The sequence below is a fragment of the Protomyctophum bolini genome (genome assembly GCF_963924005.1).
Source record: "Protomyctophum bolini genome assembly, chromosome: 1".
Classification (NCBI taxonomy): Eukaryota; Metazoa; Chordata; class Actinopteri; order Myctophiformes; family Myctophidae; genus Protomyctophum; species Protomyctophum bolini.
In genome coordinates, this window is record NC_137862.1 from 11,039,018 (window position 1) to 11,111,106 (window position 72,089).

General features: G+C 42.0%; 4 protein-coding genes across 5 annotated transcripts in view; 1 reads left to right on the forward strand and 3 right to left on the reverse strand.

Annotated features, from left to right (window-relative positions):
• Window positions 1–13,404: 13,404 nt before the first annotated feature.
• On the reverse strand, window positions 13,405–19,474 carry afg2b (AFG2 AAA ATPase homolog B). The gene is made up of 11 exons (XM_080758980.1): window positions 19,361–19,474; window positions 17,417–18,077; window positions 16,667–16,852; window positions 16,161–16,445; window positions 15,893–16,078; window positions 15,339–15,497; window positions 14,998–15,207; window positions 14,556–14,777; window positions 14,290–14,424; window positions 13,738–13,863; window positions 13,405–13,623 (listed from the first exon to the last, which is right to left on the reverse strand). Exons 2-11 carry the CDS (start codon window positions 18,011–18,013, stop codon window positions 13,486–13,488), a joined length of 2,244 nt encoding a protein of 747 aa, XP_080615106.1. The 5' UTR covers window positions 18,014–18,077; window positions 19,361–19,474; the 3' UTR covers window positions 13,405–13,485.
• Window positions 19,475–20,245: 771 nt separating this feature from the next.
• nnt2 (nicotinamide nucleotide transhydrogenase 2) lies at window positions 20,246–43,170 on the forward strand. 2 transcript variants are annotated; one of them, XM_080767297.1, is made up of 22 exons: window positions 20,246–20,402; window positions 20,996–21,161; window positions 23,260–23,489; window positions 23,653–23,852; window positions 26,040–26,127; window positions 28,481–28,569; window positions 28,777–28,964; window positions 29,332–29,465; window positions 30,233–30,424; window positions 30,904–31,054; window positions 31,156–31,317; window positions 31,581–31,691; window positions 31,890–32,035; window positions 32,116–32,311; window positions 34,131–34,364; window positions 36,274–36,434; window positions 36,607–36,786; window positions 37,392–37,551; window positions 40,085–40,166; window positions 41,700–41,818; window positions 42,195–42,310; window positions 42,725–43,170. In XM_080767297.1, the coding sequence occupies exons 2-22, from the start codon at window positions 21,032–21,034 to the stop codon at window positions 42,869–42,871; spliced, it is 3,216 nt and encodes a 1,071-aa protein (XP_080623423.1). In that variant the 5' UTR covers window positions 20,246–20,402; window positions 20,996–21,031; the 3' UTR covers window positions 42,872–43,170. The 2 variants fall into 2 exon arrangements, with proteins under 2 accessions (XP_080623423.1, XP_080623424.1); XM_080767298.1 differs by lacking the exon at window positions 20,246–20,402 and adding an exon at window positions 20,804–20,901.
• A 2,899-nt stretch (window positions 43,171–46,069) lies between these two features.
• On the reverse strand, window positions 46,070–52,058 carry dtwd1 (DTW domain containing 1). The gene is made up of 5 exons (XM_080765610.1): window positions 51,968–52,058; window positions 49,593–49,841; window positions 48,749–48,886; window positions 47,630–47,918; window positions 46,070–46,656 (listed from the first exon to the last, which is right to left on the reverse strand). The coding sequence occupies exons 2-5, from the start codon at window positions 49,785–49,787 to the stop codon at window positions 46,427–46,429; spliced, it is 852 nt and encodes a 283-aa protein (XP_080621736.1). The 5' UTR covers window positions 49,788–49,841; window positions 51,968–52,058; the 3' UTR covers window positions 46,070–46,426.
• Window positions 52,059–64,359: 12,301 nt separating this feature from the next.
• The window catches only part of fgf7 (fibroblast growth factor 7), an 11,743-nt gene continuing 4,013 nt past the window's right edge, over window positions 64,360–72,089 (reverse strand). Inside the window, exons 3-4 of the mRNA XM_080772364.1 lie at window positions 67,117–67,223; window positions 64,360–66,890 (exon numbers count right to left, since the gene is read on the reverse strand). Coding sequence (XP_080628490.1) covers window positions 66,675–66,890; window positions 67,117–67,223 — 323 coding nt within the window. The 3' untranslated portion in view covers window positions 64,360–66,674. The remainder of the gene's footprint in view (window positions 66,891–67,116; window positions 67,224–72,089) is intronic.

The following is a 72,089-nucleotide window of genomic DNA, read 5'->3' on the forward strand; positions in this document are numbered from 1 at the left end:
TGTCAACCGGCTTGGATCAATAAGTTACTGTGAAACAGTACAATTAGGAACACCTGGACCTGACAAGGCATACGAAAAGGCAGTAGTTAAACCATGAAACAATGATTGCACTGCTTTTAAGATGGGTTTCCCAGGTTTAGGGTAACCAAATCTGTCAGGCGGTCTCCGGGTTCTAGTTGAACGCCTTACAGGTAGGTCGTCACTATTCTCTGAGTCTGAGGACTCCGAGGGTGGTAAATTGAGGGAATGGGTTGCGTCGACAGGTTCAGGACTTTGCTCTGCGTTTTCAGGTAAGTGGGGTTCAGGGCTGTCAGGGGTATCATTTCCAGGTAAGTGGGGTTCAGGGCTGTCAGGGGTATCATCTCCAGGTAATTGGGGTTCAAGGCTGTCAGGGGTATCATTTCCAGGTAAGTGGGGTTCCAGGCCGTCCATGGCATCAGGTAAGTATGAACCGTCAGCATCAGAGGATGGGCTCTGTGTGGTCTCTGTGGGTGTTGGATCCATGAGGGAAGGTTGTGGAATGTTGATTGTTGTTGTGAATTTAGGAAGTTCAGAGTCGGAAAATCCATTGTACCAGTGAGATGGAATAATTTCATCCTCATCTGTTAGATTGTCTGTAGTATCAGTATGATTGTCTGCAGTTGGGAATGGTTTTGGTCTGATTGGCTGTTTCGTGTGAGATCTTTCAGGTGCAGGTAAGTAACCGCAAGAAAGAAGTAGATCTCGGTGTAGTGTTCGAGAAGGTTTCTCCTTGTTCTCAGGTCTGACTGTGTAAACAGGAAGAGTACCAGCTCTTTTAACAACAATGTACACATCAGATTCCCATTTGTCTGCCAATTTGTGCTTTCCTCTCAAGCGTACATTCCTGACCAAAACGCGATCTCCAACTGATAATTCAGAAGCGGTGACATGTTTGTCAAATCTGGTTTTGTTTCTTTGCATGATTTTGTCAGCATTTCCAGTTGCTATTTTATAGCTTTCCTCCAGGTGAGATTTCAAATCTTTGACATATTGAGAATGGGATATTTGTTGGTTGTCCTCAACAGGTAAGCCAAAGGCTAAATCAATGGGAAGTCTCGGTTGGCGTCCGAACATTAGTTCATATGGTGTGAATCCTGTGACATCATTCTTGGTGCAGTTGTATGCATGTACCAAGGGTTTGACAAAATCTTTCCAGTGGGCTTTGTCCTGTTCCGTCAGAGTTCCAAGCATGTTCAACAGTGTACGATTGAAACGTTCCACTGGGTTTCCTCTGGGGTGATATGGTGTTGTCCGTGTTTTGTGAATTCCAGTCACTTTGCAGAGTTCCTTTATTGTCCGGGATTCAAAGTCTGGTCCTTGATCGCTGTGGAGTTTTTCCGGGATCCCATAATGGATTAGGAAGTTATCCCATAGGCATTTGGCAACAGTTTTGGCTTTTTGATTGGGTGTGGGAATTGCAACGGCATATTTTGTAAAATGGTCTGTTATTACGAGAATGTCCTTGATCCTTCCATCTGGTTCCAGTGATAAGAAGTCCATGCAAACGAGTTCCAGTGGTCTGGTTGTTTTTATATTGACAAGAGGTGCTGCTTTTTCCGGCAAAGATTTCCTTTTCACACACCTTTCACAGGTTTTGATCTTTGTGTAAACGTCGGCGGACATCCTTGGCCAATAAAATCTGGTTCGGACCAGGTCAAGTGTCCTTTCCATTCCCATGTGGCCCATTTGATCATGCAGACTGGTGAGAGCTTGGTTTCGCAGTTCTTGTGGTAAGACCAGTTGAAAAGAGCACTGAGAGCCGATTTGTCTCTTCCTTACAAGAATGTTGTTCCGGAGCTCCAACCGATTTAATTCTCTAAGGAGAAGTGGCAGATCTGGAAGCTCGTCCCTCAAGGTAGGTGGTGGTGTGACTCCACTTTCCAGTTGAGTTATCACATGCTGAAGGACTTGGTCTGCTCTTTGTTTTGCAGTGATCTCAGCGTCTGTAAGCTGAGAAATGACTGAGGATCCAAACTGCTGGTCATTCACAAAACTGTCAGGGAGGGCTTTAGTGGACATGGAAAGTGATTGGACAAGAGTCAAGGTATTAGTATGAGGATTGGCATTGGAACTGTAGATGAGCTGTCTGTCACAGATGGCTTGAACTGTGGGTTGATCAAGAGGAATGAATTCTGAATCGGGAAGATGATGATCACAGAATTTCAATATTCGTTCCCTTTCCTTTTGAGACTTTAAATCATCCAACAGATCACCTTGTGGTCTGCGAGAAAGTCCATCTGCATCGGCAGCTTGCTTGCCAGCTCGATACAGAATCTTAAAGGAATAGGTGGATAGTGTAGCAAGCCACCTGTAGCTGGCTGCATCCATCTTGGCTGTTGTCAAGAGGTAAGTAAGAGGATTATTGTCAGTTATAACAGTGAAATCATTTCCGTAAAGATAGTCACTGAGCTTTTCTGTCACTGCCCATTTGAGAGCAAGGAATTCCAGTTTATGTGCTGGGTAACGGGATTCACTTCGAGAGAGTCCTCTGCTGGCATAAGCAATGACTCTGTTCTGTCCTTCTTGTTCCTGGTATAGCACAGCTCCCAGACCAATGGAGCTGGCATCAGTATGCAGGATATATGGCTTCTGAGGGTCAGCAAATGCTAGCACTGGAGTAGTAGTGAGTTTTTGAATGACTGTTTCAAAGGCTTCCTGACAAGCGGATGTCCAGCGTCCACCAAATGGCTCTTTGGGGTTTAGATATTGTTCTGGTTTTATTGTTGGTTTGAATTTCTTCTGAGATGGCGGATAACCAGATGTGAGGTCATGGAGGGGTTTGACAATAGTAGAGTAGCCTTTTATGTATCTTCGGTAGTACCCAGCAAATCCTAAAAAGGATCGGAGATCTTTCAAGGTTTTGGGTACTGGCCAAGTAGTGAGAGCTTTAATCTTGTCAGGATCGGTCTCAACACCATTGCGTGAAACCACATGTCCCAAGTACCGAACAGATCTTTGAAAGAACTTGCATTTTTCAACAGACAGTTTCAGCCCAAATTCTTTCAGCCGATTGAGCACTTTCATAAGCCTTGCTTCATGTTCTTCCAAGGTAGGTGCAAAAATAATCACATCATCAATGAAGACAAGGACTTCCTTCAAGTTCATTGTTCCCATGCATTTCTCCATGAGTCTTTGAAAAGTGCTCGGTGCATTTGTTACTCCTTGGGGCATGCGATTGAATTCCCAGAATCCTAAGGGACACACAAAGGCGGTTTTGTCTTTATCTGCTTCCTCCATTTCAATTTGGTAATAACCTGATTTCAGATCAAGAACTGAGAACCACTCAGATCCAGAGAGAGCTGTGAAAGCATCCTCAAGCTTTGGCAAAGCATAAGCATCCTTAATGGTCTGTAAGTTCAATTTTCTATAGTCGATACAGAGTCGTACACTGCCATTCTTTTTCCTTACCACCACGATGGGTGATGCAAAAGGAGATTCAGATTCTCGGATTACTCCGCTTTCAAAGAGTTCCTGCAGGTGTGTACGGACAGCATCGACATCTTGTGGATGGATGGGTCTTGGTCTTTGCTTGAAGGGCGTTTCATTGGAAAGCTTGATCCGGTGAGTAACTTTATCTGTTCTGCCAAAGTCAAGATCATGTTTTGCAAAAACTTCTGGAATGCTGTTTAGCTTGGCTGTAATGCGATCTTTCCATTCAGGTGAGAGAGGCGAGTCACTGAAGTCATAGTTCAGTGGCTGTGATGAAGATTGATCTTGATCGGATACACTTTGCTCTTTTGCAATGATGGTGTTAACTGTACTCATTTGTGCAATCGCAGATCTGGCAGGAATGACGACATCGTGACCAGATTCATTGCTTACAATGACAGGCAACTGACCAGGCTGAAGTTTGGAACAGTCAACCAGACATGATTGAACAATCAAGCTGCCAGGCAAAGAGAAAGTAGGATGCTCAACAAGCACAGCATTCTGGGAAAAACAGTTTATAGAAGTTCCCTCCAAGACCACCGTTCCTCCTGGTGGAATGGTTTGTGGACAACTTCCATGCATTCTGATCACACCATTATTGAATTGGTTGTGTCTCAGCTCAAGGACCTTCAAGACTGTTCTATATCCATGTGGAAGTGAATGATTAATTTGCAAGCCATCTTCAAGACATCTCTCATAAAGAACATCAAGTGCGTTTGTGCCAATAAGCATAAGAGATTGCATTGATTTGACATCAGGCACCACCAAAGCAAGTGTGGGTATGTCTATGGATGTTCCAAGGAACTCAGGTGGAAAAGTAACATCTAGTTCAATGTAGCCCATGTAAGGCACACACTGACCATTAGCCCCCTCAACTTCCAGTAGATTGACCAGTGGTTTGATCTCATGGTCAGCAAGAAAACTGGAGTAAAAGGAATGGGGAATGGTTGTCACCTGAGAGCCTGTATCCAATAGACAGTTGAATCGTTTTCCTTTAATGAACACTTGTGCGGTGCTTTTGGTTCCAATGAGTCCTTTTGGTAGCTTGCATGTATGGGAAGTGGGTTGTGATTGTTTGCAATTTATGGGACATCGTGTCACTGCAGCCTCTGGTTGTCCCTCCACAGAGACTGCCTTCAGTTTGATGGATTCTTTTTGTCCCAATTCTGTTGTTTCTGTTGTAGTTGCTTCTTCTTTGCCATCACAAGAGTTGGATTTGCTGCATTACTGCAAGAGGAAGAGATGTGGCCATCCTCGCCACACCTAAAACAGTACCAAGGCTTGGGTTTAGTGGAGGAAGATGGCACAGCAGTAGCAGCAACCTTAGACTTGGTCGATGTGGGTTGTGATTTCTGCTGTGAAAGCAGGGCAGATAACTGGCTCTGTAGCTCATTCATTTGCTTCTTAAGGTCATCAAGTGCACTGAGTCCTTGTTCTGATGTTGCTCCACATACACAGGCACTGTGTGAACTCAAGTGAACACGTTTGGATGTATTGGTGTGTTTTTTCATCCGATTCTCTTTTGCCAGCTGTCTGTCTTCTTCTGTGCGCAGTAAGAGCAAAAGCTCTGCGAAGGATGGAGGATTGTCTTTCTTCTTATCAAGTAAGTTGGTTATGACTGGGTCTTCCAGGCAGCCACGACAGAATTGTCGGATGAGATGTTTCTCTGCTTCACTAGGTTGGACCCCACCCCTCTTCAGCACAGAGTTCAAGGTGAGCTGTAGTCGCTGTAGATAAGCAGAGTATTTCTCATCTTGAGCTTGGTAAGTAGTTAAGAACTGAGCAAAAAGCTCATCTCCATCCTGGACGGTGGCAAAGGCTGCATCAAGGACTTGCAAGTAAGTCGTTGGTCGAGCATTAGCTCCCAGACCTCTGACCACATCAGCTGCAGGAGACAGCAAGCTGTCAAGGATTCGCCTGGTGACGTGCAAGGCAGACAGGCTAGGATCAGCAAGCAACAGTTCAGTTTGTGCTCGCCATGCTTCATAGTCAGTTTCATTGTTGGGTTTGGGACAGTTCCCAGAGAAAGTACGCAGTCTGAGTGGAGACAATGAATGAGAACTGAAGTCTTCTCTCTTCAAAATATGTTCCACCACAACTTTTTGTATGTCAGGGGGGTTTAAATCAGCTGCTGATAGAGACACGGTCCTTTTGACATGTCTAGTCTTTCCATTTGAAGATGGTGGCTCACCACCTTCCTCTTTCAACTCAGGTGACTCCCCTTCACCCTCACTGGGTTTTTTCAGTTCTTTACTCATATGCCTGAGCATGTCTTTAAGCAAACCCTCAAAACTCCTGCCACTAGAGGTGGCTATTTCTGAGATTTGTTTGAGATAGTCCTTGGTGTGTATTCCTGCAAGTGAGTTGATATGATAAACAACTCCTTCATCATCATCAGTGTGCACTAGTGGTAACAGTGGCTCTAACGCTGCTATAGCAGACTCCTCTTTAAACTCAACGATCAGGTTTTTGTAATCAGTGTTGTTAGGATCATCAACTGGAATTACCTTTTCAATGGCCCCATATTTCGTTAAACATTCAACCAGTTTGTCGTCTGTCTCTGCTGTGTTGTTTTGACTTTTGACAAGTACAGATTTTGTCACATTAACCCCTGATTGTTCAATGAAATCCATCATGAAAATATTCAGGCAAAATATTCAGAAAACTTCAAAACTTCAATGGTTTTCACACGTATTGAGCTCCTGGCTGGCTCGCCACATGTAGCAAGTGGCACAATGGGTAGAGATTGACTGCGTGTAAAGTAAACCAGGTTCGGAAAAAGGAGCTCAATGAGTGTATGAAAACCAAGGAAATAAGGGAGGCAGAAACTGGAGGTAAGGTGTAACTGAGATATTATTATTATTACCAAAAACAATTTAAACAACGTTGAACATTATAGAAAACAATAAACCAAAAAGAATGGGGGCCCTTTAAATGTGGTGATGACTGTCCAGGTTCTAAGGGAAATTCAGTCTCTTTCTCCAGGGGGGGAGAATTGGTTTTACCACATTTGTGGAGGGAGGGGGGCGTCGAGGTCCGGGTAGGCTCGCCAGGTTCCGTACCAGAAGCCAGGTACCGGAACCATCCAAGTGGGGTTTTCCTTTTAAGGAAACAAAAAACCTGACCGATGAGTATTCCAGGATTGTCACAGTGAATCTGCCATGCTGCTGCCAAACAATTCGGCCATCTTGAATAGGTGGAAGTGGGAGTGGGGAGTGTAGGACCTGATGTCACTTTTATACTGCCTTGATTGACAGTTGACATGGGTTGCCATTCGTGGGTTGCCATGTTGGCTGGGTTACAGATTACTAAACAAAAGGTCTCAATTGTTCATAAATAATGTTTGTTCATGAGCTGATCACTGAGCTCTCATTGACTCCAGTGCATTCTGCCAAACTTCCGGGTAGTTTGGCTCCCATGAAAGTGTTCATGAAAGTGTCATGGCGCAGCCCAGTCACGTGACCACTTCACTTCCTTATAGGCCTGCCTACACAGTACACACCCAGTGGCCACCTCATCAGCCACCTTCAAATTTGACCACATTTAGGTACACCTCTATGGTCCGTACACCACTTCAAACGTTATTGATCTATTAGTTATCCCTAGGCCTTTTCTCTAGTGCGAACAACATATGGCCTGAGGCCAGCTGTAACTGCCAGTGGACCATCTCACTCAAGCCCATGGCATCTTCAAAGAAAACATTTAATTATGTATTAACAGTTTGCAGAATTACAGTACATTTCAAGCGCAACTCAATACAAAAACTTTCAACTGATTGGATGACCAATAATTTAATAAAGCACTATGCTTGTTTACAAGAGGGTCCACCATGTTCAATTCATCATAACATTTAGAGACATACAAATATACACTTCTATATAGCCAAAACAGGAAAATCATCATCAGAAGGTAGGTAAAAAGCGGACGGTGTCCTTCCTGACTCCACAGATTGGCAGGTGAACTCGCATGTGTTCACTCAGAACTTAAGTGTTGAAACCAAGGCCACAAGATGGCAGCATTGTTTCTTTTTCGCCTCATGCCGTGGTGATCTGAATCAATTTTAAGAAACTAACCATCAAATTTGACATGTGTACAGATGTAGGCTACACCATTTTAGAGAATCCCCTTTAAAGTCATACCAGGGAAACATTTACATTTAAAAAGAATCCCACAAACGTGCCAAAATAGCCTGTTTTAGTGTTTTCAGATAATTGGAGTGGAGACTGAGTAAAAGTAAATATTACTTAGTCTCTATTATGTAATATAATGGAGTAGAAGGAAAACATTGGAAATACTCCAGTAAAGTGTAAGTACCTCAAAATTATACTTAAGTTCATTATACTTAAGTGCTTAAATATCAGGTAAATATATGTAGTATAGTTACTTAGTTAGAAAACATACACTCACATTGCCAAATGCAAGTGTCAAAATATAGCATTTTGTACACTACAGCATTTTGTAAACATGTATATCACATGTTTTAAACAAGTAGGTTTTTTTGCAGTATTACACTTTGGGACCAACAGCATATTTTCTCAAGGCTTAAGTTAAATAACTCAGAAACTACAACATATTTCAAAGCAAAAGGTTCCAGCATGTGTGTCCGCACAGTAAGCTGAATTATAAAAAGTGTGAATGGAGTTTCTAGGAGAAAGTGATGTTTTTGACAAAATATTGTTTGTTCAATTTTAATTCAGCAAACAGACATTTTCAGAGTTTCCTTTTTTTTGTTTTTTGTTTTGGTTTGTGAAAACGCTGCAAACGCACAAAATTGGTAGTTTGCACCTTTAGTATAATTATGTTGGTTCAATTTGAAACCAGCAAACATAAATATGCCTATATATCACTCTAACATTTTAAAACAATTATAAACAATATCAAACGTTCAAAGTTGAATCATATAGGCCTAGTCTTCAATCAAGCCAGATAACTTCAATCAATGAAAATATGAATAATTTAAATAGATTGTGCGCGTGTGCGTGATGCGTGCGTGCGTCTTTGCAGTGAGGGTTCTGAGTGAGTGGGGGGGGGGATTGAGCTTGAGCTGTGGTGAGAGAGACTGGGATCCATAATGACGCACGTGCATGTAGTCATCGGGTCGTGCGCGCCACCTCTTGGTCACACCCACACCACACATGCGCACAGACAGAGTCACTGACACTGTGACACACGCCCAAACAATTAAGCGCCATGCTGCTAAGAAAGTTTTGTTTGTTTTACTTTTAATATTAAACACCTCGGAATGTAACTTAGTCTTTCATTGACATGGAGTTAATGAGAGTCGACGGTGTTTTTACCAGGCTGGTGAAAAACTAGACAAATAAAAGTAACGTTTCAACTTTCAAACGTTACTTAATACGTTTCTACAAGAAGCTGTGGAAACACTAAACAGATCATCAGCTGATCATCGAACTCAGGTGAGTAAGTGTTTGCAGGTGTACCTGTTCGCTTAGCTCAGTGCTTTACAACCGGTGTGTTTAAAATGCCATTGTTGTCTTGCCTATAGTCGCCATCGGATGACATTGGTCCTCAGTCAGGTAAATTACACACTCGCCCCACAGCAATGTGTCCGTGGCAAATGTTCTGTTTTACACACCATTATAATGTTCTTATTTTTATCATAATGCCCAATTAACTGAATTTGAAGTCTCCAGGTATTCTTCAGAATATGTGTGACACTGATTTACTATAGGACTCTATGACACATTAGGAGTCCACTAGTGCAAGTGGTTCTCAAACATGTTATTTGCAAGGTCCCCCTTAACTCTGAGAGAAATGGAGCCATCAATTTGAACACTCAGAGTTATAGACCTGTTATGGCCGTTCTAGCGTCCTTATGTGTTTCTGTTAATATTATTATCAGCTCATTTTGTGTGTGTGTGTGTGTGTGTGTGTGTGTGTGTGAGAATACATCGTCTTACAGCAGTATTATTATGTCACGAGCACTACTGTACTAATCATGTGACCTTTAACCCTGAATCATCAAATCACTGTAAATAGCATCAATGCATTCAAATGCAATATCCTGTTACCATTTCAATCATTAACCGTAGTAACAGTCTCAGTAAATCAATGAACACTATACCTTTTAAATGGGGGGGCCATATGCTCAGCTGCTGTTAGATTGCATTGCTGAGTCTTTTCCAGGTTCTATGGAAAACATAAATAACTGTGTGTGTGTGTGTGTGTGTGTGTGTGTGTGTGTGTGTGTGTGTGTGTGTGTGTGTGTGTGTGTGTGTGTGTGTGTGTGTGTGTGTGTGTGTGTGTGTGTGTGTGTGTGTGTGTGTGTGTGTGTGTGTGTGTGTGTGTGTGTGTGTGTGTGTGTGTGTGTGTGTGTGTGTGTGTGTGTGTGTGTGTGTGTGTGTGTGTGTGTGTGTGCCCCCCCTCCCCAGTTCACAGGAGGGTGTTCCAGTGGGGCCAAAAGGCGCTGCTGGGATGGTCGAGGAGATGGTTCCAGAAGTTGAAGCTGTGGACATGGAGGCAGAAGGAGAAGAGGAGGAGCGAGACAGAGGGGCGGAGTTCATGCGGTAACCATGTTGACATGTGACGTCACTAAATGCTGACGTGAACGCATCGACATCATTGCGAGACACTAGTGTGAATGCTTGCACAGTCGAGCCAAAGAGAGTCTATAACAAGAGACCAAACTCTTCTAGAATACTACTATTCTCTTAATAGTTTTGGAATCACCACTAGATGGCGGATCCCTCTAAGATGCACATACTTCATATTCTGAATGAATGTTAACGTAAAACCTCAAACACTCATATAAACATGCAAGGTTGCCGCACACATGCACCCTGAAATTCTGAATGAATGTTTCTTTGATATAAATTAATTCATATATTAATATATTAATTAGTAAATAATTATAGTAATGCATGCATACAGTATGTACGGTATAATACTTTTTCACTGTTAAACACAGATCAGTTCTGTAGAAGACTATATGATAGTAGAATAGAATAAAAACACATTTTTGTTTAATGTACAGCATGACTTGTTTTAAAAGCAACCAGATGTTGCATCGTCACTCCAAAATGGCACTGGGCGCTGGTTGTTACTATAGGCAATTAATGGGAGTTTCGTCTCTTGTTATAGAATCTATTTGGTAGAGCTCTTCATGGATCCAAAATGACACTCAGGCCCAAACCCTAATGCATTGTTTCCAAAAGAAAGTGTGGGTTGGTGGGTCGCGGTCCAGTTTGTATGGGCCGCGACAGTAAAAATGGGGTGCATACTTAGTTTAGACTAGTCATTGGTTAGACATGGGTTAAGGTTAGGTTTAGGTGTGCTGCCCTGTGAGAGGTTAGGTTTAGGGTGAGGGTTTGAGATAGGTTGTAGTTGTAGGACTAATGACTGGTCTAACCAATGACTAGTCTAAACCAAAAACTGTCTTAAGTACTGCACCCGTAAATACCGGTATCTCCTTTTTTCCGTTTCCTAAAAAAATTAAAAAGTTTCAACAAAAATAAGTCATAACTTTTAATTAATTAAAAAAAAAACTTTTTTCAAACACATTTTATAAATAAAATATAATAATTTCCATGAATAAACAATAAAAAAATTAAGAAGTAGTGAAAATAGCTATAGATCTAGAGCAGGGGTGGGCAACTTTGACGATGGCGAGGGCCAATATATTTCCACACTCACTCCAGAGGGGCCACAGTGCATGTTACTGTCGTAGCAAAAATAGCTGATCTACAAGCTCAAAACGCATCGCAATGCGACGCGTTTTGAGCTTGTAGATCAGCTATTTTTGCTATATTTGAATTGGAAACCTGAAATTTATTTTGCTATTTTTGATTTGGAATCCTGAAAAGTAACCTATAGTTTTTATTTAATTTCAAATAGTTATAGTGAACTGTTAACATAACTACATTGGACACAAAAAGACAATAACATGTTAATACTAGTCATCAAGTACTAGTCATTTAATATTAGTCATGAAGTAATTAAAGCGGGTTTGGAATTGTAAACAGCTGAAATCAATACGATATCAGTATTCTGACATTAACATGCGGGCCGCATTAAGTGAAGGTGGGGGCCGCATGTGGCCCTCGGGCCGCCAGTTGCCCACCCCTGATCTAGAGCTACAAGCTCACAACACGGCGTGAGCTTGAAGAGCACCGTTGTGGGTCCCGGGCAAACAAGATTGCTACCAGTACGTCACAAATCCTACATTTTTGCTTTTCTTCCTTCGATTGTAATGCTTAACACGTACATCTGCTATTTTTGGAAAAAAAAATCTAGAAAGTGTCTGAAAAATAGAATTTGTAGAATCGGCATCAAGTAATATTATACTGTACCTCAAAGATGAAGATATAGCCATGAGTGTCCAGTGCAATTACATTGAGGGTGTGTGTGTGTGTGTTTGTAGGAGCTTCGAAGAGCGTGTTGAAACCAGTGTGACATTGAAATCCATGCTGGGTGAAGGGACTCCTAGTCGGAAAGCAATGGCTTCCGCCTTCATGATATTGTTAGGTAGGTTCAGTGGGGGGGAAAGTACATTATTTTTTACTTAAGTAAAAGTATCAATTGTGCAATGTAGAAACACTTACAGTTAACTTCAAATGTATAATATTGTGTGTGTGTGTGTGTGTGTGTGTGTGTGTGTGTGTGTGTGTGTAGAGAAAGTGACAAATCATACACTGAATGCTGAGCAGAAAGAGCCATATGATGACATCTGGATTTCAAGGGGGCCCTTGTTGAGCCCAGAATGAACACGCACGCATGCGCGCGCGCGCGCGCACACACACACACACACACACACACACACACACACACACACACACACACACACACACACACACACACACACACACACACACTTCAAGTTTCAGAGCTGTTTATATTTTCCATTTCTGTAAAGTTGCCATTTGTTCAATAAAGTTAGTTTTTCTCTATTGAAGTCAGTGAATGTCTATTCAGTCATACAAGTGAATACGTGTTATTACGCCTTACACTTATACCAAGCTCATGCACACAATTCCATAGAGGTGTGTTTGTTATAACTTATAACAACTTAAATTCAATATTCTGGTTATTGTCAGTTATGTCACCAAATTAAGAGCCAAGCGTGATGATGTACTGTACCAGTGGGTAACCCTGTTAAAATCAAGGAGCTGGGTTTTCACTCAATATTTCTACCATAACCAGCTGAGTCAACAAACATGCTAGCCTGGAGGAGAAGAGTGTGAGACATTTCAACAAGTTTATGAGTGAGTATGGATGCTATTTCAGAACTGTAATGACATGGACATTTATAGTTGAAGGATAGGACATAATGTATGTCAGGAGGTAACTATATGTTCATTAAGCCTATGGACAACATAAAGGGAGCATTGTTTTATTCGTATTTCAAACACAGACCAGGTTTTGTTTCCAGAGAGCTTTGTGTGTACCAGAACAATTTAGTTACAAGGCACTGCATAGAAACATAGAAATTCCCTTTTAGGGTAGGTACCCTCACAAAAAACATGCAGTAATCCTGGTCTCTAAACTGCCTCCCCCTGGCCAGCCGGGACGCCTGATGGAGGGGAAAGGAACTGGTTGGAATAACGTGTTCCCTCCACACGTTGTGTCCAACCAGGGAAACTCCCCCCTGTCCGATGTAAAGGAGCAACTTAGACACTCATGCATGAAGGAAGAAATGAGTTCAAGTCCGTTGCTCTCCCCAGGTTGGCGGAGGGTGTGTAGAGCCCATTAGATAATTTACACAGGGGTGAAAAATGGGTTACAAACTCGTGGGATAAAAATTATAGAAAATTCCCCTTTCAGCTCTCATTCTAATTTATTAAGGTAAATGAGATGAGCAGATATCATTGTAACTCGCCACTGACATGACCATAACTCTCATATACTGTAGCTTACATAACACAGCCGCCCACTCATTTGCTGACACACAAGGGAGAACGTTACACACTAAGAAAGAAAGTGTGTTGTGGTGTTTTGTTTTATTTTATTTCCACATTTGACTCAAATCAAACTTAGAAAGTTAAATTAAATGATAATAAATGTGATTATTGCCAATAGTTATCTCAATGGTTTTTGGTACATTTGGATCTGTTGTGCAGTGAGAGAGGGCCTCATCCTGTTGACAGATTTGAGAAAGTATTGGTGTGTAATAGCCGAGGCCTCCATGCCCTCTTCTTGCAGGGTCAATAGAGCAGCCTGGAAAAAGAAAGAACTGTGTTAAGCCTTTCATTCTGTGCCAACACGGGATATTGCTATACGCTTGATTACATGAAGACGGGTGTTAATGGCGTATGTTTTGCTACACATTACCTCTTTACACAGATTCTCCAGATCAGCTCCAGAGTAAAGCTCAGTCTGATCTGCTAGCTGTTCCAGACACACATCGGCAGACAGAGGCATCTTCTCTGTGCACACCTTCAAGATGGCCAGACGAGCCTGAGTAAGCATGAAACAATATTTTCTTTTATGTTATTACATTTGAAGGAGACAAAGGAAGTCTAGAAGGGCCAAGAGGTTTGACCCAGTGGTTTTGTGGTTTAAAATAACCACAACAATGTGTTCATACTTATATATCTATCCCAGGGTCTGCTGAGCATCCTCAGCAGACCCTGGGATAGATATGTTTTTTCCGTTTCACTGAAATTGTTGTTTCCGACACAACCCCGGGTCATATGAGACACATACAGTACATCAAGTTTGAGGCCGTTTGGTCGGACGGCACCCGAGTTATGGAGGACACAGATACACGAAATCTTGTGTGTGTGTGTGTGTGTGTGTGTGTATGCCAGTCTGTGTGCCACCTTGAGATACAATGAGAAATGAATAGCATCATAATTCAAAAACACTGGATGCATGACTTACCTGTTGATCAGGTGGAGGGACATAGATTATGTGGTCTAGTCTCCCAGGCCTAAGGAGGGCACTGTCTAAGGAGTCTGGTCGGTTAGTCGCAGCTACTATCATCACGTCATTGTTGCATACGTCAAGGTACTCCAACTGGCAGCAGAATGATGCATGCATGTTAAAAAAAACCTCAAGCCTTATTATATATGTACTTTGTGTCAAACCCATCACTGGATGAGATTCTATTATGGTTGAGAAGATATTACGTGATTTAAAAATCTCACCTGTTTTTCCGCATGGCACTCCTCTGCCCCCTCTACCTGAAGAACCTTTCCTGTCCCTCTCCTCTCCAGGGTTTTAAGACCAACCCCATCCAACTCATTTAGAAGCACAGAGAGGAGCCGTGTCTGCACACTGTGAGACGTCTGACTGTCTGAGCCAATCAGAGAGTCAATCTCATCCAGGAACAGGATGCACGGCGTGCAGGCCCTTGCCTGGCGGAACAGCTACACACAGACAGACAGACAGACAGACAGACAGACAGAGGCCTTTATGTTGGGAACGTACAGCCAAATAAATGGAAGGCCTTCATGAGTAGCCTGGCTAATAAGACAGACTCAAATCACACTGTCGTCCGCCGCCAGGCCATTTTTTGATTCGGTCTGGCTTATTAGCCAGGCTACTTCATGAGGTATTCTCAATGACAGTGACATGATGTTTCTTTACCTGAGCTAGAGCCTTCTCGGAGTCTCCTACATAAGGAGAGTAGAGGTCAGCCCCGCTGACAGACAGGAAGGTACAGTGGGAAGAGGCTGCTGCAGCCCTGACAAGGGTAGTCTTGGCACAACCTGGGGGTCCATACAGAAGCACTCCCCTGGGCTGCCTCAGGCCCAGACGAACAAATGCCTCAGGATACTTCATCGGCCACTCAATGCTCTTGATGTACAGAGAAGATGTAATTGTGTTTACATGTGATCATTATTACAGAGGTATGAATATTGCAAGCTTGTTTTTATGTTTTGTGTAATTCAAGTAGCATGCTACGGTTTATGACAGCACTTATGTACCTGTCTGAGTTTGAGTTTGACCTCGTCTAGACCTCCTATCTGCTCCCAAGAGATTGGCACAGGCTCGGTTCTTCCAAGACTGCTCCTAAGGCACGAGGGACGTACGGTCTTCAAAGCATCCTCAAAGTGCTTCATATTTACTGTCTGCGGACTTGCAATCTGAAATAAGTTCAACAACAATATGATTTAAAAAATGGCTGAAATGTGATGGTTGTGGCTTGTTTGATGAACAAAGGCACACACATTGTCAATGTATCATCTTGTTAGCTGGCTAACAACAAGTACATTTAGGTCATACTACGATATCATAGTTGATACATTACACAGTACATCTATCTTACAAAAGATCAGTCAAAAATAATTGCAGATTTTTCTTGTTGCATCCGAATCTCACTCTGTAGTTCTCCACTTGCTTGCCCACTGACTGTTATGTTTCATGTGTCATCAGTTGAGCCCCAAGGAGAATGTGTCCACCAGAGGGTGATCAAAACACAGCTCAACTGTGCAGTGTGCACACATTTCTCTTGTTTTACCATATGTTATACTGTAGTTACCTGTGAGCTGTGCCGAACAGCATGCATGGCAGCTTCCCTGCACAAGGCACTGAGGTCTGCTCCCACATAGCCCGTGGTCCTCTTTGCCAGGTCTGCCATATCTACAAATGGACACAGGGGCATCCTCTTACACAGAACAGAGAGGATAGCCTTCCTCTGCTGCAGGGTTGGAGCACCAATGATGACCTAAAAAGAAATACAAGACTTACTTTATTATCAGTCAAATACATAAACCAGGAAACTACTGAAGCTAATGATCCATACATACCTCTCTGTCAAATCTTCCAGGCCTGCGTAATGCTGGGTCCAAGCTGTCCGGCCGGTTGGTCGCTCCGACAATAAGGAAGCCATCAGATGGGTTCATCCCATCCATTAGGGTGAGGAGCTGTGCAACCAGGCGGTTCTCTGGTGCCGACGATCCCGTTCTTCTTGGACACAGTGAGTCCAACTCATCTAGGAACAGAACACAAGGTCCCTCTTCTGCTGCAGCGCGTGCACTCGCAAACACGGCACGCAATCTCTCCTCACTCTCGCCTGGCCGTGACCCCACCACCTAAAAAACAATTTCATCACATGTCTACTACTCTCAGTACTCTGGTTTAAAAATAAGGTTGCAAAGAAGTCCTTTCCATGTTTCTAGGTAGATAAGATATTCTTCTCATAAAGGTCATCACCAATAAGGATCCATACAGTAAAGCTCGTAATGCTACATTTTACTACACTGATTTCCCTTGGCAAAACAAACAAACAAAGTTTCATTGACATTCTTGCTACCTCAGGTCCTTTGACTACAACCAGGCTGGCTCCAACTTCCCCCACCACGCTGTGAACTAATAGGGTCTTCCCCACACCTGGAGGCCCGACCAGCAGCACACCTCTGGGGCAGGACAACCCCAGAGATATTAGAGTAGCAGGATAGAGGAGTGGTATCTGGAGCATTTCTCTCAGGGATGACCTCACCTAAAACGATCATCAAAAAAGAAAATTACAAAACACATGTTGGGGAATTATCTCCACCAGGCCGAAGGCATGGGGAGAGAGTATGTTTTGCACTCCGTCCTTTCCTACTTTCCTACTAGGCTAAGGAATATATCCCACCCTTTTCACATTGGCCTATTATAGCACCACCAGGAGGCCACAACCTGACCTGCCCTGGTGGAGACCTGTGCCCCAAGGGGCACTTTATCTAGTTTAGTCTCATTTAGACAGATTTTTGATACAATGCCTATATCGATTTTGATAGGATCGATTTACGGATATTATTGAACAATGTTTTGTCAAAGTGCTAAATCTTATAATCAATTTGAAAAACATATATCTGATTTCAGTTTATATATAGAACAATTAATTACAATCTATTTTATTTAACCCCGTAAGCCATATTGAATATACTGATCTACAAGTGTTTCTAGATCTGCTTCTGTTATTCTTTTTAAATGTTTGAAAGAACATTTTATATATTGGCCAAACCGAATAACCAATGGCTCTAATTTTAACTATGATTTTTTCCCTTCAGGTACTGACCTCCTCCAGGCCGCCCAATGGAACACTGGGTTGGCTCTGTAGTTGACCTTTGTAGTGCCTCAGAGTGTGAGTGCCAACAATTTCCACACCGGTCTTGAGGGTGATGAATCCAGCATCTTCAGTATCAGGGTTGATCCTTTCGACAATAACATATTTGATCTCTGTATCGAAATCCCCAAAATCTATCACATAATTCCTGTGAACATACAGACCTTTCAGCAGATCTTTCACAAGTTCATGAACAAATTGTCTAGGTGCTTTCTTCCTGAACTCAGCACTCTGCAACACCACGGTTACGCCCACGCTTTTCACCTTGGGGCAGGTTACAGGTGTCAGCTGGCAGGGGTTCAGGCTGTGCAGTGTTGGAGGGTGAGGGACGAGGTTGGGATTGACGCATGTCCATTTTATCTGAAGGAAGCCCTCAGCCATGTCGGGTCTGGGCCAGGCGGTGCATAGACAGGAACCCCCAGGTACGGACACCAGCAGAGGGGAGCCCAGGTTCAGTCCTAGAGCTGACATCAAGCCTGGGCCCATTCTGCATCTCTGAGTTCCTCTGTCTGCTACATCCACTGTCAATACTCTGAGAGACATCCTCATATATAACCAAGACTCTCACTCTACACAAGGTGGATGATCTCAGGCTTTGCAACCCTGCTTAAACCTTAGAATATACAATAAGACAGACAGACGTTTACACACACACACACACACACACACACACACACGTGAGTAAACAAGTGAGAATAACAAGTTACTTTTATAGTCTTTGACGATTCATCTGCTGTCAAAATTAGATGTCAATTTTGTGTTGAATTAAATGTTTTTTTATGGCTTTTGCCTTTATTTTATATATTTTTTGGAGGGATAGATAGTAGGCTGATGGGAAATGGGGGGGCGACATGCAGCAAAGACCGTCGAGATCGAGAGCCGAACCCACGGCACACTGCCAGACTGGATTGCCAGACTGGATTACCAGCCAAGGTGCCTGGACCTCTGAGCCACGGCCCATCTTTTTAAAGTCCTGAGAAAAGATGCTATTTGTCCCAAAGTACTGCTTGAGCTATTTGTTTAAAGTGTCATACCCTGTATAACATGTATAGAACGATGCAATGTGACATATTTCTGTTTAGATCGCTTTGGCAATGTAAACGTATGTTTTCTTATGCCAATAAAGCTGAAAACATCTGAGTTCTGTAAAGAATGTAGCCTTGGAATTTGGATCAAGACATGTTTAATCGATTCTGACATTTGTATATCTAAGTCAGACTTGATTGATTGATTGAAATATTTATTAACAGTTTGCAGAATGGGTACATTTCACATGAAAGAACTCGATACAAAGACTGTTACTGTGGACGACACACTGATAAAGTATTACACTTGTTTACAACAGCTGGGTCCACCATTTTCAATTCATCAGAACATTTAGAGACGAACAAATATGCACTTATAAATATACAATATAAAAACAGGAAATCATGTAAGGAGGTAAAACTAAAAATGGAAAAGAAAAACAGTAAGGGGGAACTTGGGCATTCAGATTTTACGGGGGCCAGTTTCGAATTGCAGCCGTAGGTGCCCTTTGAGAGCGGTTTTGAAGGAGTAAAGAGATTCGCATGTCTTAGTGGCTGTTGGTAGGGCGTTCCACATGTTGGTGGCATAGTAGCGAACTGAATTTAGTCCCTTGTTTGTGCCGATAAGAACATCTATGTCTTGATCTAGCCTTGGATCAAGACTTGGTGTATTTGATCGAGTCTGGCTTTTACTTATTGGTATCTAAAGTCAGACTGTCTGACTCGATAAAAATACATATTATGATAGTCTTGCGGATAGCCCCCAAATACAGAAAAGGTAAACAAGGGTCCCGAAAGGGGCTATAGTCTTGACTCTTGATCCAAGGCTAGTCTTCATCCAAGGCTAGTACGAAATGTAACGTTAGCTTACCGGACAGGGTGAACAAGTAGACATTTGGAATAAAGCATTCAATCAATCTATAATGACCAAAACTGTTACATTAACGACGCCGACAGGAAAACTACCAGCTCAAGCTTGTACACAACAAAAGCCATGTGGTGTAGCGAAAAAAGATGGCCAACCAAAACGACCTGTTTATTTTAGACCAACTATAGAATAATGTGAATATTTAGCTCTATTTTACTTTTGTCACCAGTTAAAATCCTCTTTTGTTTGCAACATTATCCGGCTGTGATTAAATCAGTAGTAGGCCTAGGCCTACATTATTAAAAAAAGAATGTTACTCCTGTGGTTTGTTTACAGTTGTCCAGCCATAACGCCAGTGCCGAGGCTCAATGCTGCAGCGCCATCTCGCGACGGTTGCCAAAGAAGCAGTTTCCTCTGGTGCTATCAACATCAAGGCTCAGAAAAGATCCACGCAAAAGTTGTATAGAGACTTGGGACAAAAGCAAATGCTCTGCCGTTATTTTAAATCCGACTTCTTCTACTATAGGCCTACTATTTTAATATGATGTAAAAAACAAAACAATACAATATGACTATTAGACTATAATTATGACTAATAACTGCCGCCTCAAAGCTCAAAATGTATTCAAATAGAGGCGTCCCCTGGCGTCACCTCGTGTACATGTAAGGAAATGTAACTTTATTCTTCATTCTCACTTTTTACAGTCTATGCTTTTTACCCTAATATTATTATGCTGGTTGTGTTTATGTCAGGTAAAGTAGAGTAAACATGTTTTAAGTTGCAATATAGTTCCTCACTTCTATTGTGGTCACAAGTCACGTGGCCCTCTCTATTTATAGTTAAATAGAGCTCTGATATCAAACTGCTGGACGTGAAGGTCGTTCCTTTGTAAGCAAAGTAGCAAACACTCCAGCAGGACTGGAGCAGGGTGCGACTGCTGCCTGCACAGGTGATCTACAGCTAGCAAATCACGACAGAGCACTGCGTCTGAGACGTAACACTGAAGCTTTGCACTCAACTTTAATCTCACTGGACAACTGAAAGGCAAGTTTAATGGAGTATGAATGAAAGGACACAGAAAAATTGTTCTAGAACACAGAATGGCTGACCGAACACTAATTGAATGAGTGAGTGGGTCCAGTGTTGACCTGCCAGCTAGGCTGCCAACATGTATGTATGGCAAAGTTTTGACACATTTTGCTTGAGGTCTGAAAATGGCATTATTGAGAGTAAAGAGCACACTATTTAGAATTTGACTTGTGTGAAGTTAAGTAACACAGACAGACAGAGTTGGGTGTGTGTCTCTTCTGTTTGTCTTTTGGAGTTCTGTAAGTTTATTCACAAACGTACTATGTTGAGATTGTTATTGCTCTGCTCCTTCATCCTACCCTCTGCTCCTGCCCAAAGCCCAGTTTTGGCACAGTACCCCTCCTATGCCGTCACATTCCCAGATCTCGCGGTCTAGTCTGGAGTGTAATCAACCCTGGGCCTGGTGTGTGTGTCCTGAAATGTCACTGTGTGACTCTAGGCCTTGCAGCAGTGTGTACGTGTGGGACTTAAGACTTCACATTGGGGGAATATCATGTATTTAATGCTCTGACGGCAGACTTCTCACCTCCATCTTTGTCTTTCTGCAGCAGCCAGCCAGTGGAGTCTTGGGACCGACACTAGCCATGTCGACCATCCTGCGATGCATCTCCAGTTCCTCGGTCACCTTGTTCCGGCAAGGTGTTCGCCAGAGGGTAGCTGGTCGGAGATGTTTCAGGACCTTCCCTGCATTACACGACCAAGCAGTCTCTAAAGGTAGGGACATATGCAGGGTGTTGTCTAATGTCTATGTTAACCTCAGTTTGTTTGTGGAATGCAAATCTCTCTCTCTCTCACACAGCATGGGAAGGAAAAAAACAATGTTTCATACACAGACTTATGAGTGGAAAATCCACAAATCCACAGATCAGTGCCTTTTTGCAGCAATTTGTGTGGAGGGCTTTTTCAAAATGGGGAAACATACTGTAGGAAATAAACGTAGCTATGCTCAAGCTACTCTGTGACCATGTGTGTGTAAGAGGTCAGTTAAAGGTGAAACATAGTTCTGGCTCGTCTGAGGGAAACTGAATCTATGCCACCTGTTTCACTCATGACTGTAGTCTGCTGTGCTCGGTTGACTTGAGTGCTCGCTGCTCGGTGTCTTTTTGGTGAAGTTTTGTAAGTTACTTGTGGCTTTACTCGATTTAGCACATGTCTGAGAGGCAGTGCAGGCCTCACGGTGTAGGCTGGCCCACAGCCAATCAGCTGCTGCAAATAATGTCTCCATGGCGGCGGTGTCACTGTACCGTGTATGGACAAATATGTGACACATGATACTGTACCCAGTCGTACTGTACACGCATGCTCACAGGGTGTTTTTTTTTGTGTGTCAAATGTCCTACGGTAAAGTCTGTTCTAGCTCAATATTGTAGTGGAAAGAAAGATCTTTGGAATTTTCAAGTGAATGTTTTCGTATATGTTCATTTAATTGTTTATTATATAGTCTGTGTTCACATCACCCATACTGGTTTGCCATTTTTCGCTTTGTTCTGAAATTCAAATTCAAGGCAAGAGTTGACCTATGATGTCTATAATGGCCATTACATCAGCCTGATGATTATTTTCTGAAGTTAAGATCACTATTTTGCTGCAAATGCAACAAACGAGGACAATGTCACTTCCACTGAGGGTAGTGGTTAAAAACCAGTAGTAGTAGCTTTCAAAAGTAAACTTTACAGCACAATCAAGGCAGCATTTCAGAACTCTACAACAGATACTTATGAAAAGAAATCATACTTGTGAAGTGAGTCATGCTGATCATGTATGATGATATTGGCCTGAAAGTTTTTACCGTAAAACGCCCATAGACTTGGCTGCCACACGATGTCACGGGGAGCACCCACTGTGGCACCCACTTACGTCATAACAAATGTATTTTGCCCTCGACCTCACCTGAAAGTTTGTACGGAGGCAATTGTTTCGTAAAAAGTCCATGGACTTGGCTGTCACATGACGTTACGGTCGTTATGGGGGCACACACAAAGCCACACGATGGAGGGAAAAAAAAGTGTGTTCAAGGACCTTAAAAGGACCTGGTGGTGGGTGTTGATCAAAGCATTGAATGCTCTCAGTAGCCATCTACATCTACTGACCTGCCAAGATCTCAGTAGGCTGTATTCTGTGCGGTTGATCACGGCTACCAGCGGCGAGTGGCCGGTTAAGACTGATATGAGGTTAGGGGACTCACGTGGCTGGTTAAGACTGATATGAGGTTAGGGGACTTACATGGCTGGTTAAAACTGATGTGAGGTTAGGGGACTTATGTGGCTGGTTAAAACTGATATTAGGTTAGGGGACTTACGTGGCTGGTTAAAACTTATATGAGGTTAGGGGACTTACGTGGCTGGTTAAAACTGATATGAGGTTAGGGGACTTACGTGGCCGGTTAAGACTGAGGTTGGGGTTAGATATAGTGTTAGGGTTATTAATGTCGGACAACGTGCGCCGTCTCTGTCAAAACGGTAGCCGTGATCAACGCAGAATGCTGTAGAGCATCTACTGCAGCATCCAATGCTCTAATAAATAATCATGTAATTGAGGATGTTGGCCTGAAAGTTTGTACGGCATAAATTGTTCAGTTAAAAAGTCCATGGACTTGGTTGCCACATGACGTCACGGGGGGGCACCCACTGTGGCACCCACTTGCATCATAGCAAGTGTATTTTGACTTGGCCTGAAAGTTTGTACGGAGGAAATTGTTCCGTTAAAAAGTCCATGGACTTGGCTGTCGCATGACGTTACGGGGGCACACACACACAAGGCCACGCGATGGAGCTGCAAAAAAGAGCTAATGTCTCTTAATGTGTGTGTTCAGGAGTGCCTTACAAGGACCTGGTAGTGGGTGTTCCTAAGGAGACGTTGCAGAATGAACGGCGTGTGGCGCTGTCACCTGCTGGAGTGCAGGCACTGGTCAAACAGGGCTTCAGAGTGCAAGTGGAGACCGGAGCTGGAGATGCATCCAAATTCTCTGACCAGCTGTACAAAGATGCTGGAGCCACCATTACTGATGCCAAGGGAGCCTTTGGATCAGACATGGTCCTCAAGGTTAGTTCATAGGCAGCTATATCTTGTGCCATCCCTAATCTGCCATTTTTCTTTTATACAATTTTAAAACATTTTCAAATGGCTGATCTACAAGATCACAACGTGTTGATGTAGATTTGTTCAACATTTTGTTCTAACTTAGGATGCCTATTTTCTGTTCTAGGTTCGTGCCCCAGCTATAAATGAGGTAGACCTTCTGAAGCCCAAGTCTACCTTGGTGAGCTTCATCTACCCAGCCCAGAACCCAGATCTGATGGCCAAGCTGTCGGAGAGACAGAGCAATGTGTTGGCTATGGACCAGGTACCCAGGGTCACCATTGCACAGGGCTACGATGCACTCAGCTCCATGGCCAACATTGCCGGGTAGGAGAAGAAGACCACCCGTTTTGAAACCCATCAATGAATTGAAAGGGACAAAATTATGTTAACCCATTTAGACCTGGTAACGATTCTACAAAATATCTTCTAAATCCTGACAGTTTTCTGAAAAACCCATGTTTCTATAATGTCAGTGGTTCTCAAACTATTTCATGTCAAGGACTCCAAAAAATATATGTAATTGGCCGCCGACCCTCTGAAAGAATATATATTCCAAATTTGCGACACATTTTCATGATTTCCCAAAAATAGCAGACCTACAAGCTCGGTGGCGCGCTATGAGCTTGTAGATCTGCTATTTTTAAATAGCTAAAGTATAACACAATGCTTAAAACACAAAGGGGTTCCCGCCCAAAATGACTTAATCAATGCTCTCAGTAGCTGTCTACTGACCTACCGAGATCTCGGTAGGCTGCATTCATGTTGATCTTGATGACGCTTACCAGCGACGAGTGGCCGGTTAAGACTGATATGAGGGACTTGCTGTACGTGGCCGGTTAAGACTGAGGTTGGAGTTGGGGTTAGATTTAGCAGCATTCAGTGATGGGAATAATTCTACCATTATACTTGAAAGGACTGTATTAAAATAAAGACTATGATAAATAAGGAAAAGCTTCGATAGCAGAGAGCTTGGAGCTCCGGAACACTGGAACTGTATAAATACTTTTAGAAAGTAATCTAATTACAATAAAATACTCTTCACCAGAATAGAGTGCTTGTAACTTTACAGAAATGGTTATAAAAACCTTTTGAACTATAATGAGTAAAAGTAAGAGTATTACAGAGTTAACCAAAATACATTAGAATGAATTTGACAGACACAAGGAAGACCACTTCATACAAGCAGAGCTAGAAGGAGGTTCAATCAGATATATTTACCATTGTACCGGGAGAGAATAAGGCATGCACATCCGGACAGCGTTTCCACAAAGATCTCTGCCCATGTTCAAATTGAACAGGGTTAATATAGCATAACGTAATCAATACACCGGAAAATGTGTTGACGTCACGAATATTGCATACAGGAACTATCTCACGGGGCAGAGATAGTCCGGACATGCAATATCAGTTAGTGGAACCGGGGGACAGGGCATAACGTCATTGAGTGCAGTTTACCAGTCTGTTAGAGCGAATACTAACTTCAAGGGCAAAAACACAGAGGCTGGGTGTTATGGCAAACGGAAACAAAACAATTCTTATCTACCAACGCTAGCTAGGGGAGCAGTGTTACTATCTAAACTCTGAATCATACTATTTTACAGTCAGTGGGACAGCGTGACATCAAATGTCAGTCACAGGGCAATACATAATCCATAATTCTGCAAGACCATAGGGGACACGGAGTCATAGATCACAAGAACCGTCATCCACCAAAATAAGATCTACAAAAGTAGTACCTAACATTCAGTCCTCTGATTAAACGTGATTTTTGTCCCTTTCAATGCATTGATGACATTCAAATCCTCTATGTAGACCTATGTGTATTAAGGCTGTCCCCGAACATTCGGGGTTCGAACGTTTGCTCATTAGGGTTGGCACTCTAATCTTAATTTAATGAACCATTAAAAAAAAAAAAAAAAGTATTTTATTTTTTATTTTTAACTCAAATATTTCTCTGCGAGAATGCGATATGCATAATAAGAGTAATATGTTCATGTTGTGTTTACATGTTACATGTTTAGATGTTATTTATAATCAGGGGGGCACACAACCGATGCGCCAGTGCGCATACGTCGTCAAAATGTTTTCTGCACGTAGATCAAAGGCATGCAAGGCGCATTTGCGCACCGACAGCTGAGACAGTTCTGTAGAGAAATCTGACAGGCATTCAAAAGGAACTCAAATGTGATGTTAATGTCCTTTAAGTAGACGTAGAAATAAAACTAGTGTTGACTAATCATTACATGTTGCTCTTATTTTGAAGAGGAAGTTATGCACAGGAAATCCGTTTCAGTTGTAAACAAGCTACTGTGACACTCCGCCGCCCCCCCACCCACCCGCCGAGGTTCGGAGCTCGAAGGTTATTTTTCAAATTAATTAGAAACGAATGGTTCCTGCCGAAGGTTCGAGTCCTAAAAACAGGGCTAGGGTACAGCCTTAATGTGTGTATATAGACACATGCACACAGAAATGAATAGCTGATTGCAAATTGTCCATTCCTTTCTTATGCAGGTACAAAGCTGTAGTTCTGGCTGCCAACAACTTTGGCAGATTCTTCACTGGTCAGATCACAGCTGCAGGAAAAGTGCCCCCAGCCAAGGTAACTGTCTAAGTAAATACATTTGACCAGCCAACCTCATTTTGAAATGTTCATGTGATGCCATGTAGTTAAGATTTGTCTTTTTGCTATGGGTGGTGACGTACTGTAGCATAGTAACCAACCAGACAACCCTCTTCCTTCTTCCTTCCAGCCTGGTACATTTACATTTTGATTGGCCAATTCTAACATTATAATTTTATCCTCTTTGACTGGCTCGTTTGGCCAGACAAAACAATGTGAAAACCTTGTAGTGTCTTCTGCATTTAGGCTGACTAGAATCTGAATAATTGTTGTCTTATCAGTTATCACAGGCTTATAGGTGTAATAAGACATTTTTTTTGTTTGAGTGCGCTCTTGTAGTTTTTGTGAGTGCACCCAGATGCCCTTTCCGCACTCTGTATGAGTGCACTCATTTATCAATCTAACATAGAAACCAAATTATCTCATAAGTGTGAAATGGACGTATCTCTCCAATAACAACATTCAAATATCAGAAGAATGCTGTCTGAAAAGAAATTGTTGATGCAGTCAACAGCAGCAGACGTAAATCATTCACTTCTAGCCATAAACAACGATAAGCGTTTAAAGGAAACCTGAAACCTTACCCGCAAAAATAAAGTTTGCCTAACGGACAATGCACAACGTCACTGTCTGTTTCCCATATTAAATGGCCTACTTGCCAGTACTTTTCAGCAAAAGGCCGATGCACACCTCAGAAGGCTAGTGACAGGTGCGTAGGGCAATAAAGCAATAAAGCATACTTAAAAAGGTTATCTTTGAAAAACAAAGAAGGGTCCCGCACACTGTCAGAAAAATGTTGGTCTTTATTCAGACAATTGTCTGTCCTGATGAAGGTCGTATAGACCGAAACGTTGAATATAGAGCAACATTTTTGGCAAGTTTCTGACGGTGTGCGGGACCCTTATTTGTTTTTCAAAGATAACTACTTGCCAGTACTAACACATAACAATTTATAAGCGATGAATGTGAACCTGTCTCCCGAGTATAGCACCCAGTTGTGGCTTTGCTGGCCATGGTTCTCGAGGCATTGCACCATCATAATGCCTTATGGCACACTGACTGTTCTACTGTGCAATATTGTACAGTAACCACACAGGCCACAATAGTGTCATACACTTTCTCTGGTGTGTACAGGATAAGTCTCCCTTGCTGATCAAAGATGCAGCTATCTGCCCTTAAGCAGCCTGATGCAGTGCTCCACTGTGGCTCTTGTGTGTGTTTTGCACACAGCCGAACCTGTGCTCCTTCTCTGTTTCAGGGTTTACAAATTTACCAGGTATTCTGTGCGTGGCTACTCTCCTAGTCTATGAATCACACTGAAATGGTTATTTCAGTATTTACGGAGATAATGATATGTTGCTGTTCTTTTAAAAATTGTGTGTGTTTGTGTGTGGGCACCACTCCGAAAACTGAAGGAGTCATGCCCCCCCCCCAGGGGCCAACAGGCTACCACGTGATGTAGTGATAGTTTTTACGATTGATAAATGCGTAATCATTTATGGATGGTGGCACTTCAGATGCACATGGGTACAATCGATTGCACCAATCGCATTAGGAAATCCAGCAATCTTATAAAGTTGCCTCTTAATCATTGTAGACGTGTCCCTATGCTGTTGCTCTTTTGAACAATAAAGGAGTCATGTGTCCCTCCGGGCCAGTGGGCTACCACGTCATAGTAGAGTTATTGTTTTTACGATTGATAAATGCGTAATCATTTATGGATGGTGGCACACATGGGTACAATCAATCGCACCAATCGCATTAGGAAACCCAGAAATCTCATGAAATTGTCTCGTAATCACTGTTTTCTGAGCATCATACGGAAATTGGATATATTGCAGAGAAAGGGACATGATGGCTGGCAACAATAGTGGCGTCATCCTGCTAATGGTTGGCGTGCCAGACCTATCGCAGATCTCCCGCTGAGGTCCTGGTGACCTGTGTTACTTTCAATCTGTTCAGCAACTGCTTTATTGGCACTCATTGTTAGTACACACACACACACACACACACACACACACACACACAGTTGATAGAAACTGGCTATATTATAACCAGGACAAATCTAACACCTGCATTAACACAGGTCTGGCGTGATCCAAAAAGTTCCTCTTGTGTCTTACATTGTTTTTAATTGCTTTCAATTATGTCACCAGTTAACCCAGATAATCTTAAATATTTGCATTTAAGGATTCATTATATTCTTAAAAATCGGAATATTTAAACCTAAACGCATAAACCTAAGTCTTGGTGTAGCCATGTTTCCCATCACTAATTTTGCGGGTGGAGTCATTCGATCCCTTGAGAAAACTAAAGTGCATGTTGTGTGCAGGTTCTGGTTATCGGTGGTGGAGTAGCTGGATTGGCAGCAGCAGGAACAGCCAAGTCTATGGGAGCCATAGTTAGAGGATTTGACACCAGGTATTTTGTGTGTGTGTGTGTGTGTGTGTGTGTGTGTGTGTGTGTGTGTGTGTGTGTGCAACCCCTCATATCACCTCTATTGTGGAATTCAGTTTTTTGTATTTGGATGCTGATATATATATATATATATATATATATATATATATATATATATATATATATATATATATAAAGTTGATGGTAAAGAAAAGGCTCTATACTTTCCAGACCAGCTGCTCTGGAGCAGTTCAAGTCATTTGGGGCAGAGCCTCTGGAGGTGCACGTGAAAGAATCTGGTGACGGGGTTGGAGGTTATGCTAAGGAGATGTCCCCTGAGTTCATCGAGGCTGAGATGGCCCTCTTCGCCAAGCAGTGTAAAGAGGTGGACATCGTCATCACCACTGCTCTTATTCCGGGTGAGTTTATTTTCCTCCCTTCACTGCCACTTCTGGTGTTGGCATCATGTCATGCTTTAGCTATTCAAAAATAGCAGATCTACAAGCTCATAGCGTGCCACCGAGTGGCGCGCTATGAGCTTGTAGGTCTGCTATTTTTGAAAAAATATTTTTCGACTGACATAGAAACATAGCTTTTTCAGAAAACTGTCAGGATGTAGAAGATTTTTTTTAAAATCTGATCTCAGGTCAACATGGGAGGTAATTATTTTTGTTTTCATAAAAAAAAACTGTCTTTATATAATTATTCACATCGTGTATATAATTCAATAAACCTCATACACGTATTTCACCCCTTCTTCTCCATTGCCTTTCTGTACGTATGCAGGCAAGCGGGCTCCTATCCTGATCAAAAAGGAGTTTGTCGAGTCTATGAAGGATGGCTCCGTGGTGGTGGATCTGGCTGCAGAGGCAGGGGGCAACATTGAGACCATTAAGCCTGGAGAGCTGTATGTTCACAAGGTGAGTACATGAGTCAACATTGAGACCATTAAGCCTGGAGAGCTGTATGTTCACAAGGTGAGTACATGAGTCAAGGGGCCAGTGAGGCTTTCCAACGTTGAAGCACAGGGCCCTAGTGGTAAGAGGAAGGACTGCAGGCGGACCCGTGGATTCATGACGAGGAAACCCTGTGCAGCTGGGCTTTAACATTGAGCGCTCTGTTGCACTTCCGCATTTGGCGACAGACTTATCTGCCATTTCTGTTGGGACTTCCTACTAAATCATAATAACTGACATATTTAAACCTTTAACATGTTTCTTTATCCAGTTCTGATATCCAGTATTTTAATCCGACATATTCAGGGTTTTCAGACCTTTATTGCCCTGGTGCCACACCGTGCCTATCTCTGGCACCGTGCCAAGACAAGCCAAGGAAAAAGAGTCGAGTCAAATATTTAATATTATACTACAGGCAATTGGTTGAAGATCTCAAGCTGTGCTGAAATAGGCATGACAACAGCACACCTAGACGTTCATAGAAGATTTGAGAACGGATTAATCAAAAATCGAAAAATGTGTGTTAAGAAACTTCACTTCTCTAACTTTAATCAAATTAAGCACGCTCTTTGGGCGCGTGCCGGAGATTGTACCCCCCGGCCAGCACCGGGGCAAAGCTTTTTCCTGCAGGAAACACTGCATTTTGAAGGTAGTCTTGAATATGTGCGTGCATCTCAGTTGGAACGCTGTCTTGACCATCATTGTGTTTGAATGAAAACTCTTTATTCCAGGGTGTAACTCACATCGGTTACACTGACCTGCCGAGCCGCATGTCCAGCCAGGCCAGTACTCTGTACTCCAACAATGTGCTGAAGCTGCTCAAGGCCATCAGCCCAGACGCGGACAACTTCTACTATGACCTCAAAGAGGAGTTTGACCATGGAACTTTGGCCCACGTCGTCCGTGGAACCCTGGTTATGAAGGTACGTCGTCTTCATTCCATTAACTGAGTTGTCTACTGACAACCCTGCGTGTGTCATGGCGTTGCTTTCTGTGGGGGAGAGAGATGGTTTGAAGACTGCTTGTGCCTGACAGGGCATTTAAAACCCCATCCCAGCCAGGAATGGCTCACAGGAATTTTGGCTTTGACACATTGTTTATGGCAGGGAGGGTCAGAGTAGCCAACCTCAGCGAGATGTATCAGTTTACCCCCTTGTGAAACTAGGCATCATTCAAGTGTCTTTAAAAGAGAATGTATTCTTTCCAAACCACTGGCAACTGGTTCATGATTGCTGTTTGTTCAGTGTAATCTCCTAAGCAATCCACAACTTTGTGTTTTGAATATTCCCATCCCACGATGTGGAATGGCAGCCTCTTGATGTTCCTTTCACACGCACATCTTGGACACTAGATTTCACATCCTGTGCCTTCTAGTTTGAACCTTGTCTTTTTGATGTTGCAGGACGGCAAGAATATGTTCCCTGCACCCCAGCCTAAAACGATCCCGCCGCCCCCCGTCAAACAAAAGACAGTGGCTGAACTGCAGAAGGAGAAGGCTGCTGTGATCTCTCCTTTCAAACAGACCATGACCAATGCTGGCAGCTATACAGCAGGTCAGATGCAGACATATGCATTTTGTACTGTAGCTGTAAATGTCAAACACACACGCAAGTCCACAGATGCTCAATGATCTCTCTCTCCTGCATGTCTTTAGGTGTGTCCACGTGTCTGGCTCTGGGCATCATCGCCCCCAACACAGCGTTTACTCAAATGGTGACCACCTTCGGCCTGGCAGGGATTGTGGGATACCACACCGTGTGGGGCGTGACCCCAGCGCTGCACTCGCCCCTGATGTCTGTCACCAACGCCATCTCAGGTAAGCGCTCAAATGGCATTTGCGTGGCGTTCCAGTTTTGAAATGCGGACTTGAGTCCCAATTTTAAGTACCAGGTCTTAAGACTTAACTTAATACCTGGAGGCGTGGCCAATGCTGTTTGGCCACTCAAAACAGCCAAATGGCATGGACCATGCCTCCAGGTCTTAAGTTAAGTCATAAGACCTGGTATTAGACATTTCAATTAGACATTAAGGGCCCTGTTTTGCGTGTCTTAATTTATCATTGCCTTCTCTCTCTTTTAGGAGTGACAGCAGTTGGTGGTCTGGTTCTGATGGGAGGCGGTCTCACCCCATCCTCCCTGCCTGAGACTCTGGCATTGACTGCTGCCTTTGTTTCCTCCATCAACATTGCTGGTCTGATCTTATTCAAAATAACCAATGATTATTTAACTCTCATTTTTGAGGGTCTGTAAACACAAACACAAAGCGCCCCTCACTACACACGGGAGTGATTTATTTATTTTTCAACTAATGTATAACCGAGAGCAGTATTCACCACCCCAGTCAAGTGAAGTTGTTAATGTCCGGAGCTCATGTTTTTGTGTGTTCAAGGTGGGTTCCTGATCACCCAGAGGATGCTGGACATGTTTAAGCGTCCCACAGACCCTCCTGAGCACAACTACCTGTATGCCATTCCTGCTGGGGCCTTTGTTGGGGGATACGGAGTATCTTTGGCTGCTGGATACCACATTGAGCAGGTGGATAATCTGCAATTTTTGGGGGGGACGGCACTTGCACTTGACTTTTAACCGTGATAGTTTTCTCCTCCTTGCTGTAGATGATGTATCTGGGATCAGGCTTGTGCTGTGTCGGGGCCCTGGCAGGGCTCTCTGCTCAGCGCACCAGTCGCCTGGGAAACACTCTGGGTATGATGGGGGTTGCTGGGGGCATCGCCGCTACCCTGGGTGGCCTTAAACCCTCCCCTGAGCTACTGTCCCAAATGACTCTGGCCATGGCCACTGGAGGAACTCTAGGTATGTACCCTTTTTGAAAGGAGGTACAACTCTCGCACATGGTAGAGACAAAGTGTACAAGTGTTTGTGTTTAAAATGGGCCTACAATATTTATTTCTACTGAACAGGTTTTAGCAGGAACACTGAAAGAGCCCCTTCTTTATCAGGATTGTCAGAGGATGAGATAAATGATGGCTAACTTGTGGGTGTATAATAATGCAATATCAACATAAACCAAACGCACATATATGGATATTTGATTTTCAACATGACTGTTGTCGGTCACAACAGAAGCTGTCAAATTCACAGCAATTTGACAGCTTCGTTATATACACTTGCACTAGGAGCATGCACTTCAAGAATATTAATACCATGAAGACAATTAAGTGATGCAGTAAATTCTACCCAAAAGCTGAGCTACACAGTCTGATTTCCTTCTAATAATGTTCATTGCTGATGATCATCATCACTGTTATATACTGTATAATATATATATATATATATATATATATATATATATCCTTGGTTTCTTGCAAAAATAGTTTTATTTTTACATTCATGGATTACATGAAGCTTGGATTATATAAATGGTCAAGAAGGTCCACATTCTCAGTTAATCTCACATTTTCTGGTCGTTGAGGTGCATTCACATTGAGCACAACATGATTATTATTGTGAGCGATGCAATGACTTCCCAATCGGCTCTTCACTCCCTCGGGTACTTGGTGATGCATACATCAAATGTCAAGACGATTGATCAAACTGTTCTCGAGATATGCTGAGGATGTCACACAAACAATGCAGAGATCCAGTGCATATTGTACACATGCATAGTTGCATACTGTATATGTGATATTAAGCCCATGATGCATCAGGAATCCGATCTGTTCTAGTTGTCCCCCTTGCCAGAGAAGTTGTAACTTGCATTAGGAAATAGAAAATACTAGTTGTCCCTCTTGCCAGAGAATGGTGCTTGCACGATTCTTGCTCAAATGTGAATCTCAATTTATGTTTTCTTCGCAAGAATTGAGATCACGATTCTCACTGTTTCCCTGAAAATATTTATTAAAAAAAAACATAAGCTAAAAACATGAGAGTAACTAAAATGAATTGGCTGTAGAGCCAACTAGTGCTGCACAATTTCACAATGCTTCACAGAATGAGATTGCATACTGTAGGTGATCTCCATCTTTTTGTTTTTGTTTAATGAATTGTGCAGCATTTACCACAGTACCAGAGAAAGGTGTAGCTTGCATTAGGAAATCAAAAATACACCGGCAAGAGATCCTCGCACATTATAACCACATTGGGTGTTCTAGAGGTCTTAATTGCTGACTACTTAAAATCATGACACTGCCTCTTTCAGTCTGGAGAACAATTGGACAAAAGTGATTAACACTGGCGTGTACTGGAAGCTTGGCAAGCAATGACACGATGATGAATGACTTCATGTTATTTACTTGGCTTTTCATTTGAATGGGACTGTTCTGCAACGTGACAGAACATCAATCATCTTTGTTTAGATTAAGAGATGAGGATGCTTAACTATTAATAATAATTTCAGATAGAGGTATGATAAATGGTGACTGCGCACACACACACACAGCGTGTGTTTAACTAATTCCCAATATGTAAAGGAAAGTAATTGGAAACAGGTGGTAGGTACCCTTTTGACCAGATACATTCTAGCTCTACAAGTGTGTTCATTTTAGTGAAGTAGCATGAGAATATTTGTGGCTGATGATTGAGGCTGACATAATCATTGACATTTTAATGTAATAAGAAACCCTTTCATGTATCTGTCTTCATTCCTTTTATAATTGTGTGTGTGTTCCATTAGGTCTGACCATTGCCAAGCGTATTGAGATCTCAGACCTCCCACAACTGGTGGCAGCCTTCCACAGCCTGGTGGGTTTGGCGGCCTTGCTCACCTGTGTTGCCGAGTACATGATTGAGTTCCCCCATCTGGACACTCACCCATCGGCCGGCGTCATCAAAACGGTGGCATATCTGGGCACCTACATCGGAGGAGTCACCTTCAGCGGGTCACTGGTGGCCTACGGCAAACTTCAAGGTTCAGGATGCTTCTCTTAAAACACACCAGGCAGCACTTAAATTCAATTTTATAATATTATATTGACAAGTTGTCTCAAGGCACTTTTATGTACATTTTCCCCCTGAGCAAGCAATAGTGCCAAGGGGAAAAACTCCCCTTAACAAGAAACCTTGAGTAGAACCAGGCTCTGAGAGGGAGATACTGTAAGGGAGTGTAGATGGCAGTAGTCCCATGCAAGTCTAGGGACAGCCCTAAGCATAGTATAATTTAGGCATTTAGCAGACGCTCTTAATCCAGAGCGATTTACAGTAAGCAGGAACAAAAGACATGGTAATACATCAAATACATAAACATTGTCATCATGAATCATGCGTATGCTAAGAACCTAACAGTGGAATCTGGTCTATAAATGTCTCTGTCTGTGTGTAATCCACGTAACTCGGAAACCGTTCGCCCCGCCCACTTCAAATCCGACACACTTGTTCCACACCACTACAGGGGTGCACGTGCCCAGCGTCGAGTCGGTCAGACCTACGGTTGTCCAGAACCACCACAAAAAGACCTCTGCCCGGGCTCTGGACAGGGCCCCTGCCCATGTCCATATTTGGAGCTGGCCTCTTCTGTCATCACAGCAGTCCATATTTGGATGTGCCTGACACATAACTCCAAAGATGGCCTGTTTTGACATCTGGACAGGGCCGCTGCCCAGGGTCCATATATGGAGCTGGCGGTAATAACCACTTTAACAACAATCTCAACAATACCACCCCAGCATCCAGTCCAGCCTATAATTCCAAGTAGGCCAGTGCCCAACGGGCATCACTGTAGAGGCTCCACCAGGCACCGCTCTAGTCTATATAATAAACTATGCATACTGTATATACTATATGGTGCTATGTCTACATAAAATGCTATCCAAGTTACATAAGTTGGGCCTTTGCGTACACCTGAAAGGTCGTCAGGGCTATGGCAAGTGCTACGGGCTAAGATGGAGTCTGAAGAGGTGGGTTGGGAGTGAGCCATAGCTTTGAGAGTTTGGGACGTGTAGAGCGTTGTCCCGGTGTTGTAGTGAAGGTACTTCCAGCTTCCCTGCGTTGGCTGATCTGAGCGCGTGGGAGGGCTTGTAGGGTTCGATCAGACTAGCAAGATATTTTTGGTTGCTTTGAATGCCAGCATCAGAGTTTGGTATGTGTGCGGTCACTGACCGGGAGCCAATGGAGGGAGCAGAGAAGGGGTGAGACATGTAAGAATTTGGGCTGGTTTGAAGACCAAGCCAGCTGCGGCATTTTGGATCAATTGGAGAGGCTTAAGTGTGCATGCCCGTAAACCAGTAAGGAGGGAGTTTTGACATGACTGATGTCTGGATAAGGAGCTGGGCTGACTCCTGGGTGAGGAAGTGTAGTGTAGCAAGAATTTCACGGATTGAACATTTATCATTAATCTTGTGTGTGCAAACTTCAAATTCATGTAATACGTATAATAAATAGTGGTTTGAACAGTAAGACGGTGGTATAGATAGCCTCATACAGATCTTTGATTTTCGACACTCTTGACATCTTTATAAACATACTGAGCCCTGGCAGATTCCATCCTTTCATCTAGTTAAAGCTATGTGGATCCACTGGTAATTCCAGATAGGGACACAAGCATTGTATATGCGTGACAGTGGCAGTCTGGTTGCAGTTTGTCCCACAGCAGCCGTTCGCAGACTCTCCCATGACTAATTAACATAGTGGTCCTTTTTACCGACCCACCACTGATAAGGACAGCCATATATACATTTTTTTCTCCCAGTTGTCTATTATTGCTATTATAATAAAGGTATTTAGACAGCATGATTAAATGTAAAACGGCACAAAAGGATTCAGTCAATACCAAAAAAGCATACAAAACTAAGTTTTTCTTTTTTTTAATTGCTCCTTTCTAGGCGTTCTGGACTCTTCCCCTCTGATGTTGCCTGGACGGCACATGCTGAACGCGGGCCTGATGGCAGCATCCATGGGAGGTATTGTTCCCTTTATGCTGACCAACAGCTACACCACTGGCATGGGATGTCTGGTGGGCGTCTCTGGACTCTCCACCATCATGGTAAGAGAGCAGCCGTTCATATTGTATTATGATGCATTATAGTCTGTATTGAATACTAATTGGAATTCCATCCTGGTGCGTGTGTTATTATACTGTATTTAATAAATTGACTCTCGGAAGAAAAGTTTGTATCGGTACAAATGTGACGAAGATACTTATTGTGACCTTGTAGGGTGTGACACTAACGGCGGCCATAGGGGGCGCAGATATGCCTGTGGTCATCACAGTGTTGAACAGCTATTCTGGATGGGCACTATGTGCTGAAGGCTTCCTACTGGACAACAACCTCATGACCATTGTCGGAGCCTTGATTGGCTCCTCTGGTGCCATCCTTTCCTATATTATGTGTGTGGTGAGTAGACACAAAAGACAACCAGCCTCTTAATTGTGTGTGGGATATTTTACAAATAACTAAAATATGGGGTTGATAGACTAGTTATTGCATTTTGCATCACATATCGAGGGCCCTCTACACAACGCAGAAAGCCCAAATTAGGTACATCTACGATATTGGGAGTCCTGTGACAATGTGCTTCAAACTTTTTTTTTCTTACAAAAAGCACAATATAGTGCAACAGCCAATCTACGGCAATGTGGAAGCGGATTCTGAGGGGTTTTAATTGAGGGCACCACAAATGTGAAAAGTTGAACTGCATGTGGTATGAATGCTATCTCCTTCGGTCCTGAGTCCTGACGGATACAACCCATTACTTAAAGCCCTGAGTAGCCCACCCGGACTGACGCATATGCGCAATTGCGCATACACTTATGCACTCTGCTGAGTGCCCCTTTTGTTGTTCTATCAGTGCATTACTGTACACAGTAAAACCGTGATATTTTAACTCAAGAGCATTACTGTACACAGTAAAATCGTGATATTTCAACTCAAGAGTTAAAATATCACTAAGAGTTAAATTAACTATTAAAGTTATATACCTTCACCCCTCTTCCTCCAAGGCAATGAACCGTTCCCTGCCTAACGTGATCCTGGGTGGGTATGGTACCACTTCTACAGCAGGTGGTAAGCCCATGGAGATTGTTGGTACTCACACAGAGGTGAACGTGGATCAGTCCATTGACCTGATCAAGGAAGCCAACAGCATTATCATCACGCCAGGTACACGCACTCATGATTTTTGTTTTTTTTAACTAAAGTCTTTGCTTCTGGTGTGGTCCTTCACATGAAAATGTTAGTATGTGCACCAACGATATACTAACATTATGTTTTTCAGAAGACTATAATAGAGGTTATGCGCGTGACATCATCATACCAGGAAGTTATGCAGGAACGCCTACTGAGTGGCAAAAATAATATTTCTAGCCTTGACAGCCCATACATGCAAACAGAAAAGTCCTACCGTATATGATTGCATTAAACAACGTTCGACTCACGTTGCCACTCACTTTATGCCCTCTATAGGATTTAGACATTGTCTCAGGTCTTGATGGGTTAACAAAAGGTCTGATTGCATGCTGTGTTCGAGTACAAGCTCAGAAAAGCAAAGAAAAATACATAGGCCTTTACTATGGAACAGTCCAGGACCATGGACAGTTTGTAATATTAAAGATTAGATTTGTAGAAGCCATGAGAGGGAGCTGTTTGTCCAGAAATTATCCCATATTGATGAACTTTATTTTATTATTCACAAAACAAATGCAAGGGCACTCATGTGGTCCGACACACTGGTTTGATTACAGTGCAAATCATGTTCATTGTGCACTGACTTCCCCACAGACTACCAACAAAGCAAGGAAGGGATGAATTGGGGGGCTACAGAGGACACTTATTGGGTCTGACTGGGTAGGACTGTTCCAAGGAGACTTGATTAGTGGCAACACTGAACTTTACAAGATACCTGACCAGGGTTAAACAGGGGTTGCTCAGATGCACGGAAAGGGGCTCTTTGCACGCAGGGTACCCACCGCACACAGCTCCAGAAAATGAGGATTTCCTTTCAATAATGTCTCCCAGACATGGAACCCCTATTATTAATACAGAGAGACCGTGGTCAGAGGGAATACCACTAGGCAGAAAGGACATTGGGGAGATGTAAAGGGGGGGAAAAAAGAATGTTAGAGTGGAGAGAATTTATTTGCTCTAATAAGAACATGCTTTCCATCTGTTGCACTACAAGGTGCAGTCAACTGCACACAGTGTGCAGGTTGTCCATTTATCACTAACAGACGTTAAACCTTATAACACTATCTCAGTGGGAAGGGGGAAAACAATTACCACAAGAATTGGGTTTGACTTAAATTAATAACCCACATCAACATAATAAATGGGTCCAGAGAAAAGGTTTGAGAAGTTTTTAGTAAGGTTATTAAGTTCAGTGAGAAACTCTTGTAAGAGGCTCTTCCTCTGTATGAATGTCACTCTCTCCGCAAGTGTGTGTGTGTGTGTGTGTGTGTGTGTGTGTGTGTGCGTCACAGAAGGTCAGAAGGATTATACTGATTGTGTTTGAAAGCCCAGGGACATCTGGCGATTGTGCCGCACAGTTCAACTATGCACACCTGTAGTAGGTTGCCCATCTGAAAAATGGTTAGAAAGGCATTACAGCAGTCTCAAACATGCTAAGCTGTGCAGACAATTTAAATCTACATTTTTACAAAACCTTATGGCTACTGTTTGTTTGTATATAGTCTTTACATAAGTATGTATTATATTTGTTGCCCCAAAGGTCACTTAAGAAAGAGCATCCCTTTTTTATTTGAAATTTGGGTTCATGATATTATTACTGTAACGATTACATTGTGCAAGACCAGGATGTAAAATCATATCCGTCATCTTTGCCCTCATGCCTGTTTTCTTAATTGTTGACTTGAGGTTTTATAGAACTTCTAGGGAACATTACATCCTCTCCTCTCCATCCTAATTCCTTCTCCCCTTCTCTTATTCTTGCTCCATTTCACCTGTTTCTGTTTTAATCTGCAGCTAAGCCAATCAAGTGCAGCTACAGTATGGGAAACTGAACAGTAACTGGAAATTAGTATAATTCGGGAATCCCAGAAATGCATTATGAACAGAGCCTTATGCACATCAGTTGTAATTATTGCAGCCCTGTTGTGATTACAGGAATATTATTGAATAATATTATAATGTTTCCTTTTAGCCAAAACGGTTCATATCTGAGGTACAACCCTAACCCAAACGGTTCATATCTGAGGTACAACCTTATGGGTACAACCCTAACCCAGGTCTGACTATTTAGGTGCTAGTTAGATGCTTAGTGCTGGGTGGTGCTGCTAGTTATGTAACATGGATGAATGGATTTCCGGTTTCAAGTATGCTAGTTGCTTTGTAACACATGTTCTAATCTCTTGGCACTCAAAATCACCACTTCCCATGTTGTTGGATGACGCCAACTTGCATACTCTGATCTTGCACTTTTTAAGTCGCACTGAATACTAAATGTCTGAATTATAAATTTGTTGAGCATCTTCACTCTTGGTTATACTGTAGAATTAACTGACTTTAGCCCAAGGAAGCCATTTTATTTTATTAAAAACGATAATCATTGAAATATCACACAGGCAATTCTTGACGCATTGTGAGTACCTCTATTTATCATTCACAATAACGATCAAGAATAAGATTGGCATTAAATTATTTGCTTCATCATTTTGTCCAATTTCTGCTGTTTGTGTAGGTTGGGGTCTGTGTGCAGCAAAAGCCCAGTATCCAATTGCTGACCTGGTGAGGATGCTGACGGAACAAGGGAAGTCTGTGAGGTGAAGATCTACACACAAAAGATACTGCACATAATGCGTAACATCTCTTATCTGTTAAGTTTAATGTTTTGATGTCCATTTTTCCATTGTTTTTCCTTAGTAACGGTCCGTTATATTTATTTTGACCAGACCAGTTATTGTCGGTTGAACGATCGCTTCAAGTGCATTTTAAGTGATTTATATATAACTGAAAAAATTGATTTCCATTCATCTGAGCATTACTATAAAACATGAACATTTAAATGTGATTAAAAATAAATATTATAATAGCTAATGTATCAAAAATAAATGTACAATATAAAATGCAAGCAGTTAATAAATATTTGGCATTAACTTCTGGACACGCCCTTTGGACAGAGGTTGCACCACCTCAGCTTGTCACAGTGAAGTGGCAAATGTCCACAGACTATCCAGTTGTCATAACACACATCTGGTTGTGGTGAAGGTCCTGGGGTGTAGCGTTTCTTCTGAGACGGCACATGTGGTGGAGAGGAGGATGATGGTCGGCCAACTTTGGATGCTGGCTTGTTGACTTGCTTCAAACTGTGGGTGACTGCCAGGCAGAACCTTTTGAGAGAGGCATTGGTTTCTCGTTCAGTAGAGACAACAATCCCTCTGGTAGAGCAGCCAAGGAATTTGAGATGCACAGATTCAATATTTAAAGTACCTTTCCTTTGACTTGGCTGGGGTCTTGTACAAGTGTACCAGCAGGTCAGAAAGATCAATGCCTCCCATATGCTCATTGTAGATCCAATCCAATGATTGACATCGGTGGCAAGGGAGTGCCACCAATGTGATTTGATTGGACAGTGCTGAAGCACTTTACATGCAGGGTTGCGCTCAGGTTCTGGACATGGTCTTGCATAACATTGCCACCAGTTTGGCCCCTGGAGGTAGCACCTGCTTCTACTTACTGTACATTGCCAACAGTTTGGCCCCTAGAGGTAGCACCTGCTTCTACTTACTGTACATGGGGCAGCCTTGAAGAATATGGATACCCCTCTTGATGGATGATGCCAGATGAACTTGGCCTGGCATTGCTAGACTGATTCACTCACATGCTCCTCCACGGTGATATCGTGGAGAAACATGTGAGTAAATCTATGTCATCAGTCTGCCAGGTGAAGATGAACTGGCATGGCAGAACAATTTTAAAGCAACACTTGGCCCATGAGAGACACTCAAAAGCATATCTCACTGTCATTGCAGTACTGATTATGAATTAATTAATATCACATTGAAACCTGATTTTATGGCGCAATTAGTCCTCCGATCCATGGCTGGGAAGTGAAAACACCCATGAGAAGGTTAAAGCAGTCTTGATCGGATTTAATTTAATTTCTTTCCATAACACACCAAAACCTAGTGGTGTTAGAGATGGCTCAATAAGACCGGTGCTGAACAGATTGTGTTCCGACCTCTCAAACACGATGTCCCACATTTGATTCTTGTTGGTAACCTGTGTTGCATGTCCCTCCCCCTTTCCTCTGTCTCCACTATTCAGTCTAAATAAAGTATTTTGATGTGTGGCAGGTTCGGCATCCACCCGGTGGCTGGTCGTATGCCCGGCCAGTTGAACGTCCTCTTGGCTGAGGCTGGTGTTCCCTACGACGTGGTCCTAGAGATGGATGAGATCAACGCGGACTTCCCAGGTAAACGGGGATTGATTACGTTTCTCACCAGTGTTTGTTTACTTAATTATCACGCTCCTGTTTTCATCACTTTACTCAGACAGTTGGATGCGATGGTAAACCAGTGCATGTAATGCTGTAAATGCATCCCCTTTCATTTGTGTGGAGCAACCCAGTGTTGATTGCATATTGATGTTTCGACATGCCATGTATCAGGGCAACCGACTGTTTTCATAGCGACCAGGCATGCAGTTCTGAAACACATGGGTCTGTTTATGGCGGGGGAAGATAAGTGCTGTACAGAGGAACCCAATAACGCCAGCAGTGATGATAGCAGCACACTTCATTAAACGCTAGTCGGACTGAATAAATGTTTGGGTGTGTGTTTGATCCACAGACACTGACCTGACACTGGTCATTGGTGCCAATGACACAGTGAACTCTGCAGCACAGGAGGATCCCAATTCCATTATTGCAGGCATGCCTGTCTTAGAGGTCTGGAAGTCTAAGCAGGTTAGTAGTCGACTAAACTGAATTTTTGAGTTTAAGTAGGGTCCTGGATGGGGTTCATTATCGCCCAAACCACACCAGTGGGGTGAGAGAGACGCAACAAAATGGTTTTAGCGTTCGTCACAGCGGTGTTTCATGTCGATGCAAGTGATTCAATTCAAAAGGAGATGTGGTTGCTTGCAACTAAATGAGTCTACTTGTTGCATGGTGACCCATTGGTGGTTTGAGCTCAAAGTTTCAATGTCATTAAATTCCATTTACAATATGTCTACAGCAGTGTTTTCAATATCACCAGGCACTATTAATTTAATGTAAAACCAAGGCATCTCTTCCGAGTCCTGGGACAGAAAATGGGGGTCTATGGCCAATTTGGCAATAAAAAGTTAAACCGTTTTCTTTTGTTGCTCTCCATCCCAGGTGATCGTGATGAAACGTACCCTAGGTGTTGGCTACGCTGCAGTGGACAACCCTATTTTCTACAAGCCAAACACATCCATGCTCCTGGGAGATGCCAAGAAAACATGTGACCTCCTCCAGGGCAAGATCAGAGATTCCTATTACTAGTTCTATCCTTCATTTACTTAACCACAAGCACTGCCTTGCATCCTCGGACTGGTCAATATTGTATCGTCTTTCCAGATAAGATATATATATATATATACATACTGTATGTTAAACGTATCCTCAAGCACTCCATTGCATCCTCGGACTGGTCAATATTGTTAAAGCTTCATGGACAATGGAGGCGTTTTGGATCTTTGATAAATGTTTAATGTGCTGTATTAAAGGTGCCAAAAAAGGATTTCTGACTCTGGAGGGGGACTACAATGCATGTGTTTTGTAAATAAAATATTTAAATTTTATCAATCGGAAATCAATTCTTAACTTTCTTTATAGCATTCACGTTGTCCAGGTGTTAGTCATTTTGTCTATCTGCCAAACTATTTGGTTAAAAGGGAGATTAGTCATTTGTAGACATACAGTAGAAACCAATTGCAGAGTCTGCAACATGAGATATTAAAGTCATAGTATGTGACTTTTCCCTGTGTTTACATATACATATTCTTTTTCCCCATTTCACCATTACATTAGTGTGGTGGTGTTTACCTGCAGAAATGTACTGCCCTCTCGCTGTATTTTGGTAGACGGGGACGTTTTGGGTAATTCCGACGGGGCATTGGGGCCGATTCATACTCCTATTTTAGAGCCAAATAAAAGTCGGTTCGGCTCTGTAGAGCAGTGATACCCAACTCAGGCCCGCGGGCCACATCAGGCCCGCGGGACCATTATGACTGGCCCACCAATGAAAATCTAAAAAAAAGAAGAAAAATAAATCTGGAAAATGAAATAAAAATAAATAAATCTGAATGAGTTATCTTTAATTACATTATTATAAGTAATACTATTAGAGTTGTACTATTACTCGAACGAAAATAGGGGAGATGCAATGCAAATGAAAGACATATACTGTGTATCCCTATTCCCTGACATTTTATAGCTAAACGGACAGAATTCTATTTTATTTGAATGATGAAACCCAGCTGCCATTAATAGTTGGAAATGGAAATTGCGGAAATTGTAATTGCGGAAATGGTGGAAATGGTGGAAATGGAAATTGCGGAAATTGCGGAAATGGAAATTGCGGAAATGGTAATTGCGGAAATTGCGGAAATGGAAATTGCGGAAATGGTAATTGTGGAAATTGCTCTTCAGTTATAGCTATCTATTTTCAGGTAGATTGTTTTATTTTACTCAGTCAGCCATATCACTACTCATTTTTTTTTCATGAAAAAGGTCATAGCTGGGTAATCTATTTTCAGGCAAATTGTGTTTATTGTATTTTATTTTACTCAGCCATAACAATTTATTTTCTGTTAACCAACTTGCTGGCTGGCAGGCAGGCAGACAGCTACTCATAGACAGGCAGACAGACAGACAGCTACTCATGGAGAATTGGACAGGCAGGCAGTCAGACAGCTACTCATAGACAGGCAGACAGACAGCTACTCATGGAGAATTGGGCAGGCAGACAGCTACTCATGGACAATTGGACAGGCAGGAAGGCAGACAGAGCTCATAGACAGACAGACAGCTACTCATGGACAATTGGACAGGCAGGAAGGCAGACAGCTACTCAGACAATTGGGCAGGCAGGCAGACAGCTACTCATAGACAGACAGACAGCTACTCATGGACAATTGGACAGGCAGGAAGGCAGACAGCTACTCATAGACAGGCAGACAGACAGCTACTCATGGACAATTAGGCAGGCAGGCAGACAGCTACTCATAGACAGGCAGACAGACAGCTACTCATGGACAATTAGGCAGGCAGGCAGACAGCTACTCAGACAGGCAGACAGACAGCTACTCATGGACAATTGGACAGGCAGGCAGGCAGACAGACAGCTACTCATAGACAGGCAGGCAGACAGCTACTCATAGACAGGCAGACAGTAAGACAGCTACTCATTGACAGACAGACAAATAACTACTCATGGACAGACAGACAGGCAGGCAGGCAGGCAGGCAAAGAGCTACTCATGTTATGTTATTATGTTATTATAACAGCTACTCATGTTATGTGCAATAATTTGTGCAGTTATGGAAACAGCTCTTTGTGTTTATGCAAGAAAATGTAACACATTTATTTATTTACATATTGTGTGCATGCACATTGTACTTTGATACATTTTGCGAAAATAAAGCAATTGAAAGAGAGAAGTTATCAAGTATCATTAATGTCGTAATTTTATCTACTGGCCCCTGGCCCCTTGCCATTTTTGTAATGTGGCCCACAGGTAAATCTATTTGAGTATCCCTGCTGTAGAGCCTACAATGTGACATCATTTGAGGTTCGGGGGGGGGGGCGGGTACCGTCCTAAAGTCGGTTCTTCGGTGCTACTGAAAATTTCTGACGAGCCGAAATCATTTCGGCACTACAGCGCCGAAACAGCGGTAAAATAGGAGTATGAATCGGCCCTTAGTCCGACATGTGGGAACAACGGTCGGACTAGCGCTCGAACATGCGCTGCTCCTGTGCTTGCGGTTATGGTTAGTGTAACTGTCCCAGTAATGGATATTTTCGATTTTCGATTTGTACTTTTCTATTTCTATTTTTCTATTCGATTTTATTACTTACCTTTCGGCAAACGTATATGTGAACATTATGTAGGTTTATTTGGGTACATAATGGTAAATGCATGGTGATATGGTGCCATCTACTGTGCTCTGTTTTGTTGTCTGTCTGGTTCCTGGGCAGGTTGAATTGAGCTCACCTGCTCTGATTACCTATTTAAAGCACCTGTGGGTCTTGGGCATGTCAGATCAGAACAAAAAGAGCAGAGCTGCAGAGAGGAGCTCTCTCATGTCAGAGAGTCTGACATGACTAAGATAAGATAAAATAAAATATAATATGAAAGAACTTAACTGAACTCCTGAATAATCGGTGCAGAAGGCGCATACGGTATGTTCCCAATTGTTTTGTTTGTCTGTAAAAGTTATGCCATTGCTTGTGTTTATTGTTTGTGTACATTTTATTGTTTGTTTAACTGACAAAGACGTTCATATTTCACTGTTTCATGATATTTAAAAGTGTATATTATGTGATTTATTTACAGTTTTTCACGGTCATCACTTGGGACAAATAAAAAGCCCTCAGTGAAATCAGTTGGAGCGTTGTCATATTTCTGCCACGGATAAAGATGGTTTGGGAGCAGTTACAGTTAGGTAGGTTGACTGTCGGACCAATAGTGTCGGAACGAAAGCCTGTACCAGACGTTTTTGGGGCTACAAAAACAGGAGGGCAATGTGTTTCGGCAGGTAAACACCACTACAGAAAGTGTGTGTGTGTTGTATATATATTTTTTGTTTTACCCATTTTCCCCCTATACCAGCAGTCATCCACCACTGGAGTAAACACAGGGCAAAGTTACATACTGCCTTTTACTGGAAAGATCATGTGAACACAATCTTCACATAATGTAGTATGGAGTCTTTTGGTTAAGTGCTGAAAATTAAGAACTACACTTATCTTGTGCATTGCAATACTATTTTCTAGTGAAGAGTTTAATTGCAGTTCAATGTTACAGTTCAATACATTACACTGACAGTCATTGCTTCATAGTTTTCCAGCAGATGTTTTGGCCTTAGTGATGAGTGAGTGCAGGTAAGAAAAGAAAAAGAGTAGGTTATCATATTCTCCAGTGTAATCCTGAGCCAGACAGTGCTCATGGTAGTCCTTTAGGAAGTAGTAAATAGCCTCTATAGTAGACAGGTATGTGTCAGGCTTGCCCTTCTGGTGGCGCCAAAAACACGTTTTCCTCGTGGTCAGCTCTACCTGGAGCAAACCTGCAGGGAGAGAGAACACATTGGATATAAATGTGCTCTGAGAATCTACTCCGATTCCAGAGCTCAGGGTGCTTGTGTCAAAGCAAACTGATAATTTATTTACGAACCGTCAGAGCAGATAGTTTTGTTGCCATTTTCAACTTTTAAAATGTATTCAAATTAATTATTTTATCCTATGTATAAACACGGTTACCTGTTTTGTAACTGAATACTAGTCTAGAGTACCAAAGAAGCCATAACATTTTACACAGCTGATTCACCACTAGACACGGCGCGCCTCCATCATTGACACACAAAGCAAACGCTCCCATAGTTTCTCTTCCGGATTTCCCAGTATGTTGATTATCACATGCTGGGGGTATTTCTAAGGTGCTGATTACGAACATTTTCTTGATTATCGGGTGATAACAGTTGAATGGGGTGCAGCAGCACAGTTAATTCAGTTTTTGTCAAACTCTCGGACAACCCGGCTTTTCACTAGGGTCCCTTTTCCACCGGGGTTGTGTGTTATATTGTAGTCAATGTATCCGAATGACTTTGTTCGGAACTGGAACCAAAATATGGCCGCCGGTTCCAAGAATCTGGAACGGAACCAGTTCTAGAACCAAAGTTTGTTTGGTAAAAAAGGGGTCAGTTTGCGCTCGCAGTGCTCCCAAAGCACGGCACTTTACATTTCCAAATGCTAATGCTCTGGATTTCCGAACAACCAGAGGGCTGGATGGAAATTGCCAAAAGTATCTGTCAATATGCTTCTGTTGGTTTATTTAGGACTGTAACACTCACACACACACACACACACACACACACACACACACACACACACACACACACACACACACACACACACACACACACACACACACACACACACACACACACACACACACACACACACACACACACACACACACACACACACACACACACACACACACACACACACACACACACACACACACACACACACACTCACTTTGCAGTCTTTCATCTGTGATGATCTTGTTGGTCTGGTTCCATGTGCTGTCAATGAAGACCACCCTCTGGAGGGGACACGCTTTTGACTCCAGGCCCTTAGCCTCATCTGGGGCCCCTGACCCCAGATCAGTTACAATGTGTGTGGCCTCTGGTGGCTCCCCTGTTCTCAGCCTCTTCAGGCAGTGCTCGTCAGTTGAGTCATGTGACCTCTTTGCAGCGCCGTGGCTCAAGCTCTGCATCATGTCTTGCATGGTGACAGCGCCTGGGCCAGGGAACACCACCACCACCTGGAGAGAGAACACAGTGTGGTCTAATCAAATGCATTATTCAAAAGAATATCTGTATATCTGCAGGCTGCATGCACAGAAGGCTGTAGTAGTTAACCCATTCTGACCTGAGATCAGATTCATGCGAGGTTTCCACTGGACGCACACTGGTCTGATTAACCCATTCTGACCCGAGATCAGATTCTAAAGATGTCAGTCGTTCTTCGATTTTTCAAAAATAGCAGACCTACAAGCTCATAGCGCGCCACTCGGTGGCGCGCTATGAGCTTGTAGATCTGCTATTTTTCAATAGCTAAAGCATAACATGATGCCAACACCAAAACGGGTTCCCGTTCAGAATGGGTTAATGTGTTAGTTACTCGATAACAAATCCTCAGTGTTATTCTATTTGAGCAGCCTAACATGGCATGGCAGCCAATCAAATACCAGGCCTCAGGCTACCATACCAGGCCTCGGGCCTACCATTGCGTGGCACATCTATGCACGGAATGTCTATGGAAAGTCGGTGGGACGAACAGTTCTAGAGTTACATGGATTACAGACGTACACACAGATGTGGTGCATTCATAGATAGTAACTGTAATATTACAATACATTTTTTTTAAATTACTTATAGGTCAGGACTCAGGAGCCTATCTCCCATTTCTGTAGTGTGAGGCAGCTGTGTAGATCCCCCCCCACCCCGGCCATGATGTACAATGACATGTGGCAATATTACCTAGTTACTCGCTAAAGTAATATAACGCACAGGCATTAATATGTTACACTGAATGCTGTACTGTACATATATGGTAGCGTCAGATAAAATGTACAGAGAAAGAGCAACTAACGTTTTCCCTTTCATATTCAGGTATGCATGGGTAGGTGTATATGGTGACATCACTGGGAGCGAGGATCTTGGCATGGACAGCTGTGCTCTTGCCATCAGTCTCGTTAGGATGCTTGATGATGTCAATCTTCACCGGGAGCTATGAACGGGATATAAAGAATCTGGTCAATATACAGTAGTTAACACATTTTGTACATAATACGTCCTGAAACGTCATAAGGATTGGAACCGAGATGTGCCTTAGACGTCTGTGGACGTCCTAGCGACGTCCAAACGACGCGGGGCGAGATAATAATATTCAGAATAATTACCTTTTTTTTTTTTTGGCATTTCGCTTTTCGCTTGCCGTATGCTAACGCTCTGTGAAACTATTAGCTTGTCATTGACTCCCATGTTAGCGCGGCGGAAAGAATGACTCGTATATCCTCATCCAGGGCGCTCTCCGTGGTGATGAATGGATCGATATGCTGGCGCTGCATTTCTGCTCCTCATCCGTCTCTCCCGCAAAATATGAACTCTTTTTGGAGCGTATATAAATATATTAAGATGATCGGAGATTGTGATGGCACTTTGTCAGTCAACTTTTTTTAAGAAAGTATTTCCGGTTCATGGCTTTCAAAATAGAAGCGATCACTACTCTGGCGATTACTCTGGCGCAAGCAGCGCCTTTATTTTGATGCAGTTCCGGTACTAAATGTGTTAAGCACACTACAAGCTGTTCACAGAAAAAAATACCATGTAAAAACACCCATGAAAAAAGGGTAAGATTTAAACTTTTCCAGAATTAAACATTTATTTTTTATGACCTTCAAGCTGTCTTCTATCTTAACAATGGTGTTTCTGACCTTGACCGAGGGGATTTCATTCTCGACGACACCCACTAATGAGCAGCATGTGTAGCAGAAGAACATCCTTGATCCTCCACACTTGTGGCACTTCAACCTGCCCTGCTGCTGTGCTTTCTCTAGCACCGCGTGTGGTGCCAGCTTCAGATCCCGGAGAGGTTCACTGGGATGTTGAGGCCCATGGTGGTCTTCCATGTCTTGATTTTAATATTTTGACACGCTGATGCAGGATGACCTATTTATAAATACCTGCCGTAGTGTAGAATGATGCAACAAAAGAAAGTATTAGCCATGAATGTCCAATAGAGTGTGTGTGTGTGTGTGTGTGTGTGTGTGTGTGTGTGTGGAATAATTAGAATTCCTTCATTAATATAATTAAAAAAGTAAAACTTTCATATAATTTTTTTAATCTCGATGATTATGGCATACAGCTCTTGAAAATCAAAAAATCCCATCTCAAAATATTAGAATATTTTATGAGACCACAAAAAAGATATATATTTATAATACAGAAATGTCGACCATCTGAAAAGTATTTTTAATTTATGCACTCGATACGTGGTCTGGGCTACTTTTAAACAGGCATGGAGGTGGTAAGCCTGTGGCACTGTTGGTGTTATGGAAGCTCAGATTTGCTTTGATAGCAGCTTTAAATTAATTTGTATTGTTGAATCTAGTGTCTCACACCTTCCTCTTGACAATAAAACTGATTCTCTGTGGGGGTCAGGTCAGGCCAGTTGGCTGGTCAGTTAAGCACAGTAATACCATGGTCAGTACACCAATTACTAGTAATCTTTTTGGCTCTGTGGACAGATGCCAAGTGCTGCTGGAAAAGGAAATCAGTATATCAATAAAGCTTGTCAACATACAGAAGCACGCAGTGCTGTAAAATATCCTAATAGATGGTTTATATTAACTCTACAATTGATAAAACACTGTGATTTGGGGCCATGTTATCTGCATGGTGTTGGTCAGTGAAAACTTCACACTGGAGTCAACACAGCCATCTACCAGGATAATTTAGAGCAGGGGTAACCAACCCAACCAGGGGTTCGCGAGCCATTCAAGTAGATCCCGGAGTGAGCGGGTGTCAGACTGACAGGCAGCCAGTCCATCACTAGTACACAGTGTTTGACCGCTATCTCCGGTAACCCCTGTGTTGTGTGCATAATCAGAAAGTCATGCATATCAGAACAGAACAGTGTAAAAACCCACAGAGCTAAACAACCTCTCACTCACTACCATACCTACACAGGCAAGCAGTGACTACTCTACTCTGACTATGGAAGATCTGGGGGGAAAAATCATAACCATCAATAATCATTTCCACCAGGAATGGGAGCATGCATCCTTCCGACTTAGCCATGTTTTCCAGCTCGATTTGGCACCTGCCCACAGTGCCAAAACTACTAGTAATCGGTGTACTGACCATGCTAGATTATTCTGTCCTATTATCCTATATGCCTGTTTTATTATTGACTTCTTCTGCGCTGTATTGTATTGTATTCATGTATTGTATTATATTGTATTGTATTCCATTTGTGAAGCACTTTGGTACAATGAGAGTTGTTTTTAAATGTGCTATATAAATAAATTTGATTTGATTTGATGGTATTACTGTGCTTAACTGACCCAGGAAGGTGTGAGGTGAGACAATTCAAATGAGTTTAAAGATGCTATCAAAGCAAATCTGGGCTTCCATAACACCTCAACAGTGCCACCGATGAGTAAGCCTGGGACAGAGGCTACAGTGCCACAGGCTTATCACCTCCATGCCACGCCCCCTTGATTAAATAATTTGTTTAAAAGTAGCCCAGATCACTTATTGAGTGCATACATACATTAACATACCTTTCAGATGGTCAACATTTCTGTATTATAAATGTTTTTAGTTATAATATTTTGAGATAGGATCTCATGAGCTCGATGGCATGCCATAATCATCAAGAATAAAACAAAACAAAGGTTTAAATATTTCACTTTATGCACAATGAATCTAGAATATATTAAAGTTTCACTTTTTGAATTACATTATGGAAGAATGTATATATATATACATACACCGGTATATATAATATATATATCAGGGCTAAGAGACAAACGGTTTAGATACAAGGAGTTTTTGATTGAATGATTGAATATTGATAATTGAGTGGTACGATTTTACAAAGATGCAGATGAGGCCATCAGTTGACAAGACATCAGACATGCATGTACAGCATGTTAGCAAACGTTAGCAATTGTAGCTATAGGCAGCTGCTATAACAACAACAACACATCGGGCAACATTAATACATCGGGCAGAACAAGGTTGGTTGACATGCAAAACACTGATAATAAAGGTAGGCAAAGATAAGACGTTTTCTTCCACTCACAGCAGAAATACGGTGAGCCCAGTCATTTACAGTAAAGTTGCATGCCATTCATAAACAGCATCGTAGATGTTCTCTTCTTCTACGCCGGAAGTAGCAAAGTCAAGCACTGAAGCACATCCCCTCCCCTCTCCTCTCCTCTCCCCCAGAACAGTGCCTCAGGCTAGGACGCGACGAAGAGCAGCAGCACATGACATCACATCTGTATTAACGTTCTATCAAAATGTAGGCTTGCCTTGGACCAGTACAAAACTACAAAATACATGTCTTTCTTTTCTTGAGCTTGTTGGCGCGAGGTTATCAAGGAAGGAACAAGTACTGGTGAGTGGTGAGGTAAATCTTGTAGATTAAATTAAGTTGACGTGTCGTTTTCACAGTACCTCTTGACTAGGATAGAGGTTTGGAACTTTGGGTTGTGCCGTTTTGCCATGTATGGACCATCCATTTAATTAGCCATGAAGGGACATCCTGGCCATCACAAACCTTTTTACAACAGTCATACGGTGTCAGCCAGGGCAGGGGATACAGGATATGTGGGCAGGGCCTACATGTAAAATTAGCTATAGCCTATTGTCCAAAATGTAAAATAAATAAATATTTGAAAAATCTCTTACATGATGTGAATATGCACATCCATCTATCCATCCAACCACTTATCCGGAGTCGGGTCGCAGGGGCAACAGTTCCAGCAGAGAGCCCCAGACTTCCCTCTCCTCCTGGGGGATACCTTGATCAATGTCAGACTTAATTTTATCCTTTATCCTATGTTTTGTAGCAATTGTAGAAATATTTTACTTACATTTACTTTAAAACATTTTCCAAATATATATATTTTTAAATGAGCATTCAGTGATTTGAGTGATTTGGAAAACCCCCCGGTAACAAGATGTGCACATGCACGCACTACAGTGGGGTGACATGCAGTTACAGCACACACACCAAGGCCCGCCCCCGCTCAATCATGATTGGCAGAAACAAAGACCCCTCTCTATCCTGATTGGATGAAGGCTGGGCCACCTAGCCAAAAACGAAAACGAAACACAAGATTTTTTAATACGGTACTTAGTTTAATACTTTCTACGTGAGCGAGCTTATGTTGGATATTAATGATTTCTGCCGTCTTTGCAAAGACAACCTTAATGGCGTTTAATGTGTAACACTAAACTATATGGGAAACATCACCATGGACCAATCAGAGACTGCAGGTTGTAGCCCGTTGAAACGCAGTCACTGATTGGCCCCGGTCATTTTCTGATTTCTACAACTTCCGCATACTCTCTGTCTATGGGATGAAGTCCAGACTCATATGCGGGGAGGAAGCGTCAGTGAATCCACGTTATTAGTCTGGCCAGTGCCATCCTAAGAACCCCCTGATAGTGGGGCTGAAAAGAACAAACTGTAGAGAGTAATGCAATAATAACAACAAATAAACATCGCATAGATGCACCTGGGACGTATCCTCAGTGATGTATCCCAAGCCCAAGGTCATCAAGGTTTCGGGTCTCGCAGCATCCAACTCAGGTGACCCAGCCAAGGGTGATCAAGTCACGACTTACATCCCAGTAGATATCCACGATCAGTCCCATTAAGGAAAGACAGTCCGCCTCTCCCAAACTACTCTGCCGGGACTGGGAGGTCTGGCACGTGGAAGGACTAGGCTCTGTGGGTTGACTCCTGTCCGGGCCCCTCGTACATCTCATCAGGTCCACTCCTGCTCTCACCAGGTGCAGCCAGGACCTGCGCGTTGCACCACCAGACTCACAGCACCAGACACATTCATTCAGGAGTGGCGGATTCTTGAGCCGCAATGGTCCCGCAGGCTCCACCGGGGCCAACGGTGGTGCTGCAGGCTCCGCTTGCGGCTTGAACGTGGGCTGTTTGGCCTCCTCCTCACGGAAGACACAGTCTGGGGCGCCAACCCATAGTGCTCCAGTCCTGGGTGCCGTCTACCGTGTCACCCGTCTCTCCGGTGGTCACCAGACTATACCCGGTTGGTTGTCACATACTGTAGTCTATTCCTATGAGTCACTGTAAATAGAACAACGAAAAAATATTGCATGGATGCACCTGAGACGTATCCTCAGTGATGAATCCCAAGGTCACCGGGGTTTCGGTCTCGCAACATACCCCTCACTCATATAATATATAATTCTATAATAATAATGCAAAGATACAGTCTACCATTCATTGTCAATGGAAGCCGACGACATGAAGATGCAAAGATGCATCCAACGTTTGTAGCTGCTGCTGCAAAATCTATGACGCTATAAAGCTACAAATTGAAGCTGAGCTGGGTTCAACTTACAGATGCAAAGCTACACAGCTACAACTGTAGCTGCAATGACACACGCCACTATGGACGCACGCTTGATGACGTCATCGACTGTGAGCAACAGATTTTAACAACGCGACAAATTAAGCTGTGATCTTTGCATCTTTTGCATCTGCCCGTGTGTGCGCAGTTTAAGACAAACATGATAAAAGATCATTTAAATAAATCTTGTATAGGCTATCTCATGGGAAGTGCGTTAAAAGGGGCAGTGTTCCAGACCAATCCAGATTAATATTGATAAACATCTTACATTTTTAATAACCCTTCACCCAGGCTTTCTAAATCTTATCTACTTGATAGAATCTCCTGTTTTTATTTACACATTTGTTCTCTGCTGCAGAATAATACCCACTATCATGTTCTTATGTTAGATCTTATTCTGTGCTAAACAGAATCTAAGCCTGGAGTTTTGTTCTGCTCTCTCCTATCACAGTGGAATCTGTTGGCACGCTCTGCAATCAATCACCCTAACCTGGAGAGCAGACACCTATAGAGTCCTGTTACATTAACAACGTCCAAGTTTCACAAATGACCTGTCTCAATCAAATATTGGCTCAAAAGTACATGGATGTAAGAAAAAGGGTAATCTGATCCATACTCATGGTACGTAAGGTTTATCAGTGCAAATGCTAATATCCAGTCAATTCTTCAAAGCCAGATGTAGTTGTGTGATGTGAAACAGACTTGTTATGTCACGTTTCAAAGATACCTGGGCTGCCCTGTCACACATTTTATGCACAATGAGAGATCGCATGCAGACTTGCACGTCAAGCAGATGTGTATCGAATGTGGACTTAGTGTATGTAATCTTGGATTCTGAACATGTGTGTGTGAATCTGCCTTGGTGTATACTGTGTGCCAATCATCTGATGCATTTAGATTTATTACCAATGAATGAAACATCAGGTTACATCATAGAATATATTAATCTCACAATTCTTGCCTTGCCTGTCTTTATTGCAGCCAGGAAGAACTGGAAATCATTTGTTGGGCTTACCACTAATACTATGTGGCCTTGATCAAAACCTCCATGGGCTCAAAGTCAGTCTGACCTGACTGCAACATGTATGCATTCTTTAGCAAAGCTCTTTGTGTTTTCACAGAGATTCCTAATTTTAAAAATGACTTTTGCCAACCACCACACTTTTAAAATATAGACTACTGTTTTTAGTCATTAAGCTTTCAGTAATGAGCTTACTGTACTGCCATTAAACATAGGCACTCTGAATCAGACTTGGGAGTCTAACCATAATAACAAGATCCACAGCCATCCATCAGATAATGTCAAATACAATCACATTGCAGGAGCGTCTGAAGGTCCAGATGGATTTGAAACATAAACTGTTTAAGGTACCTCATTTCAGTATTTATGTGAGGGTGTCAAGTTGTCAACATGTCTAAACCTTAATCAGATCTCATATGTTGCTGAGTTCACGATTATTACACATTTTTGTGTCTTGTTTTCCAGGTGTATGCAGACTGCTTGGCCCAGACAATCTACTCAATTATTTTATTGAGCATTCCCTGACTGGAAGGACCTGATTGCATTCTGGATCTCAGGTAACCTGAACTAATGTGGCAACACTCACTCTTATCTCTCAGATTTGATTCACTTGATTTACATATTGGTGTCGTTTAGCTCAAGATTCTGAATAGGGCTGGGCTATATATCAATATTATATCAATATTGTTATATAAAAGTAGAATAATCTGGAATTTGGATTATAATATTGTGGTATTTTATACTGGTTAAAATGGTCAAAAATAGCTAATCTATTCTACACGTTGTGGGGTATTTGTGAACATATTGTGCTATTTTATTTCTTTGAAAGGTATGGTGTACTAAGTCATCTATTCTATATCACGTTGTGATGGTATTTGTGAAAATATTGCGCTATAATTTTTTTGAAAGGTATGGTGTACTCCTCAGGTTTATAGCTGGCAGAGATGTAAACGCAGTTGGCTGTATTTAAAGACATATACAAACAAACAATGGATGTAGTTTATCTGTGTATTAAATTGAATATTATCTGTAGATAAGTACTAATGCCTAGAAATAATTTCTAATAATCAGGGACACGCATATGTTTAACTCACTCATGCTCTAAATTGCAGTAGCAATAGTTCAGCACAGGCCAACTAAACATCTTTTTTTTTAGATGAAAAAAAGTTTAAAAAAAAATATGACAGCTTTTCTGATCAGGGCCAACGTTTCTCAGCCTTTTTAATTTCAAGGACCCCAGGTTTGATATGCATTAGGCCATGGACCCCCCATTTAATATGATTTGTATCTCTTTAGACAACCATCTAGACTACACAGTCAAATCCTAATTTAAGTCTCAGAGTGTATAACTGGAACAAAATGGACCCCAGATCCATTTGTTAACATTTTTATAGCCTTTGAGTTACAGCCCCATGGACTCTCGGAACGCTCTTAAGGCCCCCTTGAGGCCTCATTTTGAGAACCAGTGCTCTAAATAACTTATATGATGATTTGTGCAAACTTTGTGTCTGTCTTTTACAATGTACACTTTTCTAAGCATGTTGTACAGATCTAGTTTATTTGTTGATGTCCAATATTGCCCTCAAAAATGTTGAGTAGGTCTTGATGACACACAAGGCCTATAGTGTCAGTTGCATGGAAGTTATGCTTCCATGCATTGCATAATGTTGTCAAATTATTATTGTGATCATTATCCTAGAAGCCAGTATAGAGGGTATGCAGTGGCCGGTTTGCGGAGCGGTCTTGATACCGGAAGGTCGCCAGTTCGAATCCCCGGACCGGCACGTTAAAATTACCACTGCTGAAGTGCCCTTGAGCAAGGTAAGGCATTGAACCCCTACCATGAAATGTTCTATGAGTGTGGCTGTAAACAAGCATCTCGAGCTTAGTCCACTTCCCTGGGTAAACAAAGAACTTTGCTTTGCTTTGCTTACATCATCATCATACCCGGAAGTTATGCAGGAACGCCTACTGAGTAGCAAAAAACTACTTTCTGACCGTGGCAGCCTATACATCCAAACAGAAAAGTCTGATTGCATTAAATGACATTAAACAACGTTTAGCACTCGATTTGACACTCACTTTATGCATGCACATTCCCTCTATGGTATAGGGGTTTTCAACCTGTGGGTCGCGACCCCTCGGGGCGTCCCAAATATATATATTTTTAATGTTTTTGCAACTGAATGGCTGGAAAATGGAAATTTTGAGTTTACATGATGATGTATTTTCTCTATTATTAAGGTTATTGTAGCGGTCAATTTGTATTGATGGTGGGGAGGGTGGCAGGTGGGGGGTCGCGAGACATGGCCAAAGCATTTTCGGGGGTCCCCAGCCAAAAACGTTGAGGACCCCTGCTCTATGGACATAGCGTGCAATCACAAATGTCAGTCACTGGTTTGGCTTTTTGCATCTGATTGAAGGTCAGTGTGATTTAGTTTTGCTGTCAGAGAACGTGCGAGCTGTCTGGGTTTCCCGTCTCTCTAGTCTAACCCCATGTGTTCCGGGGGTTCCGTGCAAGGCTGAAAACATAAGAGTTCCCCACGTTGCAAAAGCTCAGATTTTCTCTGGGGAAAAGAAGGTTCATGGCCCTGAAATGTATCAAGTTCAGCTGCCTGGGCCTCCCCTGGTTCTCACTATACGATCCAAGACTCCCCTGTGGTCACTTCCCTCTTCCCTTCATCTTTACCTTGTTTCCTTACATTCCCATCCTCCCCCCAGTCTGCTTGTCTCACTCTGTCCTTTCCTATAAGCGTTGCAGCCCGCGTCGCAGTCCCCCCCCCCCCCCCCCCCTCCCCCATAGACTTTTCAAAAAGTATTTATTTTAAGTCTTTTTTTCTTCTTTATAATTATTTGATCTGCCCAAAACATTGTGTTTATTGTCATGATTTGTCAAGAGCCGAGTTGCCTTTGTCCGCAGCGTAAACGTCTTTATATAAATACTCTATGGGGAAAATGAACGGGGAATTCTTTTCCGGGGCTCTTATCGGGGGCGGGACTGCAACGCTCTATACTACCTGCCATGATGCCATGCCAGTGTTTTTCAAACTTTTTCAAGCCACACCAGTGAAGTAGAAGATATGTTGTGATCTTGTAGATCAGCTATTTTTGAAATGTGTGGAAAAAATTATCAGATTAAAAAATACTTTACATTTAACATTGATTTCACAGTCTCGCCAATAAGGACAAAAAATCCCTTAATGAAAAAAGTTTCAATACTTGTTTGGGGTATAGAATTTGCCTCTGTGTTGGAAAATGTATAATACTAAAATGTAAAAAATGGTATAATAATAATAACTAGAAATGCACTATCTCTCGAGATGCCAACTTGCGCCATGTAGTGGGCGCACCACTGGCATCACCGCTTAGTAGTAAATCCTCTCTACTTTGAGTGCTACTAACTAATGTCTAATACAACTGCTGTAGTAAATCCTTTAGACCCGTTATTGACCTTATACCAACCTTGAAACGTACCTGAGGTGCTATTTACACGAGGATGGTTCATAGAAAACGGCAAAATAAAGTACCGTTTGCTGTGGTTGTTTAGACGAGAACCGTGTTCTCATGAGGTGAAAACGCAACAAAGTGAGTCTTTGAGAACGCCGTTTTATGCCTTCTCCGTGTAAACAGGCAAAACGGTGAATCTGCAAAACTTATGACATCATGGCTCACGTTGGCTCACAGCGCATATGTTTATTACATTGATGCAGCGCCATATAATTATGATATAATGGAGTTCCTCCTCGCCTACAAAGTGCTGCTCATCAGCGATGGTGAATGTAAAACCATGATGTAAATAAAAAGCCTTGTGATAGGCGGCAGCCGCGGCAGCACTGTTTATGTAGCCTAATGTATTATAAAATATATACCATCCCGTGGCACGCTTTGCCTGCATGCTCTGGGCTGCCTGTTTAATTTGCACATTAAAACTACAAATTAAGCATTTAAATTATGCTATAAGACACACATTATGTTTCTGTGTTATTTAATTACTTACTTTTACACAGAAACATAATGTGTCTTTACAATAGCTGTAATGTAATAATAATACTAATAATGTAATTTAATAATTATTTAATTAACGACACGTTTATTCTGAAAGCAACCGGATGTCTTAAATTAGCTACCTCTCAAACAGGAAGTTCTAGATTTGCCAAAAAGACGGAGCCGTATTGCGCAGGCTTGCGTGAAGGGGTTCTTCTTCTTGTTCGATTTGAGATTTGTTCGATTTGAGATTTGTTCGATTTGAGATTTGTTCGATTTGAGATTTTGTTCGATTTCAGAAATAATAAGAAATGAGAAATGAGAAATAATAAAAAATGAGAAATAATAAGAAATGAGAAATGAAAAAAGAAAATAGGAAAAAAAGGGGAAAAAAATGGAAAAAAAACAGGGAAAAAATAAGAAAAAAGTGAAATTTGTTCTCCGCATTTGACCCATCTCTTGGAGCGGTGAGCTGCAGCCGTGCCGCGCTCTGGAATCATTTGATTAGTAGATTTGACCCCCCAATCCAACCCTTTGATGCTGAGTGCCAAGCAGGGAGGCATTGGGTCCCATTTTACAGTCTTTGGTATGACCCGGCCGGGGATCGAACCCCGACCTCCCAGTTTCAGGGTGGACACTCTAACCACAAGGCCACTGTAGTGGAGTACAAATACCTCAAAAAGTACAAGTTATCCCTGCATTTGGGTAAATCCGAATGTATAGTTTTTGCTTCAAGACACAACTTAAGAGAGATATCCAACTTTTCAGTTGAATGTAACGGCGTTAAACTCCAGGTGAAAACATCTGTTACATAGCTAGGTTGCACACTAGACCAGAACATGACCAGTGAATCGATGGCTCACTCAGTTATTGGAAAGATCCACGCAAGGACTAACTTCCTTAGCTAGGATCGCCAAATTCCTAGACAGAGTGTAGCTGATCTTAAACTACCAAACCTAAAAATAAGGTAGGCAGAAGCTCATTTAAATATACAGGGGTGGAGGATTGGAACAAAATCCCAAGGGAAATTAAATTTGCCCAGTACTTGAACATTTTTAAAAATATGTTGAAAAACTGGCTGATGGGCAAGCTAGAATAGAGCACCGAAGTCCTGACGTCACTGTCGGTAGAGGGCGTCAGTCCCCAGGTTCATGTATTTTTATCCCCATAGGGGGATTTTAGATCTCTTCATATAAGAACTGCGTTTGAAAAATAAACGGATCACCCCGGCCTTTTCACTCATATGGATATGAAGCATCGACTGAAGGTGGAAATGTACAAATATACCCAAAGAGTAACAAAATAACGAGTCAAATAACCCAGAGACTACATTTCTGGGTAGGCGGATGGCTTCATCTGCCCGTCGCACAACAGAAACTGAATGTTAATTACGTTTATTTTTATTTTTATTTTATTGATATTTAATGTTTCGTGGTTAGTACGAGTTGAGTCACCACCAGCTGAGCTTATATCAACGAGGAATCTCAGGAACGCAATGTGTTGACGGCTGGGCGTGACGTATATTAGCAGCGACATTGCCTTTATATGTAGTTTCAAGGCTTTTGCGGCCACATTAATTCCATTTTCTCCAGAAACTGGCTGTATCAAATATTAATGAACATCATTAACGACACACAGCCACCCCCCTGACCGAAAGGCTGAGATGATCGGTTTATTTTTCAAACACAGTTCTTATATGAAGCGATCTAAAATCCCCCTATGGCGTCTTCAATGCAACTAAAAAAATACATGAACCTGGGGACTGACGCCCTCTACTGAAAGTGACGTCAGACTTCGGTGCTCTATAGTGCTGTATTTATCTATTTAGTATGTGTTTATTGATCTATTCTATGATTATGTCATTGTAATGTCCTTATTGTGATTTTAGTCAACGCATGTTCTTCCTATACCATATGCTGTATTTATTTATTTGGATCACAATGGAATTAAGTCTTTGACTTTGTGTGCAATCCTGACAATTCTGTACTGCTCTTTTTTAACTGTATCTTGAATATATCAAATAAATCAAATCAAATCAAATAACCAGTAAGACGCCCTGAAGGCGAAAAATTAAACAGAGCTTCTTAATACAGCACAGTTGAGAAGCAGGAGTTAAACTATTAACACAATTGGGAGAGGCATTTGGAGAGTCAGACTAAAGCGACTGAAAGAGTGCGTGCACGTGCACACACACGCATGCACAATCAAAGATGGCGCAGTCCACTAACAACACAGATAGATAGCCATCCGAAGCTAATGTGAGTAGCCTTTCCACTAGATCGAATCAAACGCATTTATACAACTGAATAAACGTAGGCTACGCATTTTGTCTGGTGTCAGTGAGATCAGAATCACAATATGGCCATATATTGACATTCCCATATATGGGCTTAATATTGATGACATCAGGGATCTCCATGCATGCATACAGTTTATAGTCCATTTGATCCTATATTGAGAACAATATGGACATCAAACGAATAAACTAGATCTCTACAGCGATCTTACAAAATGTAATTGATGGAACAGAGTTTGCCGACATCATATTTCACCAGAGAGGTTGTTTAGAAAGCTGCTTTTCAACGTGGGCTCCGGGGATCCCCAGGGATGAACCATTTGAAAATAGCCGATCTACAAGATCTACCTACATACGTCGTGATGCGACACATTGTGAGCTTTTACTCAAATATCAAATACATTTTGAATTCCAGGCTTTTACTTGAGTAATTCTATGTTGCAGTATTGATACTTTTACTTAAGTAAAATTTGTGAGTAGTTTTTCCACCACTGGTTCAGGATGACCCTTATGGGTCTCAGTGTAGAATTAGAGCCTTATAACATACAAGTTTATAACTCTGAGTGTACAACAACACTCTAGTTAGGTTAGCACTCAGGGTTGGACAGTGTGTGTGACAGTGTTTCTGAGCTCCTGTTGGCTGCAGCCTCTTTACTCATCCTGCTGGGAATACACAGCCTTGAGTCTGAAACATGTTTACATTTGGTGCATGTTACAAATTATCTGCTAAGACTAACTTTGCGTGACTTGGCAGGAGTTCTCACCTTGCTCAGATGTTGTTTGGGTCAAATGTATTTCAGGGGTTTGCTCTTTCAATTTGAAAGAGCAAGGGCCCCTCCAAGCCAGATGTGAACCCAAACAGAAGTTAAGGGTGTGTGTGTGTGTGTGTGTGTGTGTGTGTGTGTGTGTGTGTGTGTGTGTGTGTGTGTGTGTGTGTGTGTGTGTGTGTGTGTGTGTGTGTGTGTGTGTGTGTGTGCGGGCGGGCGGGCGGGCGCGCGCGCGCGTGCATGACTGCATGTTTCAGTGTCTGGAAAAACTGGGTTGTACATTGATAAGACTCTGGTTTCACTCAATACAATATAAACTTATTACAACAATTTACAATGTTGACATATTTCTTTATCTACCTCACAATCTTATGGATCGTGCAGTATTTCTCTATGTGAGCTTTCCTTATCAGATTGAGTGATGTGATGATTCACAAGCATGTGTCTCAGATTGTCCAAGGACACTAAATTAATGTTTTCCCAAAGTTTCCTTTTGCTGTAAGCATTTAATCTCCTTAAAGTCAAGGCCAAGAGATCTGATTATCCCTTCATTTAGTCATCTGAACTGGGAAATGGGACTGCAGCTTTGTCAGTGTCTGGAACACCATACATGTTCAATATGTAATACGTTTCCTGGAATTTATTACGTGCTACTATTAATTATCTTTTTACTTAAAGGATCACTTCACCACTTTTCAACCTATCTTCATATAATAGGTCCTCTCTAATATAATCGTGATAAAATGGCACAATTTTTTTCTACTCTCATATACTGTAGTGCTGTGACATCATTGTTAAACAGATTTTTTTTAAACAAGATTTCTTTTACAAAAATGTTTAGAGTTTTATTATCGTGGGAACGATGACTTCCATTTTCCCATTGCAACTTTTCAGGACTAAAGCCTGCAGTTTCTATTAGCTTGGATTCCCCATCGATGATGTCACTGGTGGACGGGTTTCTGAACTGCCCACAGCCCTCCTATGAGACACAGACTGAGTAGAAACAAATGGTGCCATTTGATCATGATTATTAGTGAGGACCCATTATATGAAGAAAAGTGGTGAAGTGGTCCTTTAAAGCAGGGGTTCTCAACATTTTTGGCTGGGGACCCCCGGAAATGCTTTGGCCCCGCCCCACCCCCCTCCTCACCCCAATACAAACTGACTGCAAAAATAACCTTAATAATAGAGAAAATATATCATAAATGAATACTGAAACCAGATAGGCCTATAATCATTAAGGAAAGTTTATGCATGCACTTTGTGTACTAAACTCTTTCCATTTTTCAGTTTTTGAATTTTATTTTGGGACCCCCGAAAATAATTTGGCACCCCCCCTTTTTCTAATACAATAGCAGCTACAGTAACATCTGTAAATTGTATTTATACACTAAAGTATATCATTTTATGTGGACTAATCAGACCCGAGTCTATGGTTATGATTCAAGAGTAAAACATTTGATCAATGTTGGCAAGCCTACGAATCCGTTTATTTCTTCTGGCCTGTATGACTGAGTATTTCCCTAAATGGCGTGTTTAGCTTTTCTTACAATGTGTTGGCAGCAAACAGGTTTTAGTTCCTCATCCAAAAGCCTCTGCTATGTCTCCTGGACACAGACAGAGTCTCATACTTAAGCCATCTGCAAGTTCACAGTGAGAGTGAGAGTTTATAGATCGGTTATTTTCGTCACATGACATTGTGACTGTCTGTATGGCCTATGAATTTAGCATTAGTATCAGAATGAGGATGTTGGACTAATTCATAATTTGTTTATGACAAAGCTTGCCATAACATCGGTTATTATCAACGTGTCGATGAGTGACAGAGTCGTATGATGAAGCATGAATCCATAAGCCATTCGATAATCGTTATGCACCTACTAGTGTAAATAGTACATAACCAGGCAGGTACAGCTCAGTTCAGGAATACACATCTTAACAAAATGAAACACACTTCAAGTGACCATAACTCATTTTTCTTTTCTCTTTTTTTTTCTTCTTTTTTTTAAATATAAATAACACGAATAACTTACAACATTGAATGATAACATAATGATATATGGCAGTATTGTATTGAGATATTGAAGTGATACCATGCAGGGTTTAAGAGAATTGACTGCTGAGATGAGTATATGTTTTCCCTATATTTAATATGAGAAAATAGATTTATTTAAATGAACTTACTGATAAGTACTACTTAACTCTTTTTGCGAGACCACAAACGTATCTTGTTGAAAATTGGAATGTCTTAACAGAAATAATAATACAAATTAAAAAAAAAATACAAATACACAGCTCTCCTCAAATAAATAGTGGGTTTCCACAACAGGGATGGGGGAGGATCCCATGCGAACAATTCATAATTATGATCATTCATTATTATGATGAAAAATTGCATAACATACACAGTTAAAATGGTGTTGAATATGGATCTTTCAGCAGCAGCAGACTGGCATTTTAACCACGTATGCTCTATTTTATACTTTGTCGTACGACGGTGTCTTGCTACAATAGCCCGTCTACCAGCTCGTTGCTGGTAGATCTGCTATTCTTGCTAATTTCCTTTTTCAATTGAAGATACAATAAAATATATATGCTAAATAGCGGCCAAAATAGGGATGACAGGTTGAAAGTGAATAAAATCGTACTTTGATCATGATAATGAAGGGGCCAGTGAGCAGCTAATAATGTGGTCTCCAACGCAGATCATTAACATGGACAACATTGTTCCATTTCGTCGCTGTTGGATGGAAACCTTGTATGTCCAAAACGTACTGTTCAGAAATGAAAAAAGGCTCTGTGTTCCAATGGATTCAAACTATGTATTATTTTATAATATGCTCTTGTTAATACTTTTTATTGGTTAAATACTTATAAAAACCCACAGACACACACACAAATAAATCTAAAATAGCAGCTCTACAAGCTCACAACAACAAGATTGGCTATTTTTGCTACTTTTGTGTGACACTGTAGTATTATAAAACAAAAACAAAAGGATGAAATATGGAGATACAAGGTTTCTGCCCAGCAGTGATATGTTTGTTTACGTCTTGTGTCACAAAATCCCAAAATCTTGTGAAAAATCATGTGTCACACTTCTATTTGTATGTGCTCTCTACTGTAAAAAGACAAGTCCAGCTTGCTTCTGCACATTAACCAAGCCAAGCAACCTTGAGCTATGCATAACCATTTCGGACCTTCCTTTTGTTAATACACAGCAAAATCCTGTGAATCCTATAACTCTAAATTAACACTCAGATCTATATAGATTTGAGAAGAGAAAACATACAGTCCTGACTGCACACAGTATTACAATGTTACCTGTTTTACTGTGACAAATAAACGTATTCAGTATGACAGTAGTAATTCAGTAATCGTAGTTGTTTTATAGTTTGTCAGTTGGTCACTATGTATTAATTGTATTTAATTTCAGCTGTATTACCTTTAAAAGATGGTGTAAGTGATATTTTCTGTTAAAAGGTCAAAGCTTTATATTCTCATAGTAATCATTTCTGTGTGAGTGTTTGTTCAGTAACAGGGGTTTCCCTGTCTCTCCAGCTCTTTAATAAACCGTAAACAATTTATTTTCAGTTCAGAATACCATCATTCTATAATAATAATAATTATAGATTGGCTAATGGGAGGGCACAAATGTGTCGTCACAGGGTACTTTGACAAACTATGTCACTATGACTCAGACCTATTAATCAGATCTCTAGTGCGACGGTCACTTTTTTGTTTAAATCCCTTCCAATTTCACTTGATTATCCTGTATGAGTTCTCTTTCCTGATTGGATACAACTGGTATCCTGACCTTTACTATAGAGCTGGACAAATGGTGAGACCCCTGTTATTGAACAAACACTCTATAGCAAACATTACTATCAGCATATAGAGCTATTTAACACTTATTTTAACAAAATCACACCACCTTTAATGGAAAATGTTATGAAAACAATTGACTGTAAGTCCATGATTAAGGGCTGGTCAACAACTTGTCAAACAACCTTGACAATTTCTATCAGCTCGTAATGTGCCCATCGGAGGACTGTTGCTCGATTGTATGCAAATAACAAAACAACAACAAACATGACTAATTTACAACTCAGGAAGAGTGGTGCGTAATGTTGGTAATACATGAGCTCTGTGTCTGACGGCGTACATAACATAATGTGAATGAAATGATATTATACACAGTTTCCAACGGATCAGTCCACCCTCCTCTCCTCCTCTCTGCTGATCTGTGATCAGTCCACCCTCCTCTCCTCCTCTCTGTTGATCTGTGATCAGTCCACCCTCCTCTCCTCCTCTCTGCTGATCTGAGATCAGTCCACCCTCCTCTCCTCCTCTCTGCACTTCATGGGGATGAAGTGCGATGCTACGTGCTCCCTCCTGGTCCTCTTCCCCCGCAGCGGTTTGCCCTTCTGGGACAGAGCTATGAACATCTCCTTGCCATTTCTAGTCCATTTTGCGGAGGAGTAAGCATTGAAATAGTTTTCTAGGAACACCTCCTTGAAGTTGCAGTTCTCATTGTAGTTCTTCTGTAAATAATAGTAATACAAAAACAATTAAACCTACATTGTGTGCGTGCGTGTGTGCGTTGCATGTATTGCAGTGTTATTGTACAGCCTGCAACCAAGATTAAAAATTGCATTGCAGTGGAGACTTCATTTTTATTTTAATAATATTATTTTATTTTAATAATTGCCTAACCGTACAGGCACTTTTTTATTCTTTTATTTTTTTGTCACGTAGGAGAAATGTTACCTTGCCTTGCAGCTGTCCAGTCCTGTTCATGGAGATGTAATACTGGCTCTTGACCCCCTTGATAGCCAGTATGCCCCCCTCAGACACCGTCCTGATCTCCAGGATGCCTGGAGACAGACAGACAGTCAGTCAGTCAGTCAGTCAGACAGACAGACAGACAGACAGACAGACAGTCAGTCAGTCAGTCAGTCAGACAGACAGACAGACAGACAGACAGACAGACAGACAGACAGACAGACAGACAGACAGTATCAAAGTGTACCAAAAGTTGAAAGTACTCATTATGAGTTACGAGTAATTATGATTACTCATTTCTGATTTTCAAATGTATGTATATCTACTACTAGTTGGATGTAAAAACTAGAAATGGCCGATATGTGTAGGGCTGAACTGGTTAACACAAATTCGAAATACTCCAGTAAACAAAAAGTACAGTACAGTACTTGAGTAAATGTACTTAGTTACTTTACACCACTGACATCCAAGAGTCGGTGGCTCTTGGCTTTATTCAAGCTTTGTTAACTGGCTTGCCGTGGTGGAAACTGGAAAGTAACTAAGTACATTTACTCAAGTACTGTACTAAAGTACAATTTTGAGATATTTGTACTTTCCTTGAGTATTTCCAATTTCCAATACTTTTACTTCTACAAAACCTTTGTACTTTTACTCAAGTACATTTTGAATTCCAGACTTTTACTTGTAGAGTATTTCTATATTGCAGTATAGATACTTTAGTATAAATAGTATAACACATTTGAGTACTTTCTCCCAGCACTTCTGGCTTTTAGTGGCTTGGGTGGCCATTACACAAACCGCAGCCTATGCCATGGCACATATGGGAGGCAGATTAGGGCCTCTCTCCCTTGGGGTTGAGCGTTGAGGAAACTACCTCCTTGCCTGTGCTTTGCACGCTACACTTCAGACCTGCCTACTAACTCTGTGGGAGAGCACAAGACTATTGGCAATGGCAAACTACTTGGCGTTGGGGTTATGTTGTGATGCATCTGAAGATGTCAGAATGTGCCAGGAGGTATCTTTTATTGCATAAATTTGCATTTTTAAATAGAAACTAAGCTAATACAATGCAGCTGAGGTACATTCCTGTACATGTAAACATGTTATTTGTTTACTATAAATATTTATTTGTACCGTAGTCTTTACTTTCAGGTGTAGCAATGAACAATTTATTTTGTTCATTTTGTCTTTTATCTGAATTCACAATGTCTATCACATCTTACAATTTCACACTTGTAAGATGTGATAGACATTGTGAATTCAGATCAAGTATAGCAAATACACAATAACAATATTTTTGCTGTCTGGAGGATTAACATGTTTACAGACAATAAAGCCAAATGTCAGTGTTGATGAAGCATGCTATTCTCACTTTCCTTGAAGCAGATTCAACTCCAAGTTTTACGTTATGCAGCTATAATTCCTATATTTTAATATAACAGCAATCCTCACTTTAACTGCAGAAGTCCAACATATTCCAGCTGGCTTTGACAAAAGTGAGGAAAAAAGAAAAATAATCTATTCTGGAGAAACCTTGGCTGAAGTACCTGTGACTCATTAAAGTTAAACCCTGACCCAGACTAGACCCACTGGACCTGATCTGTCTAAAAGGAACCAGACTTGACCCACTGGACTCGGTCTAAAAGGACAAGACTGACTGGACCAGCTCTTGTCTAAATCGCTTATTTAAAACAGAGTTATACTCTGACCCACAGTAGACCCACTGGACCAGATCTGTCTAAAAGGCTTCACTTGCAAATGACACCAGTGTCAGTGACCACATCTGTTCATATCATCTCATCATGACATAAAGCCTAATCTATTACATTTGCATCCATATACTGTATCATGCATTGCTCTTCTGACTTAAAGTAAGTGTTTGAGTAGCTACTGTTGTGTACAATATATGAATACAAAGAGAACTTCTGTTATTCTGTGTGTTCTGGTTTGAGTTTGTAGTTAAATTAACACAGTGTAGTAGGCATGCTGTCTTTCCAGATGGCACCAAACGGACCTATTGGAGCATCCAGGTGGGTGTCTCTGGTCTGTGTCACACTAGTGACTCCTACAGGTTGGTCTCTGGTCTGTGTCACACTAGTGACTCCTACAGGTTGGTCTCTGGTCTGTGTCACACTAGTGACTCCTACAGGTTGGTCTCTGGTCTCTGTCACACTAGTGACCCCTACAGGTTGGTCTCTGGTCTCTGTCACACTAGTGACTCCTACAGGTTGGTCTCTGGTCTCTGTCACACTAGTGACTCCTACAGGTTGGTCTCTGGTCTGTGTCACACTAGTGACTCCTACAGGTTGGTCTCTGGTCTCTGTCACACTAGTGACCCCTACAGGTTGGTCTCTGGTCTCTGTCACACTAGTGACTCCTACAGGTTGGTCTCTGGTCTCTGTCACACTAGTGACTCCTACAGGTTGGTCTCTGGTCTCTGTCACACTAGTGACCCCTACAGGTTGGTCTCTGGTCTCTGTCACACTAGTGACTCCTACAGGTTGGTCTCTGGTCTCTGTCACACTAGTGACTCCTACAGGTTGGTCTCTGGTCTGTGTCACACTAGTGACTCCTACAGGTTGGTCTCTGGTCTCTGTCACACTAGTGACTCCTACAGGTTGGTCTCTGGTCTCTGTCACACTAGTGACTCCTACAGGTTGGTCTCTGGTCTCTGTCACACTAGTGACTCCTACAGGTTGGTCTCTGGTCTCTGTCACACTAGTGACTCCTACAGGTTGGTCTCTGGTCTCTGTCACACTAGTGACCCCTACAGGTTGGTCTCTGGTCTGTGTCACACTAGTGACTCCTACAGGTTGGTCTCTGGTCTCTGTCACACTAGTGACCCCTACAGGTTGGTCTCTGGTCTCTGTCACACTAGTGACTCCTACAGGTTGGTCTCTGGTCTCTGTCACACTAGTGACCCCTACAGGTTGGTCTCTGGTCTGTGTCACACTAGTGACTCCTACAGGTTGGTCTCTGGTCTCTGTCACACTAGTGACCCCTACAGGTTGGTCTCTGGTCTCTGTCACACTAGTGACCCCTACAGGTTGGTCTCTGGTCTCTGTCACACTAGGTTGCCTGTTCAGCAGGGAGCACAATTGTCAGTGTTTCCCAAACATTGAGTCGGGACCCATTGTGGGTCCCGACTCAATGTGACCAATTTCTATGGGTCACAACGGCTAGAGTAAAAATCCCATTTTCTTTTCCTACATTTAAAAATATATATTTTTATATTTATTATTAATATTTTTATATTTCAAAAGATATAATGGAAATAATAATTAAGAAATAGCTAAAATAGCCGATCTATACAAGCTCGCACAGTGGCGTGAACGTGAAGCAACGCATTGCAGGCTTGTAGATCTGCTATTTTCAGTAGTTTGGGTACTGGCTCCCAGGCAAACGTCTAACCTCTCTTTTGGGTCTCAACCTGAAAGGTTTGGGAACCCTTGATTAGTGTGTTCCTCTGCACTTGTTACATCAGGTGAAAACAAGTGGCTGGTAATGGTATGGTAGATTCGTAGGAGACGTGGTTGTCTACTCTACACCCTCCATAGACCAGTGGTTCCCAAAGTGTGGTCCGGGGACCCCCAGGGGTACTTGAGGGAGTTCCAGATTTTACAATATAAATTGGGGTCTCAGAGATAGAAATGTCATTAAATAGGGGTCCGTAGACTAATGCATGTCAAACTGGGGGTCCTTCAAATTAAACGGGTTGAGAATCACTGCTACAGCCGTCAAAATCTTCTCTTATGGGGGGTCCCTGGCATGTCTCTTCAAATGGGGGTCCGCGGGCTCATCAGTGTCAATTTGGGGGTCCTCGACATGAAAAAGTTTGGGAACCACTGCCATAGACAGACCAAACAGTAGGGGTTGGCAGTGACAACCCCCAGCCAGGGAGAAAATAACATGGGGGGGATTTGCCAATGACTAAATTGGGGAGGGGAAAAACAAAACTATAGAAAAAAATATCTGCATTAAATCAGTGCTAACTTTGTGAAGTGTCACAGAATCATTTGCTATACTGCCCAAAATGCTAGACGGATACTAGCGGAGAGTGAAAGTCTGATGAGACACACACACACACACACACACACACACGCGCACACTCACACACACGCACACATGGCACACACACACTCACACGCATGGCACGCACACAGAATTTTCCAGAGTTTGGGTGATCCCGTGTTCTGTTGTTCCTGGATAGAGTCAGTAGGATCCATGTTGATTTGATTATTTTGTTGAGCATGTGGCTAATTTCTAGGAATAGTGATTCTTGGAGAGTAGGTGTGATAAGTTCACACATTCATGTACGTGCATGGGCTGAAAACCTTTGAACCTTTGACCAATATTGTAATTACATAATAACAATGTAACTACCACTGTCATATCCTAAATTGTAATTGCAATATCGCTGTTGTCCTCAAATGCATATCTACTTTCAGCCTGTCTGTGTTGAAATGGAAAAACTAATGATGTATGAAACATTATACAGAAATTTGGAAAATGGAATATAATGTTGTCTGACATGTCATTTAATACAAATGATTGTGGCCCATACGTGAATAGAGGGCATAATGTGTCTGTTATTAGATTTAATACAAATGATTGTGGCCCATACGTGAATAGAGGGCATAATGTGTCTGTTATTAGATTTAATACAAATGATTGTGGCCCATACGTGAATAGAGGGCATAATGTGTCTGTTATTAAATGTGTCTGTTATTAAATGATTGTGGCCCATACGTGAATAGAGGGCATAATGTGTCTGTTATTAGATTTCACTAGAAAGCTGGTTGAGACCCCTGCCACCCACCACTGACCTTCATTGATCCAGTTTAATTTCTTCTATTAGAGATTTAGACTATTTTTAACCCATTCTGACCTGAGATCAGATTCATACAAGGTTTCCACGGGACACACACTGGTCTGATTAACCCATTCTGACCTGAGAT

Excerpts from the sequence above, each read along its gene's own strand:
- afg2b (XM_080758980.1), bottom strand. The coding sequence starts at position 18,013 with ATGAGGATGTCTCTCAGAGTATTGACAGTGGATGTAGCAGACAGAGGA. Across the intron at positions 16,079-16,160 it reads CTGGAAGATTTGACAGAGAG|GTCATCATTGGTGCTCCAAC; the intron begins GTATGTATGGAT and ends ATTTCTTTTTAG. Across the intron at positions 13,864-14,289 it reads TCCCTCCACCTGATCAACAG|GCTCGTCTGGCCATCTTGAA; the intron begins GTAAGTCATGCA and ends ATGCTTACTCAG.
- nnt2 (XM_080767297.1), top strand. The coding sequence starts at position 21,032 with ATGTCGACCATCCTGCGATGCATCTCCAGTTCCTCGGTCACCTTGTTC. Across the intron at positions 32,312-34,130 it reads GGCCACTGGAGGAACTCTAG|GTCTGACCATTGCCAAGCGT; the intron begins GTATGTACCCTT and ends GTGTTCCATTAG. Across the intron at positions 37,552-40,084 it reads CAGCATTATCATCACGCCAG|GTTGGGGTCTGTGTGCAGCA; the intron begins GTACACGCACTC and ends CTGTTTGTGTAG.
- dtwd1 (XM_080765610.1), bottom strand. The coding sequence starts at position 49,787 with ATGGAAGACCACCATGGGCCTCAACATCCCAGTGAACCTCTCCGGGAT. Across the intron at positions 47,919-48,748 it reads CTGAATATGAAAGGGAAAAC|GTGGTGGTGGTGTTCCCTGG; the intron begins GTTAGTTGCTCT and ends TTCTCTCTCCAG. Across the intron at positions 46,657-47,629 it reads CACAGATGAAAGACTGCAAA|GTTTGCTCCAGGTAGAGCTG; the intron begins GTGAGTGTGTGT and ends CTCTCCCTGCAG.